The sequence below is a fragment of the Sinohyriopsis cumingii genome, chromosome 9, assembly GCF_028554795.1.
Source record: "Sinohyriopsis cumingii isolate HCF-2022 chromosome 9, ASM2855479v2, whole genome shotgun sequence".
NCBI lineage: Eukaryota > Metazoa > Mollusca > Bivalvia > Unionida > Unionidae > Sinohyriopsis > Sinohyriopsis cumingii.
Genome location: NC_142969.1, coordinates 65,969,212 through 66,041,300, shown reverse-complemented (window position 1 = coordinate 66,041,300; position 72,089 = coordinate 65,969,212). Strand labels below are relative to the sequence as shown.

The window sequence follows — 72,089 nt, the reverse complement described above, 5'->3', positions numbered from 1 at the left end:
GAGATTGTGCACAACTAGTCTTTCGCGCATGCGCACTTGGCGTCGCCATTGCGGACTATTAATGTTCTTCTTGGCTGAAGAACGCACATTTCCGGAACAGTTCCGTCAGGCTTTCAAAGCAGCTACTTGCCACACGATTACCGTCTTGGAAGATGAAAGAAACATTAGATCAAAATGAGATTCTTGGATGGAGATTGATATATATGAAGGCTTCTACGCCCTCTCGCCTAAAGACCTTGAAGCGGTGTTTTTTCTCTCGCTATTACCGGAAGTCAATGATAAAGTCAAGAGGAAGTGATACTGCTGCGAAAGGATGCTTCATTTTATTCTCTGTCGCAGCGAACTATTTGATGAATCAACAGAAGAAGATCGCAAAATGCTCAGATAGATCTATTAATCACAGCGTGCTTTTTCATCAATTGAATAGAATGTATTTTATCATCGGAACTCAATTTTCTTTCGCATTTATACGAAATAAATTGGAACATTTTATAAAGTTATCGTATCTGTTAGCTGATGAAAATTTCAACGCTAATTAAGATGTATTTATTTAACCTTTTCTAGTTCTTATTCCGCTGGACTTACTTCTTTATTTGTACACTTGCCTATCCAACTTATTACGTATGTTTCTTTTCTGTCTCACAACTTCTCTGTCCATTCATCCATCACATTTCCTTCAACTTTGGACTGCTGCTACACTTTTAAATTCAATACGTTTTGCTTCAATGATTTTATTATGATTATATTATGGCCGCTATTTAAATTTCTATAACAGCAATTAAAACTTTTCAAATGAAAATATTTGATATATTAAATTATAAGAATTATTATTGCTTTGACATCTTCAAAAGATATTGGACCTGCGATATTATTTGTAATGAGGACAAACTTACTCTATTTGTATAAATGAACCCATATATTAAACAAAATCTTCATTTGGGGGTTTAATATGTTATATATGAGGCAAATAATACTTCAGAAACCCGATTTGCATAGGGGATTATCACTTTTATCACAGAAGGGATAGTCCAGTAAAATATGCATACTGACCTTGCTTCTCCAAATTTTGTTCTTAGTAAGTTCAATTAAAAGTATTGATTGTGATTTTCATGTTAAGGAGTCATGGCACAGTCAAGTTGTTTCATAAATACTTACAGAATACAGAGGTAAAGACAGTTAAAATACAAAGTTCGCATTTTGCTTTTCTAAAGATCTTTAGAAGACAACAAAGTATACTGTATATCGAGCCTTTTTCACTGCGTAAGTTGTCAGTGTGCCGAAACTAACTGCAAACTACACCAGTAGATGTAACCAAGTCGATTAACTCTACGCTGGTTTTGATGTTTATTTATTCTTTGAGGTGGATGTAACAAAACAAACAAGATGACATGTAGACATAATGTACAAAATGCAGTTTCTATACAAATGAGACTGATGTAAAACAGATAATCAAACAAATTTCAATGTATCAGCTATATTATACCTTTCGTATAATACATTAGTTACGCTTTTTTTCTCATCCAGTTAGAAAAGAGTTCCTAAACTGATGAGAATATTTTCAGTTCTAACCTCTCGATTTTACAACAAAACATGTTTCTCCGATTTGCGTTGTCATTATTCTGTTGATTACATGTGAAAAATGTTGATGCGTATATTTATTTTCTAAGCTTATGTAAAACAACCTTTTCATCTATCTTCCTCTCAAATATATTTATAAATTTGTTTTAAATTTGTATACTTGATCACATACCCGACTGTGTTTTCATTAATCTATTCCTTCAGATAGGAATTTAGTCTATATTTACATAAATAAAATTTAGTTTTAATTGACCATAAAACCTAGAGTCTTCTCCATACTTTTAAATAGCCCGTCTTCTATAGTTTTCTAGTAATTTTTCTTTTTACTGAACTACCTGCATTATAATTAAGAAACATGTTTTCATCTTTGTTTTTCTTGACTTTGTCAAAAAGTCTTATTCCAAAAGGCATGTGAATATCCAATCAGATTTCTCTTTGATACTTTTATACATTAAGGCACCGAGGCTTGTGCGGGTCCAATCTGTATTCGTCTTCTTCTTTGATATAATGTCATTAGAGCAGGGCATCTTCACAAACAAATTTTTCACGATTAACCTTCTCTTGGTGATGCAAGAAACGATCTCTCCCTCGGGGAAACTTTGCAATAACAATACGTCCCGAGGGAGACGTTGTACACTTAATTTATTTCCAAACTGATTGGATTTGTGTAATAATTACTATTAGGGCTGTTTTTCTACGATTTTAGCGCCGTTCGCATATGCTTGGTCAAGAAGAGTCAATTAATGAAGCGAAAGTATAAGTGAGAGATCGCATCGCTTTCTTTGAATAATCGGTTGATGGTGGTAAGCAGCATGATTTGAGATATTGAAATATAGTCTAAATATCGAAATAATTGACAGTGATAAAGCTATTAGGTTATAACTGGTAACAATTCCTCGCATATTGGAAATGCAGATAGGGGCACAATAACATAGCACGTGCTACATTCGAGAACTGCTCGACTTGTTCTATTTCAGCATTCTGATTAAACAGAGGCAAATAAATGTACTTAATAAAGTTTATCTGCTTGACTTTATTCAATTTTGTTCATCTGTTGTGATATTTCGATATTCAAAGCCAATTTTCCCAGGGCGTTTATATGTATGTAGAGAAAAGGGAGAGAGAATATGTATATGTATAGTATGTATCAATATACAGGTATATCAATGTATCAATGATATAAAATGAAAATGTATAAATTTTGATTAATAGAAAACTAGTGGTATATCAAAGGTACGGCGTACATACTATACATATATACACATACATTTCCTACGGAGTAAAGATTGTGCATTGACGGACTAGGCGAACACTTCACATTTATGCCGCGACAAATTGTCGTTCTGTACCGTTTGCAGCTACTCACAAACCCCACTGACAAGTGAATGGTTGCTTCTTTTATTATTATTTTTTCTTAACTTTTCTTTTCTTTTTTGAGCTTTATTTACATAAATATAAGACACATTATAGATTGAAACATAAAACATGGTTTAAACGAGAAAGGTAGACAACCATAAAACAGCATGGTTAGTTCTTGCACACCGAGCAATTCAGTCACCACCGAATATATTGAAACGGGTGGAGAATAGAGACTAAGCGAAATAAAGAACCAGCAAGAGGTTATGTTAAGCTTTCTAACGTATTTACAAGTTGATTTACGTTATGATTATGCTTTAATAAACATTGCGACCGACCAATATATTGTTTTATCTCTCTTTCTCTTTTCCGTTGATCGGATTGATTGTAAATTTAACCACAATTCATAGGATCAGAGACATCATCGCTACTCTCGTTGTTTCGCCGAATTTTGCACGCAGCTTGCTTATGATGGTCTAGAGTTGGAGCGATAGTGTAAAACGGATATAGTGATAGACCAACCAACACAGAAGGAGGAGTTGTGGTTGTGACTGGGGGTACTTAATAAAAGGTTATTTATTATTGTCCACTTCTGTCTCTCTGCTGGTAGATTAGACTGCTGCCTCACCAACAAACAAAGAGAGAGAGAGAGAGAGAGATAGACCGACGGAGACAGAGACAGAGAGCTAATATTAAAAAGAAAGAAATTACAGCATGTGTGTGCCCCCAACCAATAAATTTAAGGTCAACTCTCGACAGTCTATTGCATCATTATATCATTTGTATTGTGAACACTTTAGATTAATTCCATCGAAAGTGTACACATATCGTTACCGAAACCCAGGTTCTTTAAGGTTATTTGGTTTAAGTTTAATTTCAAGGGTTTCATCTCAATCAATGGGTCTGATGGCTCGTTGGATTCTGTTGTGGAACTCTTTGTTGGTTACCTGGTCAATGTATGAGATGACCAAATTCTTGCTGTAGCATCTCATTTAGAAGGTTTAAATCCTTCTTTGTAGCTCTGATGTGAGCGTCCATGTTTCACAAGCATGCAGAAAGATGAATATGACGATCGAGCACATCAGTCTTATTTTGGAACCAAGAGCAGTGTTGGTATGAGTCAGTTCTAAGTAAGTTTTGTTTTGTTGTTAGTGTTGTTATTATTATTACTGTATTTATGTGCGGTTGTTGCTATTATTTTTATTTCTTCAAATCCCAACTACATGAGTCCACTTACTACGGTAACTGTATACTGAGTATATGTCTTTCACTTATTTCATTTGTTTACTGCTTTTACACTTATTCCATTTGCTTTCTGTCTTTATACCTATTCAGTTTAGTACCTGTCTTGCCACGTATTCAGTTTTCTTACTGCCTTTAGAAGTATTCCATTGATTACTGTCTTTACACATATTACATTCGCTTACCATCTTTAAACGTATTCCATTTGCTTACCGCATATATATGTGTTCCATTTGCTTACTATCTTTACACGTGTTCCATTCGCTTACTGTTTATACACGCATTCCATTTGCTTAGTGGCTTTACACTTTTGCTTACTTCTTTACACGTGCTCCATTTGCTTACTGTCTTTACACGTATTCCATTTGCTTACTGTTTTATACGTTTTCTATTTACTTACTGTCTTTACACGTATTCCTTTTGCTTACTATTTTTACACGTATTCTATTAGCTTATAAATGGGTATAGACTCATAGAAAATAGAAAATAATTCTGCAAACAACGATGTAATTGAAACTACCTTATATTAGGCGACAGCTGTCATTAGCCCAAATACCGTGAACTGCCCTAGAGATACTAAACATCACCATATAAATTCCAGTAATATGCAATTTCTTCGATATATTTATGTTGTTTTCCCTTTAAAATGTTTGTCATTTCTAATTGGAAAATTGCCGCTGTTCACCCTTTCCTACATCAGCTTATCGTGAAAGGATCCACATTGTTGTTCCCTGTTCCGCAAAAATTTAAATAGTTCTCGCTAACAATTAACATTGAAGTTTTTCTCATAATAAATACGCAGGATCGTTCGATATGGAAATTTAATTGATTTGTTTTAATGAAAAAAGCATAACTTGATAAACAGCGTCAGTGTAATTTGACCTCTGAATTTTGCAGGCTCCACTCTGCAGTACGATTATATATATATATATATATATATATATATATATATATATATATATATATATATATATATATATATATATATATATATATATATATATATATATATATATATATATATATATATATATATATATATATATATGTATATATGTATATGTATATATATATATATATATATATATATATATATATATATATATATATATATATATATATATATATATATATATATGTATGTATATATATATATGTATGTATATATCTATGTATATATATGTATATATATATGTACATATATGTATATATCTATATATATATATGTATATATCTATGTATATATATATGTACATATATGTACATATATATATATGTATGTATATATCTATATATATAGATATGTACATATATGTATATATATATATGTATGTATATATATGTATATATATATAGATATATATATATATGTATATATATATATATGTATGTATATATATAGATATATATATATATATATATATATATATATATATATATATATATATATATATATATATGTATATATATGTATGTATATATATATATATATATATATATATATATATATATATATATATATATATATATATATATATATATATATGTATATATATATATATATATATATATGTATATATATAGATGTATATATATATGTATATATATAGATATATATATATAGATGTATATATAGATATATGTATATATATATATATATAGATATATATATAGATATATATCTATATATATCTATATATATCTATATATATATATATATATATATATATATATATATATATATATATATATATATATATATATATATATATATATATATATATATATATATATATATATATATATATATATATATATATGTATATATATATATAAAGTACTATGTAGACAGTGTTTTAAGGAACAATATAGACATGGTGTTTTGGGAACATCCCTCATTATAAGGTTCCCTCTCTTATAACGCTTGGACTCTAATGAACAGAGTGTTCCTGCCAGCAGTTCAAGGGCTCATCAACAGTTTTAACTGTTTGGATGGTGACGGCGTTCTTCTGTTGAGACAGACACACGTTAAAGCAAGCGTCATCTTAATCCACGTTTCAGTTTGTTGTATTTAATTCCAAAGTAAAGGCACATTTGGTCACAAGTACGTCAGATGCTATGTATTTGTAGAAGGATTATACAAAGCCCCAATATTAACACACACACACACACACACACACACACACACAAATCTTTTGTGTAGAAGAAAGCCTTCCAATGTTTGCATGATATAGACTTAGATTTCCGTGTAAAGTCGATGTTTCTTTCGCTGATCGTTGTTTTCAGACCATGGCGAGATACAAGACTGTGCAACCGTGCACTCTTCACTACGGTCTCACACTTGTATGGACAGACAAGAGGAAATTCCCGCTTCTCAAAAAGGCAACAGTGTGAATAATGGTACAACAAAACACACTGAGCTGGATTCTCAAGAGAAGGGTAATAGAATACTTTACAAAGGACAAGCAATGAACCCCCACTGGTCTTTGTTGAAATAGTGCAACGTTTAGCTGAGTTTAATTGAAAATTGTAAAAATCCAGGTGAATACATTAACACCGCAAAATGTGTCCCCAGGCCACGAATACGCTCCGGACTAGGCGCCCACCGTGATGTCGGCGACAGACTACCAAAATCAGACAGAACGGGCGGTTACTTTGTCGGCTATGGATGCAAGGGGGCCGCAAATTGTCCCAGATGTTTGTTCAAGGAAAATTAAGATTCCTTTCGTCGTTCAATGTTGCTTTTAAATTTTGTTATTCAAGAACAAGAATTGACTTGTGCCTTCTAAATAACTTTCTCACTTGCATTAACGTTTGGCATTATAACAAAAGTGAGTGTGTGTGATTTGGATTTTTAACGTAGCTTTAATAATTTTTCGGTCATATCGCTACGATGTCTACAGTGTGGCATTTTATTGTTATGTCTAGCACTAGAGCATCATGCCGCAGACATGTAGCATGATGTCCCACCCAGTCACATTAGCATGACACCAGGCCGACCAGTCCTAACACTAACCTCTTAATACTGAGCGCCAAACGAGGCAGTTGTTAGTACCAATTTTATAAGTCTTTGGTATGACCCGGCCGGGGATCGAACCCACGACCTCCTGCACCCGAGGCAGATGCTCTAACCACTAGGCCACCGGAGCGGTCTAACTAAAAATGAAATATCTTCTTTTAATACTTAGTGTGAATAAGTTTAAAGAATTTAATAGTTCGAGGTTATGTATAAGTTTATTTCATCTCATCGATAATTGTCATGGACTGTTCAACACTGTACAATCAGAGTACTTAAAACAAAATAAAAGTAGGATAGCTACGGTTCCACATACAAAAAATATGAAAACTGGAGAATTGTCTGAAGTGACAAAATGAAAATAATATACGTACTGAAGTGGCAGATCTGAAAATATGTGATGTTGATGTACTGAATGGATAAATCTGAAAATAATATGTACTGATGACGGACTGAAGTGACTGATCTGAAAACAATATGTACTGATGACGGACTGAAGTGACATATATGAAAACAATATGTGATGATGACGGACTAAAGTGACATATCTGAAAACAATATGTACTGATGACGTGCTGAAGTGACAGATCTGAAAATATGCGCTGCTGACGTACTGAAGTGACAGATCTGAAAACAATATGTACTGATGACGGACTGAAGTGACATATATGAAAACAATATGTGATGATGACGGACTGAAGTGACATATCTGAAAACAATATGTACCGATGACGGACTAAAGTGACATAAATGAAAACAATATGTACTGATGACGTACTTAAGTGACACATCTGAAACCAATATGTACTGATGACGGACTGAAGTAACAAATCTGAAAACAATATGTACTGATGACGGACTGGATGGACAGATCTGAAAACTCATTTCATTGATGATGTACTAAAGTGACAGATTTTTTATTTAGGCTCAACGCCATTTTTCATTGCATGATAGGTTATACATGGAGGCGAGTATGAACAAATGGTGAAGTAAAATCCATGGAATCTAAAAACTCATTGTGCTGATGATGTACCGAAATGACAGATCTGCAAACGTCATGCAATGATGATGTACCGAAATGACAGATAAACTCTATGGACTGATGATGTACCCAAATGACAGATCTGCAAGCTCCATGCGCTGATGATGTACCGAAATGACAGATCTGCAAACTCGATGCACTGATGGTGTACTGAACAAACAAGTGGTTCCCCAAAACAAATATCAGTAGGTTTCAGTATTACTAATTTGTAATTTATATAGTAGTGGCGATGTGCAAATAAATGAATTGGTACATGGAGTGATGTACTGTACTGTATGCCTTCTTAAACTTAGATTTCAAAGCGCCTCGGGCACAAAGATCTTCATTCTAATTGATGGGACAGGTAATAGAGAGTAGGAAAGAGAATCCGTCATCCTCTCCATTCCATGAATGACTTTGGGAGATTTGCACTAATTTAAACTGTCAAATACAGTAAACGTATTCTTCCATAAAATCCTCCCCCTTGGCCGCCTTGTAATAGGACATCCCCCCCCCCCTTTTTTCTGCACAAACAGATGGGATATTATCAGATAAATGACCTACCGGATGTTGTAAGGTACCATGAACACAACTGCAGGCATAGGCTTTGACGATGTAAAATTATGGAGGAAATGTCAGTGAGTGGAAGGAAGTGATTACAATCGTACATTTGGAGTAGTGAGCCTAAAATGTTTTAAATAGAGTCTAATAAAGCACACTGTGATGACATACATACATGTGTGCGTGCGCGCACGTGTGTGTGTGTGTGTGTGTGTGTGTGTGTGCAGAAGCACCAGTATCAAAAATACACTTATCTTATTTCACTTCGCGTTATCCGACGATGAAATCCAGCATACATCTGAAACATATGTACTTATGAACAAATTTAAATATAACTCATTAAGTAGTACAATGTGAGGGCAAATAAAAATGCTATTTCAATAAAATAGATCCTGAGATTTCTACGTTTGACGTACTATGAGCTATATTTCACTTTGAAATCGATAGAGAAATTCCACTTACGTCACTTGTGTATTTCCCCTTACCAACATATGTCGACTAATTCTATTGAGTTTGTTCTCTTTGTTCCATAAAGGACAAATATCATATACAAAACGACGCTATAACACATCAAGTAAATTTCCTTGATTAAAAATGTGACCACGATATGGATGCAATATTCTGCACAGTGTAATAATTATATTCAGCAAATCGTCGCTATTGTTTCAACAGTCATTGTAGATCACACATAACTTTGTCACATTAAAATCTCAAAATCGCGCAGAAGGGTTAACAAATCTATTCCTGTAATATATGCTACACGCTGGGAATAACACTATAGCTCGTATGCAATTAAGCTTTGATTGGATTGTCAAAACTGAATTAAAAGAAGAGCTTATAGGCATGGTAGAGATCCTGCTGAGGTTGCGGTTTTCCCGAAACCAATTATTACTTGGTACAATCAAGTGAGACCTATGGGGGCCAAACGAATACCCGTTGATATCGTGTCCCAGTCCTTACTGACTATAAAATTAGATTGTCGGATACCCTTTTCCTATCTAGCGAGTAACAACTACGAAGTGTATTTGACTGCATAAACCGATGTTATATTGTGTTTCTTCTCCTGGGCCACTTGTTCCGTCTTGAATAAAATCCATATCTACTTAATCAAAGTATCATAAGGTATGATAATTGTTTCAAATTCACGCTACTTGTAAAGATGTTTACTTTATGAAAACGGACAACGTTTGTCAGCAGCACCGACTCGCATGTCAGAAGTCATTGTGTATATAACAAGGTTACCTTTTATTATCATCGATAACACATACATCTAATTTGTCACAGAATTTACCGTCAATTTACAAAACTCACGCTTTCTCTCTAACTTTTGCTAATTTTTAACCAGTTTCACAACTGGACAAGCTATATCGTCAGCTGTGTAATTTGTGAATACCATAGATCGGTAAATGACAGTAAATGTACACTGGTGTGGTCACTAAGCGAGACTCGCTATCTTTGATTGGTAAATGACAGTAAATCTACATAAATGTGGTCACTAAGCGAGACTCACTGTTATTTATTGGTAAATGATAGTTAATGTACACCAATGTAGTCACTAAGCGATAATGCTATCATCGACTGGCAAATCGGCAAATGTACACCAACGTTGCACTAAGCGAGACTCACTGTCATCGACTGGTAAATCAGTAAATGTACATTTATGTTATCACTAAATAAACTTACATTACCTTGAACACTTTCTCTAACATATTTTTCTTCTTCTTTCGTGGCACATTTTGAGAATGTCCACGCTTAATTGCTTAATTGTCTAATTCTGCTACATTTTAAGTTCTCGTTGTTCTATGAAACGATACGACATGTTTCGGCATTATAAAAGAAAGGAATTATGGGTAAATTGTGATAATCGTAGAAACTGACAACACATTGGTAGAACAAATTTTTCAGTATCGAGAAATCGACATAGCAATCAAATGTTTTGTTGATCGACCTTTTTGCGGTTATCTTCAATATTTAATATAGATTGAATGCAGGGCACAGGGAATAAAATATACTGCAAGGGCATACAGTCCATTGTACTTTCATTGCCATTTATTAAACTATATCACTTCCGTTGAACAAAAATGGACATCAAATTGCGACGGGAAGAAGGTGACCTTTCCCCATCAAACCTTAGCATTACCATGTTGTGTTGATAGTCATCTGCTATCTCCATAACGACACATTCGGTGAACCTATCACATTTAAAAGTTGAATATATCTCCTTGGTTTAAACAATCAACCATTTGAAAAGGTTAACAGCGGCAATTTCGGAAAAAAAGGAAGAGGGGAAAAGATCGAAATTTCAACAACACAAAAAAAACAGAAGCAGGAAGTAGGGATAAGGCATTGTTAAACGTGCATCTCTATCCCGCATTGTTTCACTCATTACAAAGTACATGATATTTAACATATCATGCTAATATTTCAATAAAATAATTATCCTACCAACTAATTTGTTTATGTTGGGACATGTAATCCAACAATACACAGCATATTCTAGTGTTAAAATACAAACTTTTCTCAGAATATATTTTCAAATTTTAAGGTTCATGTCTGGTGCCAGAAATAAAAGAAAAAAGAGCCCCTATCTAGAATGCTGGATAACAACATAATTCTGGTTCAGAGAAGTCTTTAAAACTTTAACTATTGTGTCGGAAGAGCCACCATCGTACATAATTAGCCAGGGAACATATCCCACAATGTTTACTGCTGCTAATGAAAAGGAGAGAGAGAGAGAGAGAGAGAGAGAGAGAGAGAGAGAGAGAGAGAGAACGTTTTCTGTATTTTAATGTAAGAGATAGGATACGACTACATCATATCAAGAAATAAGTTCAATTTTGGACCAGATATTACGATTTCTTGACTAATGTTGTCCAAAAGACATTTGATACAATATATTACAAAGATTCCGAAATAAAGAAGACGAGGTCAGTAGAAAAAGTCATCAGTGTGTTTGGTTGTTTCCATGCTGGTGAATATCCAAGAAACTTGATGTAATTGATCGATCAAAGGCGTTGTGGTTTATTACCGTCCATCCTGTACATTGCCTGTATTTGGGCTTGAACTCAGACTGTTAGAGCAAACATCTTGTAGTTTCCATGTTGTCGCAGAATTGTGTGCATCAGTGTACCGAATCATTTCTTGATATTACGAACTACCCTTGATCATTGTCTTGTAAACATCACTGTTTCACCTCTGAGAGAGAAATCGATATAAATAAAGCCATCACAACAAGTACGCATCTTGAAGATCTCTAGTCGTCTTGGACGCAAATCTCAGCTTCGTCGTGGCTAATAATTATATATTTGTGTACCAATGCCATTGTCACTGTGTTTAATATAAAACAGTGTTTTGTGCCTTGTAAGATCTTACCTCAACCAAGCACGTACTTAATTAGGGCTCGACTAGCATCTTGAAGTGGAGAAGTCCATTTCATACCGAACATAAAAATTAACCAAAAATAAAATCGAAAGTACGTGGAAAATTTCCCTTCAGAGTATTAACTTCATTTTTCTTTGACTATCTGTGTCATTTGAAGACACTTCTTTTTCCTCCTCCTTTTTCTCTGCTTTTTTTACTTTAAATTATTAATGCTATTATTATTATTATTATTATTATTATTATTATTATTATTATTATCATTACTAGTATTATTATTATTACTATTGTTATTATTGTTATTATTATTTTTATTATTATTATTACAGAAATCCCTGCCCTTTTCTTATAAGAATTTCCCCTGATGTCCTTTAGCAGGTGAATAATATCCTGATCAGTTTTAAAAAAAATGATGAGGTAAACAAGGATCCAGCAGTAAAGTCGGGTTTTGTCATTTTGTCTCTGGATGGATGAAGGGTCTTCATGATTTGTACTTCGTATTTAATCACTGAGGATGGTACGAAAATTATTGTTTCTATTAAAATTATTATTCATAAAAGTTATTATTTCTTCTGAAAATTAGTATTTTTATGAAAATTATTATATCTATAAAGAGTATTAGTTTTTTGAAAATTATTTTTTCTACTGCATGAACTTAGAAAAAAAAGAAACCACACAAGATGATTATTTAAATAAATATTATTATTTTTATCAAAATTATTATTTCTACTTCATGAACTTAGAAAAAAAAAATGGAACCACGCATATATCCGGTTGATTGAACATCACAGTTTTTATTTTTATTTTTATTTTATGTGAATGTGGTTTTATAATGGGGCATGGAAATATATGTATTGTATATTCTCGCGTGTGAATCGGAACCAAATGTAACCTGCATAGATCCAGAATGCCGTCGCATAATGCACTTGCATATCTGGGTTTATGCAGTTCGTTAGAAGTAATCAGTGTAACACTTAGACCCTGATGTGCATGCAGATATCGCGATTGCAGATCAGGGTCGATGTTCATTTGCTGTTGAAACGTATACGCGTGTACATACGGTAGGCAGCATAACTGACGTTCATCCAGCCGTCCGTTCTTGCGATCTAAGACTGCATCCCTTCAGGGTCGTTTGAACATATTCTTCATATTATGCAAATCAGTGTCAGTTTCACATTTGTTATTGATCCCTGAGCGATTGTCTAATTAGCTCGTAATAATAATGATTATTTACTGTTAAAAATTAATTCGAAATGTATTTGATATTGTTATTCAGTTTTGATCCCACCTGAAGTGTTTTCCACAAAAAGAGGCTTTTTCGCCAACTTTGCGAATTCGCTCTCTTCGTCTATGGGCTTTATCGTTGATCGATTTTCTTTCAGGTTTTCTCTACGTTTTCTGTCAATGAACACACAAATTTTAAATAATGAAATAAGTTACAATAATTCACCATATTGTCATAATATATTTGACATAAGGAATAGAAAACAAACGCACACTTCTGGATGCCGAAAATTTAACTTCACACCAAAGAAGTTTGTCATTTCATTATGTTGATTGTTGTAGGAGAAGGGAGGGGGGTCAAGTTCTTGTGATCATCCTGAATATTGATTGAACAGTATTATCTGATTAATAGCTTGAATGGGATTAAGGATTAATCTGGACACGCGGGGTTTACTATGAAAACTAATCATAGGATTACTCCAGTTCTAAGAACCGCTACCGTAACTATATCATTGTCGTGACTAATTTAAAGGTAATTATCAAGATGTACAACAGATTGCACAATTAATGCCACGCTGTTTTTTTATGACAGTTTAGAGCAATTATTTTCACGGTTGCACAATTTCTATGTATATAAGAAGAACTATGCTCGAAATCTGGTCAGTGGAGACAAAAAGACTCGTGTCAAATCAGTTTGACATGAGTACTTAACGTGTCCAAAACAATAAAATCGAAACAATGCTCAGGGTCAAAACAGCTGTTCTATTGAAACTTGCTCTGTTGAAATTTCATTGATGACAGAAGATACCAAGATCCATTTGTGAGCTATTTGATATTTGTCATGTCCATATAATATACCACGGTAAATATTTGGTAAAGTTTTCACCCTGTTTCACAAATAAATTTCCTTGCGCAAGAAGTATGAATATTTTTAAAACTGTAAATACCAACATTAATGTTGGTATTTACAGTTATACTTTTAACACATTATCTATCTATGTATCTATGTATCTATCTATCTGTCTATCTATCTATCTATCTAAAACATAAAAACATGAACCAAAAATTAATTGGATGATTTATTATGCTATTGAAATTACTATATACATATTTGCGAGAACGGACGGCTGGATGAAATGACTATATACAAATGCGCTATCTCTCTCTCTCTCTCTCTCTCTCCATTGCACGCCCTACTATTGTCATGCAACTCCTGTGTCCACTCAGACTCATATTGAGTAAATTTTCCAACCTTTTATGATGTGGACTTTACTAGAGTTTGTAATACATATGCCAGAAAAATTTACTGATAATCTCTTTGTAACACTTAATTAGTACGTTAATCTCTACTGTAAAAAAATCTTTCTAAAATATTTTGTTATTTTTCTTTTTACATTTCATCGACATAAAGTAAGAGAAATTATTTGATAGGCTGAGAATGGATAAAGCAAATGGTAGGGTATTTTTGCCAGTTTTTCAATTAAAATACTATTTTGGTATAGACCCCTTTCCATAAAGCACGTTGTGATACTTGTATTAATCAATTAGCCCCTAATCTGGAGACCATGTTAGCTTTAATTAGTTTACAAGTAGCTGTTATGTTGTGTCCACAGTAGTCGAAAAGACATCGTATAGACTCTTGCAAGCTTTAGAGACGGGTACTTGAGCTAATCTCATCTGTAATACTTTTGAATTAGCACTTGACAAGTAAACATTTGGCCACGGGGTGATTACAAGCTGGGATCAAGTACTCCTGTTGAGAAAGTTGTTTAACTAGGAAAGGCAACTAGCCGTGAAACCCAATAATTTAAATCTAAATTTTACAGATATACAAAGATTTTTGTAAATATTTGAAACAACTGTTGAACGTATAATTTTTCTGCACCTTAATCTACCAACGACTTTATTACACCTCAAATAAAAACGTACACTTTCTAAACCAAAGTCATTCAACTATGTTAGATGATGAATATATATTTTGACATTTGTCCATGAAACTCATTCAGTTCCTGATAATATACTTAATGTTTATTTTTCTTTTTAATTTTAGTGTATGTACGTTTTCATTTTGTCTTTAAATGCGTTTGTATAGATGTTTTCTTTCTGCCTTTTTCCTTTTTCTCCAGCTCGTTTGTTGCTTACTGTTTAGCGGTAAATAATATAAATTTAAGAATCCTAGTGATTCATATATTGACCATTACGTCTAAAGTTTTTATTACGATCCATACAATAGCATTTTTAATTAAACTGTGATTTGAAGATTTATGTTGTTGGATGCTGTTAAATATGTGGTTGGTATTGCGTCATTTGGATATTAAATAATTTGAATTTGACCTATAGGTTAATATATCTACACACAGAGAGAGACACACACACACACACACACACACACACACACATATATATATATATATATATATATATATATATATATATATATATATATATATATATATATATATATATATATATATATATATATATATATATATATATATATATATATATATATATATATTGCCGTGTGCTTCAGTTTTACATGCATTTTGATGTAATGTCATAGTTAATATCCCAAGCCATTGCAGCTACATCTTGACTCATCATTTATCCTCATCGTTATAATAATAATAATAATAATAATAATAATAACATAATAATATTTTTCATTTACTCCATACCATTCCATATACAAACTACAATACACAACCCACGCACACATTTCTGAAGAATTAGGAATATTTAAAACTGTAGTGAATTTGTGAACAAGAAGATTAAAGATCAAATATAATTAATATGCCGATGCCTCACTTTAACTCAAATTAATAAGATATGTACAAAATTAATGAATCAAAAAATGATTTTCGATTTTGTTGTGATCTTAACATTTGAAATCTATTAAATGAATATCCAAACATGCAAAACTTAAATATTGACGAGTAAAGAGTCTCTTTCTCTCTCTCTATCAACTTCCTCATAGACTGTACTCATATCGTATGAGAGGCAAAAACGATGACGGTAGACGATAGCTAGATCGGTGAATGATGCGACCACCCAATTCGAGAGATATAAAACAATGATATTAGAATTTGTTCATACCAATAAAATTTAAAATAAAGAAGACTCGAGTCATCTTGTTGATATGTTGGTGAATGTGGAGAAACACTGAAGCATGCACTTGGAGAAATGAACCAATGAGATTAGTGAGATTTCGTATTTGAAAATAAACTTTAAAATCAAGCTGAATCAGTCTTATCTGATCTTTGTAGTCGTATATGTTCATACATTATTTTGTAAGGAAGCCTGTCCAAAGATCAATGAAGATATCTATTTAGATTGGTTCTGATAACAAGACTTGATTGAAACATTGATAATCACAGATTCGTCGCTTAAAAGTTGCAACTACCCGCTGACTCATGATTTCCTGACGTTTCAGATAGCTATTAATCGTTTCGGAAGTGATATTTTCTTTTTCTCTTTTAGACTTGTATGTTTTGTGTTTTAAAAATGAAAAGAAATCATATTTAAAAGGGGACCGACAATGACGCCACGATACCCTTCAATAGAAAAGGGAAAGTTTACAAGTCGGATGTTATAATTGATGTGAATATGTCTTGTTCATAACCCAAAGTTCCGCGTTTTGGCTTTTTTCACTCCCTTCATTCACACTGCCACTAACAAACTATGCATGACAATGGAATGTTTTCACTTTTGTAGACATGTAAGGAACTGGGTGGGTGTTTTGTCTTCTGGCGCCAGCTAAGTGCGTACTACGTTTGATGTGTCACATACCGAGCACCAGAAAAGCAGACGACAAAAATAAGGGATGGTAAAGCAAAGACAACTCTATAGGGGTTTAAACTGTTCTGTATACGCCGTTACTACAGCTGATCAATCTATTAATTAGATTTGCAGTAATCTTTTAATCGCATGAATTGCTCTGATTTGTTTCAGAGTAAACAAACGCAGCATGGCGGAACGGTGTTTATTATGCCAAGTATCCTTCTACCGTTCTGACAAATGCTATACAGCTTTGAATTGCTACCCGTGAAATGAATTGCTTAAGGACATACCCTGAATAGCGAATAAAAATACATGACATGCTTTGTGTCTTTTTACCAAACCACATACATAGAACGAGAGAACAATAGGCATCTCTCATAGCTACTCAAACTGTTAGAGCACGGGAAATATTACTCCTATTCATGAGGGGGCTGTCACTATTGAGCATCAGTCAGCCAATCGGAACTCACTAACCGCATTTAAGGCAGGGCTCTGCCGCCTGATGTATGTATTCATATATTCCAAGGCTAACTGTGTTGATTTAAGTGTTGGGTAGTTAGTGAATGTTAAAGTATTTAGCGAGTAACTGATCGCTGGTTCGAACATATTTATCTGTAAATTACACATAATCACACACGAGAGAGGCATCAGCAGTGATTACAACAAGAAACCTGACAAAACTCTATTTACTTTTTCGGACATTTACCATCATTTGGATCCGGGTGATACAAGCAGCCATTGTGTAATACCCACATACTGTAGTGCGGATCTATCGGGTAGAAGAAGTGACTGGTAACAATGCTCAATGTTGGAGGAGGGGTACCGGACGGGTTAGAAAACGAAATGGCTCATCAAAAGTCTGCCTTTATGGAACTTCAGCAGCAGGGTATGGGAATGGGACCGGGTGGTATGCCTGGTCACCCAGCTTACCCTATGAGGACTTCCTACCCCAACCACCACCACGGAACTCAGCACGATCCAACATACTCAAACGCACAGCACGCTCGGCAGCTGAGTTACCCATTCCATGGAATGAATTCTATGCCCCCTGCATCTTACAACCCAGCCCCTGCGCATCATTTTTCCATGGCTCCCTACCACCAGCCTCCATCACCCCCACGAGAAGGTAAGTGGTGCTTAACGTTTTACTACACAATTACCTTTAATAGACATGCTATTAGACGTTGCCATTTCTAATTATCATGAATGTCCCAGTACCTAATTACGCTATTGTAATTTTGTAATAACGGTTTATAATAGCGAATTTTGCTATATTGTTGTATTCTTTGGATAAATAGGCTTTTTATTCGTGCAATCAGAAATGATTCAATTTATCTGTATAATTTCAATGTAGGGGAGCTGTAGATATTTATGTTACGGTTATAAAAAGGTGAAGTCTAAACTTAAACAGGAGTAAGATAATTCTTAGTTATTCAGTCAATTTTCAAATAAGAAACTATTATACAGTAATGAATAGGATAAAGTTTTCAAATAAATATTACTAAGACAAAGCTTTCAAATAAGCAAATATTACTAAGTAAAGGCATGGGATAACATTTGATGTATTACAGCCTCGTGTTTTATCGAATGATGAAATTGATTTACATCTAATTCAAGTAACAAATATTATTTCTTAGGATTTCTTTTGCTCGCTAAAACTATACACGATAGTGATATATCCTTTTTACGTTGTTTAAATAACTAGCAAGGAAAAAATGAAGCTGCTTGATAAAAGCCAAGGATGCAATTCCATGGAATAAATAATTAAAGAAAATAAAACCATTTCATACGCATGTTTAAGTACCTTTAAAATTATTTCACAGAGCTTTTGTAAATATTTACACGGAATGAAATCAATACTTCCCCGTGTCTTTATTGGTATTCCCTAAAATGTTGAATGTTGTCATGAAACAAGAAGATCCTTGAAAACAACATAAGCATTGATAATATAGGAATTTTTCAGGTTATTATTATTATTATTATTATTATTCCTAAACGCAGAGGTGAAATGACTATGATACGGATATTAGTTTATATCTATAATAGTCAAAGTGGATTCATTTTGGAAGTACCACACACAACGAAGCAACAAAAGCCAAAGCAAATAAAATCTGACATTTCATAAATAATGCCAGATTGTATTTTATACAATTGGGGGGGGGGGGGTCTTATCTGATATCAAGCAACAGTCATCTTCGCTGATAGCATCTCTCCAGAAAGTATACAAATCACTTTCCAATAACCGGACGAAATTTAGTCATTCCGTGTATGAAATAATAAGACCACGCAAGGAATGTATAACAAATTGTACATTGCGTATATAAAATTTAGTAAATATGACTGTAGAAAAGTTAATAATAATTTCACTTGAGAGAGTGATTTTACATAATTCATTACAATGCTAGATGAAAATTTACATTTTTCGAAACTCAAAGTTTCTGATGCTGACGATGTTCTTGATGATGATGTAATAATAATAATAATACTAATAATAATACTAATAATAATAATAATAATGATAATAATAATAATATGGATATTCGAAATATATTTATATATTGAGATGGTGTTAATTAACTAATTAATTAATATGCAGTACGATATAGACTGAAATTAAACCAAATGAAGGAAAAAGTACAAGAATAAAAAGTAATAGTGATATTTTTATTTACATAAGTGCACGTTTGTGAACTGTATCCAGTAATCATTAAACAACTTATTATTATCGGCATTTGTCTCTTCCATGTCATTATTCATTTGAGATAATGATATTAACATTATTGCGAAGAAGACGAGTACTTGAACTTGTCATACAGCCTGTATAAAAATCCATAACTACAAACATTGTGTCATAATTTAATATATTGATGAAGTCATTACCGTAACCTCTCATACTGTAAAGAACTCCATATCTCCCGATACGATATTGTAAAATAATATTGGTTACAAGTATTATTTAAAATTGTAAACGAAAGACAAGCACAATTCATTTCGATATTTTTCTGAGGTAAAATTATTCAACATCGATTCTATTGCAGTTGTGCCTTCATTTTAATTTTGCGGTCCACGTTAATGAAATTACGCTTGACATTTTTATTTGTTTATAAGAAATATTTTGTAAATATGAGAATTTAATTTTTTAAGTCCAAATTGCATTAGTTTATTTTCTATTGTTTGAAGATAATCTCAACCACATTTTAGCTGTACTAATTTGTTTAGTGTGTGAAAATGAAATCTAAACAGTGCCTATGTTTCTTAGAAATGTACAAGTCAAGCCATGTTGCTAACAATCAGTAGAAAAGTAAAAGAGCAAATTTTCCTGAAAGAAATAGGGAAAAGGAAATAACTGTTTCCTTCCGAGTATTCCGAAAGGCTCTAAACAATGAAGATATCTCCGATATAAGGGGGCATTGTTTGTCATACCCCATGTTAGTAATGCTTATTTGAACGTATTGTAGCGTAACTCTGTTGTTTTCTATCTGATACGCCAATCTAATCTCGGAAAGGCAATGTCCCTTGTGACTTTAAGTGATCGCACAGCCATCAGTTAAATTAATAAATATTAATTAGTCCCGATAATTAACGGTCACTTACAAAAGAGAAAATGTATCAAGTATCTTGTTTAAGCGAGCGGAGTAAGTTACACTGCTCAAGCAAGTTAATGAGAGAAAGAGAAGTATCTCATACCATTGTGCCATAACGGTGTATGTATTTAATGAGCCGTTTTGTTTAATTTCATATCATAATCATTCTCTAGTACAAGCCAAAATTTGAGAACATTAATTGTTAAAACGCCATAACAGTTTAAAAACGTTTTAAACTGTACTTTTAACAGGAGTAATGGCATTTTGGTGTGGAGTTCCATCGGGACTCATGTTAATTGAAAACTACATTGTGCTGACAGTATTTCTTAATAGTAAAGTGGTAAAATTTAAAATATTCCTACTTACACCCTATTAATATAGATATCCAAATTAATACAGATATTTCAAATATTCGGACTTGCTTCCTATTAATATTAATACAGGTATTTCACATTCTGATTTGCATCCTATTAATATAGATATCCAAATTAATGCAAATATTTCAAATATTTCTTACGCCATTTAACAAAGATTCTAATCATCCTAGATCTTATGTAGTTGTTATTTAAATATCTTTTCTGATAAATAAGAATTAGAAGTAGATATAGGACACACAATTAAAATAGGTGTTTAACAATGCACGAAGCTTTGAATGACAAACAGGATTATTTTTGTTGAGAATTATTGCCATCAATAGTCACTGTCTATTACAAACTTATGATCATACTGGTTAAATAAATGTGAAATAAATAGTATATAAAAATACCTCATATAGCTGAAAGTATAGCATGTTGGATATAAAATACAAACCCCAAAATAATATTAATTTTTTAAGTATAGAAAGAGATTGTAATTATGTCACAGTTCCCGAAAGGTAACATTTAACGGTTAAAGCTTGTAACAAATTTACCAAAGATTTCACACGTGTAGTTATATAATGCTGTCCTGATCGGATGATTTCACCCCACAAATAACGCCATGCCTAGAGGCCCAGCCTTATCGGTGTTGTATCTTCTTTTCTTGTAAAGTCTTGCTACAAAAGAGGACTATAAAATGAGTGTACGTTTTCATGACGGAACACTGCAGAAGAGGAGTGAAAAGTGGGGTAAACTGTTGATTAAAATCGACTTCAAGATTACGGCGACATAAAGATCAATTATAGATAAAAACGCAAAAGCATATCTGTTCTGAAGTTATTTGGAGGGAAGTAAAGATGAATGAAAAGAGGAAGCTTTGTTCCGATACCCCTCTATCTGCGTCAGTGGTATGACTGAACAATTTAAATTGTAGAACATTTTATCTCTTTACAATTTGAAGTCAGCAGGTGCGAAAATGATATTTGTTGCCATATCCTGGGGGAAAAGGCAATTCATTCTGACTTTATATGTATTCACCAAAAGACATATTTATTATATATGCGTATTACACCAGGCTTTTTTTTAAGGTTTAAAGAATCATTTACAAACGTATAATGTCTACTTCGAGTATTACAGCTTGAATATACTTTGGTTAAAGGTGATATAATTTGAATAAACAAATTGGGGCGATTGTGAACTATACAAATTTAGTCAAATTAGTATGTAATTAATTCAGGAGGTATCTGATTGTAGTTTACATTCAGAGTAAATAAATAAAAAATAAAGAAGACGATGGATGACCACATATAATGTGTTCTAAATGTGAGAAAGTGTATGAATGTGGGAAAGTGTATGAATGTGGGAAAATGTATGAATGTGAGAAAGTGTATGAATGTGAGAAAGTGTCGCTGTAGGAGCAAAAAATGCGCAACGGGAAGAAGCTTTAAATTACCTTTTGTGGAACCTTTTTGAAAACTGTTAGGTCTCTCATGGCGCCCTTTTTATTTACCCTGCCTCAGAATATAATTATATTTCCAAGGTGAAAAAAGGAATTGCGAGATGAACAAAACCTTGTAGAATTTGAAGTGAGTTTGACTGTTTACTTTTGAATTCTTGTATTGAACGAAATATTTCATCGTATTATGCGTACACTTTTCAATTCAGAACTACTCTAAATATTTAACAGTTTAAAAGGAAAATAAAAGGAAAATACATGAACAACATACATTAGATTTCGCATGTAATTAGTTTCATATTGAAAACCAGGTACATAAACCATTTCAAAAGTTCTCATTCAGAAAAATAGCGATTTTTTTCTGACATCTGGCATCATAAAGTACACCTTATGCCATTCATAACTCTTAGCTTTCTTATGTCTATTGTTCAACAATCTCAATGTGACTTATATAATATAATCAGATTGTGAAGAAATTGGGTCCGGAAAGTAAAAAAATAAAACGACGATGTTATAATTCAAATAATTCATTTGACATAAAGGGTATGACTTTTACTTTTTTAAAATAGAACTAATCATACAATTTACTATCAATAATTGTACTGTGCTTATTGTCTTTCGCTTCATTACAAATTGTTAATGCATTTTCAAATGAAACAAAATAGAATGTCTAACGCAATGAAAGACAATGAGCTAGCAACACATGGTAAGATTAACCTGCTCACATACACACGGACAAATTGTTAACCTGTTCAACGTGATGTCTGAAAAAATAAATGAACTATTCAATGATTATATTATTTTCTATATTATCTTAGTTTTATTCGTAATTTGAGAATTAAAACAATTAATTCTATCTTTTATAATTCTTACCGGTGTTTATATTTTTCTTGAAATCATACATTTAAATAATTATATTTAAATAGATGCTTAAAGTGCCGTAATGCAAACAACCCTGAAGTGTAAAAGACACCAAGCGTTTTGAAGCCAAAGGATATTTAGTTATTGAGATTTATAAAAATTGGGATGTTAATCAGTTGCGCTGACTTTTTTTTTCCTGCGTACTACCAACAAGGGAAAACAGTCAAGTACCGGATTCATATATTAAATTTTACAACTACTCAGTCATTAAATATTCTACTTGATATTCCCGCTGATGATGATGATGATGATGATAATGATGATGATCATATGATGATGATGATGATGATAATAATAATAATAATAATAATAAGAAGAAGAAGAAGAAGAAGAAGAAGAAGAAGAAGAAGAATCCATCGATTTAGAAAAATTCTTTCTTTGTGAAAGAACCTAATTAATTTTTTTTATATAAGTGGAAAGCAGTACAGAAATTAATAATAATAATAATAATAATAATAATAGTAAAAATAACAATAATAACATATGCATTCTCTTTAAGTTAAAAACTGTTGCTCCGAAACAGCTACAGATTACTCGTGTTATCGCAATATTTCTGATATTGTGTATATATGACATAAAAAACTGTATCCTTGCTTTCCTTGCCAAATAAAGAATGACGTCCGACAAAATAATAGGCTGGATAATGAACATTTAATTTTTAAGTTTAATAAAAGCAGGTGTTTATATTAGCATACTAATTGTACCTTACACTAGAAAATATTAGTTCCATCATGCTACAATGGAACTATGTACTAATTCGCTAAGAATTTCAAAATTAGCTTCCAGTTTTTAAATATATGCTTGTATTTAGACTAATTTATGTCCAATGGCACGGGCACATATCGTTCCATATTTCCTTGATTGTATCAATAATTTTCTCAGTTTATAGTACCAAATTAAAAACGAACATTTTACATTATCATGTTTGAAAAAAAAAACCAGTAAGAATTCTCAAAAAATGGTTAACATTTTGGTTTTATTTTCCTAAAGACTGAATTATATTTACACACAGATAAACCAAACATGGAGGAATTAAGGATGACGAAAGGGAAGAAGATGAGAAAGCCCAGAACGATATATTCTAGTCTCCAGCTCCAACAGCTGAACAGACGGTTCCAGCGGACCCAATACCTCGCCCTTCCTGAGCGGGCGGAACTTGCCGCATCCCTCGGGCTTACACAGACACAGGTCAGTATACATTCCAAACTCCACCCCAAAAATATGGTTAATATAGCAGATGCAGTGTTTAGCGTTTCATGGTTGGCGGTGCTTACCCACATAACTACACACGACCTGCGTGTATGTGGGTGTGTGTGTGCTTGTTATTTTGTGTCTATTGCTGTTTTTATGCCTCTGTGAAAAATAAGATCTTGAAAAATGGTAGATATCATTGCTTTATGTTTGAAAATATTTTCTGATTATGTTTCAAAATCATATTTACTTACCTACAAACACTTGTTTATATATTGTAATTGAAGTTCCTTGACATCTTATTGACGCACCTTGAGTGTTTTATTTTCAAGAAAACGTGAAGGTATTATTGCACGACATTACAACCTTTGATTCATAAATAGAAACCAGTGAAATACTTAACTCCCTGCGGAACTGGCTGTGAGATGGCCTTTTTCAAAGCTGAACCTTTTATAGTGTATATCCTTTATACTTGCAGTTTATCGTTTGAACTCAGAGCATATCATTATTTTAAACGATGCAAGAAAACTTGTCTGCAGATTGGTTGAAGTTGAATTATATTCCGAGTAACTAGATGTGCACAAAATGACAAACAGCAGCCCCAAAACATAGCACCATTAAAATTTTTCAAAGAAATTGTAGAGAACCTATGATAACCAGAACAAGGGTGTTGTTCGCAGTCAAGTATATATCCATGGAAATAATGTAATGAAATAGTATCCAGTAAGACTGTAACAGAAACATATGTGTGAATCATGGACAAAATCTCTTTCCGAAATAGAAACTATCCGAATGTTAAATCTCTTTTCTGATCACATCATAAAGAACTAGAAAATAAGTCTTCCGTTTTGACCCTGGATGCTAGCAAGCAACAACTCCGCGTTTATTAGGTGTCCTGGTTTTATATACCCTTCAAAAATTGACCAATTTATATCGACAAAATCATTTTCTGTTTCTAGCAGATATTTACCATTTTTGATTAGACTAAAGTATTAGTTTTGTCAACAACAAAATTTACCTTGATTATATGCAATTTTCTTCAACGCTCCGGCTTAAAATTTCATAATAAGCCTTGATTAGGTGTTTTAGCTTTTTATAGTTAATTTATGTGACAAGACTAAGCTTTTAGCGGGTACAAACGAGACAACGGATAGAAACTGGACCAGTAACAAAGGCATTGCAACGAACAGCGATTGATTTTTGCAGAAAATTGTATGGTTTAGCAGTAATACCTCACAATTGGGGAAATTGGTCGCTATTTTCCTCAGTTTTATCGATCTGAAAATAAAATAAAACAGTGCATTTTGATCGCATGTATTGTTGTAGGCGTCTATAAAATTATGCCTAATTATTATTGCACCGAGAGGAATATTATTTTGAACTTAAATAGCAGGCAAAATTGGTCTCAAACTGGTGTGTGTTAGATGTATCTTGCAGCGTAGCAACAGTAGCAGTTTGACAGCAAATTGTATTTTTAAAACACTGTGTGAGGAAATGACAACAAAAACATCTAGTTTACCGTACCCGAGTATTCGACTGCGATAACCAGTCTCGTCAATATATTATACTACCATTACCAGTCTTGTCAATAGATTATGATAAGCATTCTTGTTGTTGTTGTTGTTGCAGGGTTTAACGCCATTTTTCAGCACAAGACAGGCTATACATGGCGGCCAGTATCAATGGTGGAGGAAGAACCCGGGAAAACCCCGGAAAGAACCACCGACCCACGAGAAGCTACTGGCAAGCTTTCTCACATACACACATTGGCCGAACCTGAGACTCGAACCCAAGCAGACAGAGGTGAGATGGCAGTGATCGTAACGGTGAGCGCTTTAGACCACTCGGCCACTCGGGACCCCTGATAAGCATTCTTGTAAATTTATTGCTGCAAGCCAACAAGATGGTACAGTTGTGTTACCCCCCCACACATTCTATTTTTTCAGAATATCCTTTTTATAAAAAGGTGAAACAGCTCTTTTTTAATGGCTATACAGTAGTATTCCAATCAATCAGTCAATCAATCAATCAATCAATCAATCAATCAATCAATCAATCAACCAATCAATCAATCAATAATTGCTGATAAGTCATTGTGCATTTTAAATTTTCATAAAGAATTATTTAGATTTAAATTTGTAAAATATAAACTTAACATTTTTTTGTCAGTCAAACAGGACTTTATCATTGTATATATGTATTCGTAAGTATAGAGAAAGAAAGCCCTAACACTATCGGGCTAACAAACCATTAATTCATTATTTTTTTTAAAACCTAAGTCACGCTTACCACCCCGTAAGAAATTCTTTGAAATGTGCCTAGTGACCCTTGTGTATGTTGAGTACAATATTGGCGATAATATCTCCCCCGAATACCGAGATGTCAATCCTGCGATGGCTATAGCCCGCTTAGACCAGCCCAGTACTCCGGATCTGAGTCAGGGTCGGTCGCCAGAAAACGTATCCATTTCACTCTGGCATTTCCGGGTCGCAGCTTCTCGAGGGACATTAGTCGTGGCCTACGTAGGGGTGTGGTATTGGTCACATTAATTCCAATCATGGCAAGCGAGTTGGGATAAGGAAAGTCTTGGGTTTCATTACACACTTAAATGTGTGGGAATAAATATGTTGAACCGACTTCAGGTTATGGAATTAAGCACAATTTTAATAACAGATTCATTTACTGCATGTGGTATAAAATAGTTGAAAAAAGCGTTGCATCTTGCATACATTTTTCCTACTCTTTTCTTGTCATCACTGGTCAATCGAAATCTTGAAACGGGTTTCATGTCCAGCATTAGTCAATATAGCATCAATTATTTATAAGGAATATCTTTTCTCAAAGTAAGACATTTTTCCATTTCAAAGGCAAGTACGATAAAAACACAAGTACGGAACTTGCTACTGTTCAAACCATCCTGAATTTCATATACGACAGATGTCTACTCTCGATAACCTTGTTTAGAAAAACACAAACAAAATGCTAAGACATTTCATCTTCTGACCTTGTTTCAACAATCATTTAAACTACGAGGGGGAAAACAAACATTTCTTTATGTGCAGTCAAAGGCGTGCATTGGCGTCAGAAATGTATAACTGTAAAGGATGAATGTACTCTCCTTGCAGGTATATTCAATTGAATTTAGTTGCATTCTGTCATTCGTCGCGTGTTTAAAATTGCAATGTTTTGGAAGTGACTTTTGGTTGCAGGAGTCTCGGTGGCTCGCGGTTGGTGTCCGGACTCGAATCCTTCCGTCAGAGTGGCGTGTCCTCGAGCAAGGTGTGTTATTACCATTGCATTGGCACTAAACATCTGCTATACCGTAAAATACCAGACAGCAAATAACTGAAACGACGACAGCTCCACCAAGCGTCATCCACTCTAACCACTGAACCACTGACTCCTACTTTCACTGATAACCTATTACGACGCATAAGACGACAGACCGACCGTAATCTACATTCTCCAGTCAGACTGTCTGTATCTTCCTTTCTTGAGGGGTGGGGTGTGTTTATTTTTCCCTTAGAAACGTTTGTATTTTCTCTTTGAGAAAATTTGCCGACCATCTTATCGGGTTTGAAAAATTCAGTCTGAAACATTTTTAATACGTTCACCTCATGAAATTGTGTAGCGGACACATACATCAGTTTGTCCATTTCAGAATGTAGTGTCATATAGACTCTTAGCGTTCCGAAGGCTGACTTTTGAGTGAGTAACTAATGGGATTTCACTTTATTGTAGCACCTGGAACATATAAAATATTGCCATGAAAAACTTATACGACTTCTAAGGGCTCCGTCATCCATGACGTAACAAATTTGGCCTTTGAAACTGTTCAAAACCCAAGTAGAAAAACATGTTATAAAACCTGACCCCAGTTTGATTCATCTTCATGCAGAAATGTTTCCTTGATGTATCATCCAATGACGAGCATGGGATAGTAAGCGTTATATTGTCTTCATTTGGTTTAAGGGTTTTATTAAAATTATCAATTGTGCTAAGAAATAAGTTCAGCCTGACCTACGCCAAATAATGTTGCACTGTAATTATTGCTGAAGCCTTCATCTAATGATCACGTTTGTCTGTTTTTGTTAAATGTTAAAATAGTGAAATAATATCAGCTATGCATGATTATTCTCAATAAATCCATCAAACGAATTCATATATAGAAGAGAAAGTTGTTGTTTGTTGTTTCGGGTTTTACGCCATCTTATTCAACACTTGGTAGGCTATATACATAGCGGCCAGTATATTCGGTGGACGAAGAACCCTGATAAACCCAGGGAAGAACCATCGACAACGAGAAGCTACTGGCAAGCTTTCTCATATACCCACCTTGGCCGGGAAGAGAACAGAAATCTGTCAAATACATATATAGTCAAACCTGTTTGAAGCAGCAGCCATCCATTGGAACTAAGTGTCCTCCTGAGACAACTTGTTCCGTGTGTAGTTTTATTTATAAAATAATTTATTGCTAGGGACTTTAGGAGGCAATTGTTTAATACATTTGCCTTAAGGAAAGTTCGACTGTAGTTTTGCAGTGTCCATTTGCCCACTTCAAAGAAAAAAAGAACACAACATTATATTGGATTATTCCTCATTTCCAGCTGAGAACTCTGAATTTCATGTCTCATGTTTATTTATGGACATTTTTGCTCGAGCCGTATGCAAATAAAGGTTAGTTGTTTATGTTGCCCCTTTGGTTCGCACCAATGTCATATTGGTCATGAAACTAATCTCTATTGCAATGTCCTTATTATTCTCCAGGCACTATGAATTCTTATAAATTGATCTAATTGCTCCCGTAAAGGGAAAGTTCTTCCACCCTGCCGTACAAGAGATAAGCTGTGCACATAAAACCCTTGCTATTACGCCCCTTGAATTCTTTGAGGACTCGGGAGTCACAAACCTTTGCATCTTCGAATATGGCTAGCTCACTTATGTGGAACACTTTGAGCATCATGTCAAAGAAACATAAAACATGTTTATAGACAGGTAAAACAATAAAATTAGAAGAATAATAGAACGATGGCTCCCCTATTGCCCTGCACTGCATGACACAGAACGGTTCACTGATCTTTACCCTAGTTTTGTTCGGCCTGTAAACACCTGCTCGCTTTGCTAACGTTTCCGGTTGCTGAGGTTCAGACTCTAGAGCTTCCGTGCAACGCACTTCTGCCTCAGTGATCATGGTAACTGAACCCGACGAGTAGTAACTTGAGAGGGTTGGGATATTTTAAAGTTGTAGTCAAGTCTGAATCACACCTCTATTTGCGAGCTTAGATGCGTAACCTTTGCAAAGCAAAATGCATGTCTTCCGTACTATCGTAAAAACCCTACTTGCTTTATTTAAATTGCATTTATGGATGACATTTTTGCATTTAATGGCAAACACCGAAATATAGATTCATCGAGGAGAGCAATTTTGATTTATTATATTATTACGTTACCAATCTGCAGGCAAGAAATCATAATTTAAGAAGCAGTATATCAATGATAACAAATATTCAAGACCCCAAAACATACCTATACTTACTCCACGCTTAAGTTTATTTGCACTTGGAAATTTGCCCCAGGGCATAGAGCTGGCTTGGGCAAAGATTTATCCCCATAATTTGTTGCGAATGTTGTTTAAACATGTCCTTGGCGTGAATGACTTGAGAACTATAGCGGTGAGATTGCTCAGTAGATAACGGCAATGTCTCTACATAAAGGAAACATTAACAAAAGACTTTTCAAGGAGAAAGAAAGTGTTTGTTGAAACTGCATCATTAAGCACAATCCTGAATCCATTTAAAACATAAGACATACTTTTAAGGATCTGTTATTAAAAGTCAAAATAACATTCTGTAGGAGATTATGTTGCTCCTGTTTCTGTCTGTCTGTCTTTCATTATGTATATACTTGTATAAGACACTTTTCTACTTTCAGCAGCACCAGTTTAATACATGTATGATCATAAAACGTTCGTTCAGACATATATTTATTTTTCAAAGTAAACTAAATCCAAGAAAATAAATCAAAGATACCATCTTGAACCTTTCTAACTGCCAGAAGTAATCGTGTATGTTAAACCCAACCGAAAACTGGCTTAAAATAATGTCTTTTTCGACCAGTAAATATGATCTCCTAGGTGTGGATGACTATAGCATTATGCAGGATAAGCGATAAAAATTGAATTGAGAGCATACATTTGGTTTCATCACCCCATTGGAATTCATTATGAGAGTCGAAAAACGGTTACAGTTTATAGCTTGGCCCCTCCAATACGAAAGGAGGTATATGAGTATTTCTCTGATAAGATCTTAGACCGTGTACCATGTAAATATGTTTTAAACTCAATAGAAAGGTTAGTCAGAATCACACCCACCATCTAGAAATCACAGTGCGGATGAGGTACATCAAAGAGCCACTACCTATGCAGGCTGAGCTTTTATTTTTCGTAAAGGCGGCCTTCCCATCCTTGTAGATTTTACTGCGATTAATAGGCAATAGTCGACTGATCACAACCTTCAATCAATCTCCTTTTCATGGGACATTTTGCAATATTCGATCACGTTTAGCTAGTTTTTCAAACCATCTCAGCCTGTAAACCGCTTGCGGTGAAACCATCTAGCACAATGTAGGCCCGTCCAACATTTCAAGGCAACATATTTCGTAGCTGGTTGAAAAAGGCGCCACTGTGGCTGGCAAAATTTCGCGTGCAGATTGTAAGCATTGCAACAAAACCTTTTTCTTTTTTCTTTTTGGCTTCAGAATTAATGAAAAATCGCGCGAACTGCCACGGTAATTGTATTCAGAAAAACATATGGGAGTGGCGATTTGACTAATGATCGTCTGCATGATCTGTTCTGAACGGCCTAACTTTCGCCCCGCGTCACACTGGCTAGTAGTTTGCCAGCTGGACACCAGAAAATTCTTGACCGATGGTCAGTTACAAACCTGGCATTTTTTCCTCGTCACCAAAATCAATGGTCTCGGTTTGTCAATGTAGCCAAATTCAATTCACATTAAAGTCGCCAGGTTTAATCTGAGTAATAAAATTTGCTTACGACCAGTTGAACAATTTGACCATAATTTATCGATATGATGGGGGATTTATTGGATCGGTTTACATCCCCAATTGGATGACGGCGGTAGACCCGGGCTCTCAATACGGTTAGCTGATACTTGTATGTTGGAATATATAAATAGTGTATTCACATTATATAATTGCTCAGATTAAAAGGTTGATTGCTGGGTAAATATTAGTATTATTGTTAGATTGAACGAGGATTTGAACAAAATTACAGGTTTCCTCTAGAATCATGTCCTCACCCAATCATTTCACTGTACACGTAACTGTAATTCCAACGTTAAGTAAGGCAATCTGCAATTTACAACAATATGGCCAGGTGTGTAAATTGTCGGTTTATCTGTCAGATATTTGATATCAATAAATATATAGCACGCCAAATTATTGCGAGAACGATAGTCTTGAAGGACACAGCTGAGGAGTGTAAGAGTTTTTCTTGTTGTTTTTTTTTTCCTCCTAAAGAATACATGTCTTCCATACTTAACATTGTAGAGCAATAGCCTTTCTAATAAAAAGATAACATACGTTTACGAGTTATTATATCATGGAGTTCGAGTTTAAGACAAAAGGTGGTCATGCACAGCCATGTTCGTATACTTCCTAATAACTGGTTCGCCTTCGTGCCGTTAGAATTTACGTTTAGGTATTGATGTAAATTTTACGAGAATTATGTTTGTCAAAGGTAGGTTACTCAGAATACGTACGAATTACCAATGTTCCAATAAACTAATTGACAAATACATTTTTACTACAACTACAACAACTATTATTATTATTACTATTATTATTTTTTTGTGTCGAAAATCAAGTGCTAATACAAGCTTCGTCAATGTGTAAAAGTACTATGTGATGAAATAAAACGTACAAAAATTTGCATGGTACATGCAGATTTTAACTTAGCAAGTATACTGTGTATCATAGCCTTGAAATGTAAAAGAGGTATGTGGAATAAGCACCAAGAAGTTTCATATTTTTCATATCTGTCTAAATGATAACGCATGGTACCCAATCACGAAAGGTTCCGGAGTTTCTGTCTTTAATGTGAAACCAAAGTGCTAATTAAATTACGATAAAACAAACGTCTTGTCAATATTTATAGGCGGTGCTGTCGTAAGGCATGAAATAGCACGACAATCAACGGATAAGCAATATCCGTTTAATAGTTTTTGGGGATTTATTGAATTAAACAACACTGAACGCCGCCATTTAGCGCCCATTGGCCTAGTGATTTCTCTGAGGTTCGCGTATCGATCCTGTGGTGAATAAATTTGTTCATTGTTGATGATTGGGCAAATGTTTTTACTTAGGAGGAAAACACATCGTGTTGATAAACTACTTGAAATACACATAGTTGTTAATGAACCATATTATATTAGCAGTGCCCTGTGTACTTATTTATTTATTTATTTATCTATTTATTTATTTTATTAAGCACTCTTTCAAGCACTCAATCTATCATCCGCCCATCCATCTTTCTTAAAAACAAAACAATTAAAACCTGTATTTATTCGTCGTTTTCAACAAAACAAATAAGACAGAAAATGATAGGAATATGGCAACAGAAAGACTTCTATCGCCATCACTGTTACTATTTCTAATATTAGTAACGTATCTACTACTTGAACAACAACAGTATCAGCAATAACAACAATAATAACAATATTGTATATTATTATAAATATTATTACAAAAAAATTCACTGATAAATTAAAGCTTAAAATGTATCAACCCAACTGATAAAAATTTTTAAATAAAAATGTCAGAGTGTCATAATTATAAAATACTTGTGTATTTGTCAGAGTATCTAGTCATCTGTTTCGTAGTAAATGTATATCTGGAGTGCGTTATAGCACTGCCCCTCATTTCCGGAATACAATTGACTTGGCTGACTATCCTTTCTCTAATCAACAAGCATAAAACCCCTAAACTTAAAACTATATTCGGATACATAATACAATAAGCGAATTGACACAGATGTATGTCGCCTTTTCTGGATAAATCTTTCACAATTTAAAAAAAAATGAGTCACCCTTCTTTTATGAGCACACACTGAAGTCAGTGTTTGGCTACTGGGGTTTTACATTTTGGTGTACCGATATGAAGATTCAAAGTAAATATTTGCTAAAAGCTTTTGAAGATTTCATTTAAAATATTTAGCTTCCAAACATTGTTTGAGTTTTAACAAATTTGAACAGGGAATTCGTATGGACCTCAATTGTAAAAGGGCTACATTGTATGTTTGTATGAATAAAGCATAAAAAAGAATCAAAGATAACAGATAACCATTTTCAGAAAAGTCTTATTTCAAAGATATATCACGCCTCTTGCACCGATGCATCTTTATATATTTAATGTCATTTCTATTTTGAATGAAATATAAATAAAATCGATTTTCATGCAAGTGTCAGTACAATCTGAGGGTAAGATGGTGAACATTATTTATTTTTTATTTTTCTGGTCGATTTCCCGCAAGATTCACAATCCACCTACTCTTTAAAAACTCTTTTTTGAAAATCTTATTTGTATTACATTTTTTAAAATATTTATTTATTTATTTATTTTTTTTATTTATTTATATGACATAAGAATGTTATCAGGTAATTATTTCGCAAATTTGAAATATGCGTTACAAGATTTAACACTTTTTTCATTGATATATTGACCTAATTGTTAATGCATGTAAGTAATTAGAATATGTTACCAATCAAATAATGCTATACTGCATTAATTACACCTCAAGACAATCATCACACCATTTCTGCTACTACATGATCATGACCATCATCTTTTTTCTTCCAAAGAAGAAAATAAACTTTGCGACAAAAATGACATTTATTGCTGCCACACTGACTGTGAACGAATAACTTTAAATTTTTGTCAATTTGTCTGTTCCAACGAACAGTAGGTTTTGTACCCAATTCATTTTCCATTACAACAGTAATTTGCAGCAGAATAAAAGAAAATATCTAAGGCTTCAGACTGATTGATATTTCTCTCTCAGCCCCATTTGAGAGTTAATTGTTGGAGAAAAATTTAATTTAGTAGAGCTGTCACCTTTATCCTTTGCATCTGCAGCAAACACAGATCTATCAGCGTGAGGAAAATCAAGCCTACACGTCCCAGCCCCCTATTTTGCATGTTCACCACACTGAAAATGTCGCTCGGTTAGATGGGAGGGGTTCCTTTAGAATTTTTAAGAGTGTTTCAAATTTTAATTAACGAAGAGGTTTTGCCACGCGTTTCTTCTCCAAATAAACGTTTCAAGAGCTTTCAACTACTCTATCAACTCACTAATGCTTTTTGCCGTCGTGAACTACGGAACATAATAGACTTTGTAATTAAATTTGATAAGTGAAATTAAATTCATCTTGAGATTTGCTTTCTATTCAGTGAAATACTAAATGGCTTACACTAATATGAAATATACGTATTAAAGATCCACAATTTCTAATGACGATGATCTTGCACAAAATGCAATCTTTAATCCATATAAAAATATTCCGTTGGAAAATTATGAGACATATTAAAAACAATTATGTATTTTATTATTTTAATTTTAAATTGAAGGCTGAGAAGATAATGGGATGTAAATTCTACATTCGCACATGAAACATTGTATCTTAGAATAGTCTTTGTTTGAGTTACCAAATTGTTTGCAGGGATATGTATCAAATCACTTTCATGTACCTCCGGATTTCTGACTATTTCAGAGATCTGGCACAGAGTTTTAAATGATGTAGGAAATCATTAATTACCTGAAACCTGATATCTCAGTCAACAAATCTTAATAAGTATACGAACGAGAACACCGTTTCTTCTCAAATGTTATATTTTCGTCTCCACGTGTCGCTTTTTTAAAGCAATATTTCTTTCTTAGTTCAAGCTTAAAGAAAATCATATTTGCTTGTTTGTTTTTCCTTGCATTGAAAATTGAGAAAAACTCTTCCCTAGATAAACGACATATTACACAGGTTGTGTGTTTTTACTTACATATTCCACACGTTATCAGTGTAGGTTACATACAATTTAAAAAATGTGTTCATTAACTGTTAATAGTGCGGTATCTTAAGATGGTACGGTACGAAACTTTCTTGCAAGCAGAATCCAAAGGATATGCTGATTGACTTGAATTCTTTTTTTAAACATTGTTACCTTTTGCTTATCAGTTTGTTACATTGCTTGAATCTCAGTGCTTTCTAATTCACTAAATGGTATTGGAGATACTATCATCTGCTTATGGAAACGAAACAAAAGATTTTACCTATTGCTATACCGTCTGTGGTTTTTACAATAGGGTGTGATCCCAAATCACGGATGATTACATAGGCATTTGAAAACAGTAACAACATATAAATTTGTCTGGTGTTGAGTAAACAGACATCCAGTCTGTTGCTCTTTTCTTCTCCAATTTTCTCACGGCAAGCTAGTCCGAAGAAAGTGTCAAAATTCACTTTATTCTCCAGACCTTGGGACCCACACCTTCGTACAAGACTAGGGTGAAAATTATCGATCAGAACTTTGTAGCTGTGTTGTGTGGGCCTGCCAGGACAAAACAGCTTTGTCCTGTTGTACAGTCCTACACGATGCTCAACTGAAATACCCATGTCACGTCTATTCATAATATCGCTTCATACTGTTTGTAGTGTGATGACATTTTTGAAGGGGCATCAAGATTTTAACTGGATTAAAATAAATCGAAATCATCTGAGTAAAATCTTAAAAATGCAGAAAACGCCGATAAAATGCATTTTGTGTTCACATAAAATGTCACTAGTGATTGTTATTGTCTACATATATAAGCAGCTTTCACCATAATGTAACTATTTGTCAATTGTAAGAGGACAAAATTCATATAAGATCGCAATGATAAAGGTGTAAAAGAGAAATTCAGTTGAATACCTTTCCTATTGACATCTGCAACTCGGTTCAGTTAAAAAAATTCATTAATGTATAGCCGATCATGTGATACAAATGGTCTTAATCCAAAAACAACATCAACAACACCTAACAAACATAACGTATTATCCCTATCAACCCTTTCAAATACAATCTCGACTTTTAAATCTGTTTAATATATTCAAAGCAACATTGGTTGTAACGTGCCAATGCGTATCCAGACAAGGGACGTAAAACATAATATCATAATATAATCACTGTGAAAAAAATGTTCATGTAAATTGAGATTGTGGTAGCAATGTTTCATAAGCTAGCACCGTTGAAAAGAGTGGGCGACGATATAATTTGTTCACTGTACAACTAAAGTAGAAAATCATTCAGGCAAAATGAGGGCATGAACTTGATCTAGAAGGGTCACTTGGCAAGTTGCTCTGATAGCTCTTGATCGTCCTGAAATTTGTGCCTATGTCAAAACTACACACCATTTAGCGAAGCTAATGTTTTATGATGTATAGAGGATCCTGGACGTTTATTGTAAAAAAAAAATCAATATTTCCTTTGATTGCAGTTTTGCTAATATTTAACGTTTGACTGATTAGGAAAATCTCAATACTTTCATTCTCCTAAGTGACTAAAGGTTTTAGTTTTGCGTTATTTTAAAGGCTCTTTTAAATTATTTTTGGCTTTGTCGTGTCAAGGGAATGAGAACTAAGTACCTCCAAAAGGGTACACCCAATCCACGACCATTGCTAATGAGGATCACTACTTATTAATGCATGGCACACATTTATACTGTATCTGAGGTTTCCGTACATTCCACATGGTACCTGCATATCACAATTTTGTTTTCCTCTATAAAAATATCATTTCCGTTTTACAGCACCTTTTGTCACCCTTTCATATATTTTTCATCGGTAGTCTTCGTGAACCTATACACAGAGTGCGTGAAGTACTTATAATAATAATAATAATAATGATACTACTACTACTACTACTAATAATAATAATGATACTACTACTACTATTACTACTAATACTACTGCTAATAATAATAATGATAATGATACTACTACTACTACTAATAATAATGATAATGATAATGATACTACTACTACTATTATTACTACTACTACTACTACTACTAATAATAATAATAATACTAATACTAATAATAATAATAATGAAAATGATATTACTACTACTATTAATACTACTACTAATACTACTACTACTACTACTACTACTAATACTAATAATGATAATGAAAATGATACTACTACTACTAATAATAATAATAATGATAATGATACTACTACTACTAATAATAATAATAATAATGATAATGATACTACTACTACTACTATTACTACTACTACTACTAATAATAATAATAATAATGATAATGATGCTACTACTACTATTACTACTACTACTACTACTACTACTAATAATAATAATAATGATAATGATACTACTACTACTATTACTACTACTACTAATAATAATAATAACAATGATAATGATACTACTACTACTATTACTACTACTACTAATAATAATAATAATGATAATGATACTACTACTACTATTATTACTACTACTACTACTAATAATAATAATAATGATACTACTACTACTAATGATAATAATAATATTGATCCTACTACTACTACTACTAATAATAATAATAATAATAACCCAGACACTAAATTGAAATTACTTATGAATCCTTACCATCAGAATTTCTATCATCGTCTTGGCAGGATACTCAATCAATTAACTCTTTCATTATAGGTGAAGATTTGGTTCCAGAACCGCCGTTCTAAGTACAAGAAAATCATGAAACAAACTGGTGCACCAGGTCAGACCCCATCTCCCAACCAGCAGTCCCAGGGACAGACGTCTGGGACTCCCCAGTCTCAGCAGCAACCGACGCCTCAGGCGACTCCACCAGCCTCACATTCTGCACAGTCCCAAACACCCATCAACAGCAGCCAACAACAGTCCAGTAACAACCATCAATCCAACATGATGCTTCCACCACCCTCGTCCTCCGTCAGCCCTCAGCCTGAGATGAAATGGTCAGATATGAATAGCGTTAACAATGTGGTTTCCAACCCTAATTCCTATATGTCCATGTCCTCGATGTCTCCAATGTCTTCAATGGCACACCACCCGTACGCCTCATGGTATTCCCAGCCTCACATGAATCAACAGTCTCTGCTGACGTAAGGAGTAGTGACACTTAAAACTGGTGAACTTTTTTTCAAATTTGTTGACGATTTATGTATGTTATTTAATGTTCTCAGCGTTGACGGTGACCGCAATGCGCTGCCAAACTGCATTACTTTATGGATATAAGTGATGCACAGAAGAGGCGGAATTCTTCAGACGAAGACATCAGTGTCTCGGTCCATGAAAATGCTCAAGATTTGAGTTCATGGGCAAGCATGGGTTCATTTTGACGGTTGGCTCTTGGTGGATTCTGTTCGAGTTAGATATAATTTCATGCAAAACCCATGTAAACCCATTACGACGGCGTTGCTTGAAATATGCGTAAGACTGCATCGGAGGTCTATATTCTCAGGGGAACTTTGGATTATACATGGAGACGCCATTTCTTGGAGCAGAGTTTCACTGCTTAATCTTATAAGACCAACGTCAGTAATTTTGCCAAAACGCACCTTTTACTTGAAAAAAAAACTGAGTGCTCATCGATAATGCTTTTAATCGTACATGTTACGAAAATATTCCAGAAGTTAGATTTTCGAAGGACGCGAGGAAAATAAATCGTACCCTTTGTACTGGACAGTTCCAGACTGCAGGTCCCTGCGACGAGCAAGTTATTTCGGTTTGGGCTGAGATATATTCAGTGTACCGCCGTGAAATTCGTACTTGTTCGGGGCACTATTTTGTGAAATGGACACATGGTAATCGCCAAATTTATTCGATTCATTCTTTTGTGTATTAGTAACTGATTTTATTATTATTTTGTACAATTTGTTGTTAACAGGTGATAAATACAGCCATTCAATGCCTCTCATCATGTTAATGTTTTCTTTGGTCTAACCAATTCAACGTAGTCCCACTTGGCTGGGCTGCATGATGGACAAAATAAAACAACGGTGAAAGCGTCTAAGCCAAACTTTTGGAACCCAGTCAAATGCCCGTGAAGCTTCAACCTTTACCTATCCATGTTGGAATCATAGACTTAAAACATTGTGTTTTTTCATTTAGATAATTGCTATGAGTTATGTTATTTTAAAAGACTTTGATATTGAAGATATGTATTTCTATCTGTAAGATTTTGTTTCGCGGTAATACAAACTGAATTCAGTGTAGATTGTCAACATGTATTGTTAAGGAACACTGAATTCTATGTTTAGTACTTATCATTTCATTTTTATAATTCGTATATATTTCGCATGTCTGATCATATAATTCTATCACTTGGTCTCATTATTTATTTTTGTTTTAATAAATGTTGTCATTACTTTAAATTAGCACCAATTGATATTAAAGAATTTAACATTTTCATTCGACTTAATTAATACTGTTCTTTTTAGCTGTGAACAAATAAAGATCGTTTACATTCTAATCTTTAATTTTGCGGTACAACTGCATTTTGTATATCTAGATATCAGAAAAATAAATGCAAATCTATGAAAACTCTTTATATTTTATTTTACTGCAACACACGCACACACACACAGACACACAGACACACACACACACAGAGGGCCACATTTCGCTATTACACTGCAAGTGGTGATCCTAGTTGTTGTAATTACTTTTTTCTTCATGTAATCTCTTTTTCGAAATTCAGAATTAAGATTTTCACGTGTAGTATAATTTTCTCTTTAGTTGATTCTGTCCTGAGACACACATTTTGTAGTCAAAAACCATTTGTCGCTCACTAGAGTTGAAAACTACAAGAGTCCACTAGTTTTTACAAATATAGTTTATAGTTTATATATTATATAACTCATCATATACATCATAAAGGAAAACCTATGATTGTCTCAGTCCCTTTTCATTTGTTTGCAATCAGATGACAGACTACTTTATTCTTTCACTCGCTTTTGTTTCATATTTATCAGAATGTTCATTTAAAAAAAATAGTGTTGCAAAGCTAATCTGGTCCTAGTGAAAGCGATTGTATCTTCAGTATCGTGACGCTCTTTAAATTTATATATTTATTTATATCGTAAATTGTTTCTATTTCTTAAGCGTTAACATCATCAACAAACACAATAACAAATGTAATTAAAGCTGATTTTGGAATAAGAAACACATATATAAAGAACCGAGATTTTAGTTTCTGATGGATCGAAGTGACCTGGGACAAATGGCAAAAAAAAATATGCACATTTCACATAATTATTTTAATATGTGATATCAACTGCTGGAATTTAGTTGGCGTAATTGTGCGTGCGTATGTGTATGTGTATGGGTATGTGTATGCATATGTGAATCATCGGTTATTTTTATATAAATGTAAAACAATATGTCAATGTCATTACACTACGACGACTCATCTAAGACAGAACGAAGTGTTTTCATAATTTTGGGACTTTTTCTATCCCAGATATTTATAACCAGTAGATAGTATTACAATGTTTCGACGCCATTTTTCTGGTTTCTTTTTTAACTGAAAGCATCGTCGACAATTTCAATAACCTATTTCATGAAATTCCAACTACATTCAAGGTGTATTTTAGAACAAAATAACCACGTGCATATAAAAATTAAGGTTCCAAAGATTAATTTCTCCTTTTATAAGGTCGTGACGCCCCGGACGTCTTTTTCATAATGGGTAACAAGCTGGTTTCCTCAGTATTTGGAAAACCACAGTAATCGTATAATTAATTAAAACACATGAATATATACACCTCAGTGGGTGTACTATGAACATAGGCACAGTTCGAAAAAAAGAATACACACACACATACATACATACATACATACATACATACATACATACATACGTACATACATACATAAGTTAAACAGCATTAACGATTTCAAGACATTTCAAAGAGTGCAATATAAATGAAGAGAGAGAGAGAGAGGCATATGAATGGTAACATTTAACTTATCGCTACAGCAATTTATGTTTGGAAAGAATTGAAGAAATAAAAGTTGCCAATTAATAAACAAGAAATATCTGTTGGCGTTTCGATATCGACTTAAGACAGTTTATCAAGTGTACATTAATTTACCCGCATGATTTTATACCGCATACACGATGCACCACAAGTTCATCGCTCCAGCGGAGACGATCGACAAATTAGCGTATTTAAGACGTCTATACTACTTCCTAAAAGCACAACCGCTTACACAAATATTAATGAATTTAGGGGGAAAAAATATGCAAAATTTTTTTAAACTAAAATTCTCGGAAATGAAAGAATGATTAATAGAACAGTATAGCAATGCGTTGCACATGCATTCGAAAAACACGTTTCCCTACAAAGCAAATTAAGTTAACCACTCTTATGACCAACAAGATATTACTTACATGCACGCGTGTAAATAAAAAGAAGCAGGAACAGATACAAGTACTTTTTGACATTGTCTCAAAATACCCTTTGGGTTGAAGTATCGAATAAAAAAGGAAGATGATGCACGCGACGCGTTCAGAGAACACTTATGGTAAACCCGAAGTGGTAAAATTCGATGGGTTTTACAAATAATCTTGAGAAGTTCTTGGCAAAGTAAACAATACAATAATATACAACGTACTTGGGAAAAAATAATCTGAGGTCGAACGTTTTATAAGAACTTTAAAGAACAGAATGTGGAAATAGTTAACTTACAAAATCTAAATGAGCCATACAATAGAGCTCATCATATATCAACAGGCAAGCCTGTTTAAAGAAATGAAAAAGAAAATCGATCGTAATTTTGGACGGATTTTTTTTTGTTGGTATCTTTGGAATTCGTAAATTTAAAATAGTAATAATCCTGGAATAGAAACCGATCTTGAAAATGCCAATATGTCCTAACTTTACTGGCGGAATACCAAAAATCCGGCTAGTTAATTTTAGGCGATCGGTAACCACAAACTGGGATAATTGATGGGAGAAAAATAAGTTATGATTTTCGAACAAGTGTATCTCTATGCGACAAACAAGATGGCATATACACGAGTGAAACGATTTTTAAAATTAAACCAATGAATGGGTAAGTATATAGTGGTAAATTGGAAAGCATTTCTTAAATCCCTGAACAGCTGAAATATATGACATTGAAATAAATGGAGGAAACATTATATATATATATATATATATATATATATATATATATATATATATATATATATATATATATATATATATATATATATATATATATATATATATATATATATATATATATATATATATATATATATATATATATGTGTGTGTGTGTGTGTGTGTATGTGTGTAAAGGAACATGGGAAGATAGAACTTGTTACAGCTACGAATTTATAGAAAGAGGCTTGAAAATGGTGGGATAAAAATCATGAAGCAATTAAAATGGCATGATATTAAAAATACCAGAGCTGCATATAAAGAACTATAAGCCTTTGGGTGAGATTTTCAACAAAATAAAATGTAATTAAAGTCATTTAGAAAATGATGGAGTTATTTCAGATTCTTTAAGATTTCATTCAGTCAAAGTAGAGCAATCGTACCAACTATACAATCAGCAAATTACTTATTCATGACAAATGTTTAAGTATGCGCAATTAGCATACGGCCATAAAACATGAAATCAGAAAGAATTAGCACAATATCAACATAACTGAGTTGATATTGGAGACTATCTGGCAGCATATGGATGTAGTATATCTGGCAGCATATGAATATAGTATATCTGGCAGCATATGGATGTAGTATATCTGGCAGCATATGAATATAGTAAATCTGGCAGCATACGGATGTAGTATATATGGCAGCATATGGATTAGTATATCTGACAGCATATGAATATAATATATCTGGCAGCATATGAATGTAGTATATCTGGCAGCATATGAATGTAGTATATCTGGCAGCATATGGATGTAGTATATCTGGCAGCATATGAATATAGTATATCTGGCACAGTCTGAACAGTGTGCAGATATACAGATTTTGAAAGTTCACTTTTCCTCAAAAATTTTATTTTCACTTAGTAGGAACAACTTGTCAGAGTCAACATGCATCGCAAGTAAAGACAGTTGTAAAAATACAACAGATAAAATCCGACAGAGAAAATTGAAATTAATATACAAGATACCAGAGACACAATCTGTTTAAAACAAAAAAATAAATTAAACTGGTATTGAGGTATATAAAAAAATGCAAGTATTATTGACAGGATAACAGATAAATACATATGAATGTGGTAACCAGTAAATGGAGCCTCAATATGTATGCACAAGAAAAAAAACAATTTCATATACAAAGTATAGGTGAAACTTGTTCAAAGCATTCAATTTTAAGTCTAAAAATAACCTTAGCTACGTTACCTCATAGACTAAGATACAACACAGATTTAGGATACTCGCATTTCACGGACTACAGTCCTAAAGTAAACTTCTTACGGGATTGTGCCTTTGGCATGGGCATCAAGTTCAGAAAACAAACGAACGTAGCACGTTGACCGTGTCTCGCGACTCAGTTTAACACAATCAGTTGCGAAACCAAATCTAACCAAATAAAAAACAAAACAAATAAAAAATAGTTCATGCATTTACAAGTATTGTAACGCACTACACTGAATATCGCTTCACATTAAATTGCTTAGTATTGTTGATTACACTATTCAGTTTGTCGGTGATAGCTTTATGAAAAGATATAAATCGGAGTGCCAGATGAGATTACACGAGGATCATTTAACTGGCATTTCGTTGATGGCGACATCTATTTGTGGGACTTCCTGCAGACATTTAATAGACAAACATTTATCAAAATTCGTCAAACCATGGAGCAGATTTAATATGCATTTTCTGATGCTAAATTTGTTCTCCGAGTGTAAAATACCTTTCCCAGCTTATTGCACATTCAAATCAGAAACCACTGCATAGATATGGTACTATTTAATTTGCTCTCCAACAGTTAAAAAAGCCAATCACTCCGTGACTGGTGAGAGTGAGACAGACAGACAGACAGAGACGGAGACAATATTTGATTGATAAGAACATAAAACTGTACACCAAGGATTTGAGGATCGTACAGCTTGTTGGATGCTTACATGTTTTACGAATCTATGGTCAAACACTAACCAGTAGAAAGAACCATAACCAGGTTTTGTAAAACTTAGCAAATAATTTAAGTATCAGAGTTATCCTTGAAAATGTGAGAAGAACCTACAGTAATTTGAAGTGAATAAAATGTAATCCTCATAAACTTCTATGATAGGACAAAAGAATGAAATGTTCCGTATAAAATTCAAATCCGGAGATGTACTGGTCCTCCAAGAATCGTGACGTTGTCAAAATGGCTTTGTCCAGAACTCCTTTAAATAATTCACAATAGTTTCAGGATGTTATTCTAGTCCAATGAGCACTTTCTATTTCCACTGAATAGTCCAAACACATGATTTTAGTCTCAAGTAATATCTAAGTTCAACATAAAACTTGTCTGCAGACTTGATGTTACGACAGGAACACAAAAAATAAGAATTTCTCGAAAACATAGGAATAAATATTGATTGCTTAGTTCAGTCCTTATATCCACCTTCTATTTAAAAATTAAAAATGTTGACAAAATCATATACCAGGAGTTACATAAATATAGAGATACATAACACAAGCGTAGCTATACGTATGCAACAGGTACAATTGAATAATTTAGAAATCGGTTTCTTATAAAAACGTATTCTATGACAGCCAAAGACTAACCTACTGGCTGGACCCAATCATTCAGCAAGATAATTACGGATTTAAGCTATGAGAGGAATATCTCGATTTAATAAATGTATACGGTCTAATGTAGTCTGCATATTAGATTACCATCATTTTTCACGACTATCTTTATCCATTTATCTGCGATATGTTTCAATGTATGTGTGAGGCATGATGCTAATTCTACCTCTCATTTTTCTTCAATCATTAGCAGCATGACAAGGTCTAAATTAAGCACAAAATATGTCCACTGAGGTGTCATGAGCTAATGTTGGTACGCAATAAAAGCGCACAGGAATAAGATTGTAACGTTTAATACAGAAATTATAAAATTTTCCAAAGATGCTGAATTGCATCAATGTCTCTTTGTTCACGGATTAGTCATGTAGCTCTCAGACATTAAAACTTGATATGTTCCTTGACAGTCTGCACATAGTGGCAGTCATCATTTGACACGTCTGAATAAGAAACGAGCAAGACATTGATATTGGTGACATACTTCATTCATTACAGTTTTCAATGCTATCCCGATGTATTCTTGTCGGTACATGTCTTTCCTAAAATATTTAGACCGTATATTTGACAACTATTTGCGTGTTTTATTTCATTTTGCAGATCTGGATAATTCGGTATGATTATCTCTTCATCTGCATAATTTGTACTAAAGCCTCAAAGAAGTGACGACTGCCGTAAGCTGTAAAATTTACCTACAGAGAGACAATCAAACCAAACACTTATTGAAATATGTTTCTCAAAAATCTGGCAGTTATGACAAACAAACAGTACGTGGTACTCATCCAAAATAAGTGTTAATCTCTTACAGTAAAAATGGTGCAAAGACGCATTGTTATATCATAAGTTTCTATCATAACTTTTCATGACAGGTGCATCTAACTCTGGGTAATGCTGTAAGAATAAATAAATAAATAAATAAATAAATAAATAAATAAATATTCTTCAACATTTCACAGAGACTTATATTGCTAATATTGTATATACTGTTTTATATTTGATTACCTTGTCAATTTTAATAATACAATCTTTGTCTCTGAGTAAATTCACCTTTAAAATCAATATCTCCAGCATTTGGTGCTATTGAAAAAGAAACAAAAACCAACTGTAAACATCACATTACGAATGTTATTCGACCAGTTTAATCTTCCCCAAAATATTATCAGTATCTGTCATTTTAGACAGTGTGCGATCTGGATTAATATTAGACATAAAAAGTAAATCTACTTCAGTGGCTATGGGCAATACTACAAGATTGGCCCAAATACCTCTTGTAGAAATGACTTTATAGATAGGCCCAAATGCCTCGTGTAGAAATGACTTTATACTTTTCAATGCAGTCTGAATATGCACTGACCCAAATTTCAGAGTTCTAATATCTGTCACTTTGCATGTATATAGGACAATCTAGTGAACAAATCCGTTCCCACCTTTATGTAAGTTAAATCAACATGAAAATGAAAAAAGTGACCATTGTCCTTTCCAATAAAAGTTTTCCCATTTGGTTAAGCTCAGATTTAGATTAACGAAGAGCGCCTCGCCATAAACGTGCACGTGACGTCAGTTATCATCGCTACTAGCGACAACCTTCTGACACTAGAAATTTGAGAAACGAATATCATAAAATCGTCTTGAAATGTACAAAAAGACTCTTCTTTAACGCAATCAAATTCTTATCACAGATCGGCCATTTCGAGGGCCAGTCTTTAGACATGTTACCAGATAAAGCATCAAACACATTGTCTTTCAGGTGCAGACAATTTGTAATTGGTTTTGGGGAGGATATCAATACATTTTACTGCTAGATTTTGCTGTTGTTGTTGATGTTGTTCTTATTGCTGTTTTCACGCATGTTTTAGCAATGTTACATATATTGTGCAGTTGAACAAAGTTGAATGAAATTTGAATGGAAGGGAAAGGTTAAGGTTATTTAAGTGTACTTAAATGACCTTAAGACGAAAATTGCGTACAATAACTGCGCAACTAGCCCGAATAAATACCTTCCGGTAACTTCGTTTTAAACATAAATGAATATTTGGATCTTACTAATATTTAGGTAAGAGAATTTGTTAACGAGAGAATTAATTAATGAATAATAGTTGTTCCTAGAACTAAAGAGAATGTATGTATGTATGTATGTATGTATGTATGTATGTATGTATGTATGTTTTCTGTTTTTATCGTGAGGCAAACTGTCAGTTGCCAAATCACCCAGCAAATAGCGCCAGAAGGGTCATAGACAAGACGTGATTCAGTAACCAAAGGATTATAACACGACGAACACAAAAAGCATTATTAACCTTTAAATAATTGCAATTTTAAAATTAATTTCGTCTTTGATTCTTTTTCTTTTCCTATCTCTGCTATCCTTTTTCTGTCCTTCAATCCCTGTCGCCTAAGAATGCTTTCCCTTTTTGAGTCAGATATTTGGCATGGAAGAAAATCCACAAACCCATAAGCAGATCGATCTTCCTAAATGAAACCAATTAGTAGTTGGGGGAAATAAGGAAAGAAGTATTGTTTACACAGTGAACGAAATATTTAGTTCTTTAAAGCATACTTGAAGCGGTTATTTTCTGTCAGCTATTCTTTCGAAATTCTACGCGTGATGGTATTCTCATCAGTGAACTGAATTGATTATATTCTTCTCAAGGGTCTTTTCACATAATCTTGGGTAAACTTTAATCAATATTCAAGCCTAAAAGGGTTTTCGAATCTGTGTGGGGTGGGGTGAGGTGTGTGTGTGTGTGTGTGTGTGTGTGTGTTAGAGAGAGAGAGAGAGAGAGAGAGAGAGAGAGAGATTTTCCTGTTACTATAGTCCTTGTCAGTGAACTAAGCCAGGGTCACAACGTTCACAAATCAACTAGAGAACATAATCAGAATAATCGAGAAGAGTGGTACTGTTTTGATTATTCAATTTTAAAAGGAAGAAAATTACTATCTAATATTTAGCAATTGTTTTCTTCAACAGTTGCCATAGGCCACATTTTAGATTTGTGTGCATGCTTTAATTGCCATATATCCCTACCACCCACATATAGTGTTTATCATCCCAATAGAAATCAGGGGCTATACCCTTATCACCCCTTCATCATAAAACATTATTCATATCAATCGAAAAAAGTGGTCTGTTCCCTTACCACTCTTTTGTCACGATGACTTGGCTGTTCATATTTTTCAAAACCAAGGATCCTGTACCCGTACGATTCCGTTATCAGTTATTTGTTCATATCGTTGAAAAACAATAAATTTGTATGGAAAACTGGATGCATGAGAATGATATGAAAATAAAGGTTAGTCGTGTCTATTTGAATCCAAACGCAACATGTTGCGCACTCTAGCGAAGCTTAATAGCCCCACACCATCCTCACCTCCTCTCACACACTCGAAACAGACACTTACATACACGAGCGCAACGTATATATTGCGTGGCAATACTGAAAGACCTTGAAGTATGCACATTACATCAACAATTAATTCCTGATTTAAACATCGGGCGATTCCATTTTTACCACTGAAAGTTAGTTTATTTAGAAATATTGGCAGCTGACTGATCACTGAAATTATTCGTTACATAAATAGTCATGTATGTATGTATGTATGTATGTATGTATGTATGTGATTGTATGTATGTGCTTGTATATGTTTGTCTACGCACTTAGGGTCTCCTAATATGGAGACCCTAAGTGCGTAGACGAACATATACATGCACATACATACAATCTCCTAATATACTCATCTTTCTAACAGTCTTGTTCGTGCATTCGAAAATTAAAAATATGTCATACAGATGGTGTTTGTTTGCTGTGTATATATATATATATATATATATATATATATATATATATATATATATATATATATATATATATCGACTTTGACTATAATATATAATAATAGCATATCATTTCTTCAGACTGACGACATGGTTCTATAATGAATGAAAAGAACCGGTGTTTCGGACAATTAGTTCGATGCGGTACTCGATTTTCATATTTTAAGCTTTTATTCAAAAAGAATTTTTGAAAAACATTTATATCATACAAACATTTACTGCCTTTCATGTTTTAATGTATGTAAAATAAGACGAAAGTTATTTTTCCGAACGTTAATTTGTCGATATTTTTTAATACGTGAGCAAAGGCTTTATTCAAGAAAATGAACTCATAGGTACAAAGTCAGTTAAGCATAAATATGCGTATCAATCTTGTATTCTCTGACTGTGTGGGTTGCTGAAATCAGATGTATTTACTACCATGCATTTACTTCATTTACTCTTTGAAAAAATCATTCATTGTATTCGAAAGACTTAAGTACCGTAATTATATAACCAGAAAAAGAGTGGACTTGTAACATAAAATATCAGTGATTCCTAAAATTAAAATCTTTTGGAACTACACGTCTGGGTAGCTGTAATGTAAGTATTCTAATTTTCAATATATCTAACAAACATTCGTATTATAATTTTAATGTAAGCTATTATTTAAGTAAAAATCTGAAACATGTTAAAACACATCTCACAATTATCGCACCACTACAAAATATATGTATGTCTGGTGCATACCTTAATATATTTGTGGGTTTTTTTTAGGAAAATAGATCAATTTTTGTTCCTTGTGTGGTAGATATAACTTTAAGATACAGAGGTTACGTCCTATTGCATCATACTAATTCTACAACTGTATATCTGAAATCGTCGTATGATAGTGGTCAACATATTCTGAGTCTATTTGACCGTAACTAAAATTAACACTCTGTTCTCCGGACAGGCATATACAAAGGTATACAGGTACACGTATTTGGAAGACGGTGCAGAGGAAAACACGGAATATTCATTTCGGCATCTGACACTTCGAAAATTCAAGGTTTCATTTCTCTCGTGACCGTTTTATAATAAATGAACATCATTAGGAGTTAGGCTTGTCTCTGGCATTTAATATTTACATAATATTCTTCGTAATTTATGAACGTAGCATTTTCAGTGATGGAACTTAACGCTTATGATACCAATGTCATTAGCTTCTGCTAAAGGTAACCAAGATACACAAGCCATAATATGTGTTATTTAACTTCGGATATTACAACACATACATTCATACATGCAGACACACACATACATAACATACAGGCAGCTATATGTATGTGTGTGTGTCAATATATGTATGTGTATATATATATATATATATATATATATATATATATATATATATATATATATATATATATATATATATATATATATATATATATATATATATATATATATGGTATTGTAACGAACCTACCTACCTATTTACCTACCTACCTACCTACCTACCTGCCTGCCTGCATGCATACATACATACATATATACATACATCATACATACATACATACATACATACATACATACATACATACATACATACTAAAAATTGATAAATTTTATATTCAATACAAGCCAACTGGGTAAGAAATTTCACGAAAGTGATAAAAGCACATGATGCGGAAAAATACAGCATTGCGAAACCAATGAGCTACAAGACCAACTCTACACAAACGCAAAATACGGTCTTAGATTAAATTAAGCACCGATAAAAAAAAAACAATAGAATCAAAGCCAGAGGTTAATCAAGATGTAATTCATGCTTAACATCTGAGGCGTTGTCCTTCTTACCATCTTCTAATTTCAGTCATTATTAAACATACTCAGAATTTCTAGGCAACACTTAGTTCTAGGTAACAACTTGTAGGTAACGCGTAGCTGCAAAAAGTGCTTGTATGCAACCTTTCATCTGACGAGGACGTTAAGCTCACAATAAGTATAACTAATTGCTCTTTTGTTTTAAATATTTTAATTCTGTAAACAGTGGGTGAGGAGAGGGTAAACAGTGGGTGAGGAGGAATTTTAGTTTTTATGATGAACAAATCTAAGGCAACAAAGCTTATCGTAGAGTTAGCCTCGTTTCCCGATTCAAGAGGCATCCAATAATTCGCTTTTGCGTTTCATAATTTACTTTCGAGCTGTCCCTGTCATTCGACCACCAGAGTTGCCCTTTCATACGTCCGTCAGAAAACACAAGCACTGATATATAACCTGCCAAGTCCTATAAGGCTATTAAGTGTAATTTCCAGCCAAATTCAATAATTTCCATACTGAAAAACGAGAGCTGCGTTCCAGCGCGTTACTGAGATTAAGCTAGAATTTTGAGAGAGAGAAACGTCTGCTTCGGGCCAACCCTCAAGCAAAAATAGCTTTTAAGGTAGTAATTTCGCATTGATTGTTCTAGGCTAATTTAAGACAGGATACCAGAAGTAATTCCATCTTTTTCTGCTTAACAAACCCAGTAACAGCAGACAACATTAAAGATCGTGCCTTTAACGGTTACCAATGGCAATCCGTCGCATTACTGGTCGATTGTTGGCAAGATTTTGAATATGATTGTGTCGGGAAACACAGAACGTGGTCACATGCGATAAATTGGCACGACGATATAAGGCTTGCTTAGGGATTCTGTCTACAAAAAAGCTTAAATTATTTGCATTGTTAAGTATCTGTTTTTTATAACTCTAGTAATACTTTCTGGTAAACAGCTATGCCTCTCACGTTTCATTTTGGATGAAAAGAACATCAGACATATAAAGCAGTATCCTTATGCTCAGAATGTAATCCATAACACAAAAATGTAGCATAGAGGCTTAACATTTCTGATTTGAACAAACTGCAGTTTAAATTTTGTTATCCTAAATGATCCCATGCCCATAAAATCACCTCTAAGTATGTGTTATTTACAAAATGACAAGCATTAGAAGATAAAATTCACATAAAGTTTTCACATGAAGACAGTTAGAAAACGGGCTCTAATAATTTTATAAAGATTTGCTTTCAATATTGATTTGTACTGATTTGCATGGATTTTAATTGATTTGCATTGATTTATATTAATTTTCAAGAATTTATATTTGTTGCTTATGGGCAGCACGTGTGATAGTCCTTGTAACATACGTTCTGTTCAAGTGGTCTCGTCATAAACAATATAACATCTTATTACGTATGCAGTAAAGCGTACAAAAACGTAACATGGTTCTAAAACTTTTTGTAAAATGTTCTGTTACGTGTACATAACTGTTAAGGGATTAGCATCAGGTGCTTATTCCTTTCTGTCTGAAGAATATAATTAGAAAACAAGTATACTAATACAGAGTAATTCATATTATGATCTTACCTTGTTCATATAAAATGTCTTGACTTTGTTTTAAATGACACTTACAAAAATGTGTTTTTCTGTACTTGATGATTACTACACGCGAGGATGTAAATTCTACAGATAATGCCTAGTATATATGAAGATGTCAATTCTAGACGTAATGCCTGGTACATGTGGCAATGTCAATTCTAGATGAAATGTCTAGTACATGTGAAGATGTCAATTCTAGACGTAATGCCCAGTACATGTGGCAATGTCAATTCTAGATGAAATGTCTAGTACATGTGACGATGTCAATTCTAGACGTAATGCCTGGTACATGTGAAGATGTCAGTTCAAGATGCATTGCCTTGTACATGTGAGGATGTAAATTGAAGACGTAATGCCTAGCATACGTTGATCTTCAATTCGAAACGTAATGCTTTGTACGCATCAACATATAAATTGAAGACGTAATGCTTAGTAAATGTGAGGATGTCAATTCGAGACGTAGTGTCTAGTACGTATTTGAGTGTCAATTTTAGACGTAAGACGTAATGCCTTGTGCGTGTGAGGATGTCAGTTCTAGACATAATGCTTAGCACATGTGAAGATGTCAATTCTAGACGTAATGCCATGAACGTATGAGGATGTCTATTCCAAACTCAGTGCCTATACGTGTGAGGATGTCAGTTCGAAACGTAATGCCTTGTAGATGTGCGAATGTCAATTTTAGACGTAATGCCTTGTACTTATAAAGATGGCAGTTCTAGATGAAATGTCTAGTACATTTGAAGATGTCAATTCTAGACGTAATGCCCAGTACATGTGGCAATGTCAATTCTAGATGAAATGTCTAGTACATGTGAAGATGTCAATTCTAGACGTAATGCCTGGTACATGTGAAGATGTCAGTTCAAGATGCATTGCCTTGTACATGTGAGGATGTAAATTGAAGACGTAATGCCTAGCATACGTTGATCTTCAATTCGAAACGTAATGCTTTGTACGCATCAACATATAAATTGAAGACGTAATGCTTAGTAAATGTGAGGATGTCAATTCGAGACGTAGTGTCTAGTACGTATTTGAGTGTCAATTTTAGACGTAAGACGTAATGCCTTGTGCGTGTGAGGATGTCAGTTCTAGACATAATGCTTAGCACATGTGAAGATGTCAATTCTAGACGTAATGCCATGAACGTATGAGGATGTCTATTCCAAACTCAGTGCCTATACGTGTGAGGATGTCAGTTCGAAACGTAATGCCTTGTAGATGTGCGAATGTCAATTTTAGACGTAATGCCTTGTACTTATAAAGATGGCAGTTCTACAAGTAATGCCTTGTACTTATAAAATGGCGTTCTAAGCATAATGCTTTGTATTTATAAAATGGCAATTCTAAACCTAATGCCTTGTACTTGTAAATATGGCAATTCTAAATATAATGCCTTGCACTTGTAATGATGACAGTTCCTAACGTAATGCCTTGTACTTGTAAATATGGCAGTTCTAAACGTAATGCTTTGCGCTTGTAAAGTTTTCATTTCTACAAGTAGTGCCTTGTACATGTGATAATGTCATTTCAACATATTATATACTTGAATTTAATTAATAAGGTGCTAGATACTAGTAAAGAATGGAAGAGACGATGTAATGTATTGAATATTTGGTGGTGGGGTCTACTTTTTAAATGACTATATATTACTGCTTTCACAATGAAAGATACAGATATCTATTGTCGCCAATCTGTTATGTGTATTTTAGATTTAGATCACCAAACCTTAAACACGGATTTAAGGCTGCATATTTAAGTTCTCCCCGACTATTTTTGATAATATTATAAGTAATTTGCATTCATGTCGCCCCAGTGATGCTATGTACACTCAACAAATATTTTCTTTCAGTCACTGACTGTCCTTTAGAAGCGAACACATTTGAAAGTCATCAAATGAATATATTTACCTTTTTATAGATTCATCTTCTAAAGATGTTTAAAAACATAATATATTCGTGGACTCAAAAACCTCATTATATTAAATATGAACATCAATATCCTCACTATGTTATGTATGAACGTCAATGTCCTCATTATGTTATGTAAGATCATCAATGTCCTCATTTTATTATGTATGAACATCAATATCATCACTATGTTAAATATGAACATCAATGCCCTCATAATGTTATGCATGAACATCAATATCCTCATTATGTTATGTATGAACATCAATGTCCTCATTAGGTTATGTATGAACGTCAATGTCCTCATTATGTTAGATACGAACATCAATGTCCTCATTATGTTATGTATGAACATCAATGTGCTCATAATGTTATGTAAGATCATCAATGTCCTCATACTGTTATGTATGAACATCAATGTCCTCATTATGTTATATATGAACATCAATGTGCTCATAATGTTATGTAAGATCATCAATGTCCTCATTATGTTATGTATGAATATCAATGTCCTCATTATGTTAGATATGAACATCAATGTCCTCATTATGTTATATATGAATTTCAATGTCCTCATTATGTTATGTTTGAATATCAATGTCCTCATTATGTTATGTATGAACATCAATGTCCTCATTATGTTGTGTATGAACATCAATGTCCTCATTATGTTATGTATGAACATCAATGTCCTCATTATGCTATGTATGAACATCGATGTCCTCATTATGTTTGATATGAACATCAATGTGCTCATAATGTTATGTAAGATCATCAATTTGCTCATAATGTTATGTATGAACATCAATGTCCTCGTTATGTTGTGTATGAACATCAATGTCGTCATTATGTTATGTATGAACATCAATGTCCTCATAATGTTATGTATGAACATAAATGACATCATTATGTTTTGTATGAACATCAATGTCCTCACTATGTTATATATGAACATCAATGTCCACATTATTATGTATGAATATCAATGCCCTCATAAAGTTATGTATGAAAATCAATGTCCTCATAATGTTATGCATAAACATCTATGTCCTCATTATGTTATGTATGAACATCAGTGTCTTCATTATGTTATGTAAGAGCATCAATATTGTAATGTTAAGCTTTGAAATGATTAAATCATACGTCACACATCACACAACTGTCAGGAAATGGAACGCACTCAAGATGAAGTTATATAATTCATTTTCTTAATGAAAGATAAAAATATTATCCTGAAAAGGACATAGGCGCGTGAATGAACTCAAATAACACCTATGTGTTGCGAAAATTATGTGCCTTGTTTAAATGATATTAAAGTCAACATGATGTGTATGTTTTTAACTTCAATACCGTCAATTATTTTTTGGCATTAACCCTTTTAAGAGCTGATCTTCAATGTAATTGTTTTTAGTATGACGTCAAGCAAAATGTTCTAATAGTATATTACACACATAATATGTGACGTTATTACTTTTAAAAGCAACGTGTCAAGCTAGCGTGCTAACTTAAAATCTTGTTTTATTACAAATATGACAAACTTGCATAGGTTCTAAATATTGTCAGTCTTTCATTATAGTTTTTGTTTATTTGAATCATTGATATGAATAAAATAATAGGTCTAGGAATGAATTTATGACGATACAATGAACGAACAAATCACAGTAAACGTAAACTCACGATAACGACGATACTAACATTTACTATTTAAAATAACTTGAAGCTGTGACTATTGAGTTAATATGGTCTCCCTCGTTAAATTAATGAAAATGACGGTGCAATTGTAAACAAAAATATATACAAATTGCATTTAGTGAAGGAAAGAAAGAGTAAAATCCAAGAACATTTATTCAGAAGTGACAGAATTTAAGTTTTATGTTATTTTCTTTAGCCTTTACTTTTTATTGTGTCTGTATGTGTGTTTGTATGAGCACAAATCAATTGTTTTCTATATGCCATTTTCTGCGTGAACATTGCATGGAATGAATGCATTTTAAAAATATTTTGTGTTTTGTAATGTTTCTATTTCTGCCCTCGGTTTGGTTGTTTATAACGGCCTAATATTGATCACATTTAACTACAGTGTGACATGTATATTATTCTCAATGCACAACTCTCTTCAGACCGGACACCTCCCTTATTCAATGCTTTCTTAATATTGATATTTCTCTTCACAACATCTATGTTTCAGGTCTGATAAGTTCCCTTTTCGATAACGTTTGTCAGAGACAATGTTTCAAGTAAGCTTGTCTTGGAAGCTGTAATTTGCATAGTTCTCTTGGAAGTTACAATTTGCAAAGTTTTCAATGGTCGCTACTATAATTTTTAGTTGTTTAGCAAATATTTTAATTAGGCTTATGATGAGTATGAGAGATAACAATAGGAATCATATTATGACTGTATGAGAGATAACACTAGGAATAAAGGAATGCAACTTTGTACTCATTGATTTTACTGATACTTAGTTTTATAAATTGCTAGTAGAAGATAAACTTTAATATATAATACTAGAGATTAGATTAACATAGTATTTAATTGCGTTATTTTTTACAAATCCGAAAATATATATTACAGTTTATCATCGCACAAGAGGTAGGTATTCCTCGTTTAACCCTCGCATCTTATAGCCATACAGTGTGTGTGTGTGTGTGTCTGTTAATGCTTTTGAATATCAGTCTGAATTTCTTACATGTTTCGAGACAAAGGTGACCTAACCTTGTTTGATAACTCATGTTTGAGTAAGTCCAATGTCAACCATGGTGGAACCGTGAATATGGCGACGCCAAGTCGTTCAACCTACATTAGAGCCGTGCATTTACTCAAAATGGCCGTGTGTGAAAGGTACTTTGTTGAACACAGGAAGGGGCAATTCACAGTTGCCGTTCTCTATAATAGTAATGACAATATTAACACTCTTAGGACTCCATTAGTCAAGTACTTCCTATTGATCAAACGGCGCTCGGCCTCATCACATTGTATTGTAGCAACTTACAAGTAGTCCATATGATTTGCCAGAATGACTTGGAAAAATAAACATTCCATCTCGAGACTTGAGAGACTAAAATCCAGTTTATCAACGTAAGTAGCTTTCCAAGCATGCCAATTGGCACTCTGTAAATGAACAGGACATACGAAGATATTGCCAATTGGCACTCTGTAAATGAACAGGACAGACGAAGATATTGCCAAGTGAACTACTGGGCATAACACTGAGGATGGTCGAGAACTGTGTGTATTGCTTTCAGAAAAGTTTCAAGAATGAAAATTGTACTATTTCCATGGAATGTAGCTGTTCACATCATGTTGTTATCTCTGCTTCATGGATGACTTTTCACAGTTTCATTGTCATTGAGTTCGTAATATAGTTTACAAGTTGTCAGACGTTTTTCTTCGGAAGTTAATGATAATAATAACACCCGTTTTGTGTGCTTCACTCGAGTTGCTGGACTCAACCAGACTATTGAGAATGCGGTAGATTTACACATTCCTCTACGACATAATGACTATCTATGGGCCATTTTCTTATCAGCACACATATAATTTCAGTGATTACCTATAGTGTTGTTGTAAAAATAAAACAATTCCGAGTCTTAGAAATGACTAATTGATTTTACTAATAATTCCTTTAATAACAGAAACAACGCAAAGCCACCCATAATACCAACAAATAAGCTATTATTTCTATCTCTATCTATGAGTAAAAGATTTACATTTCTATACTACTCTGCCTTTTCAAAACAAAATGAATATAGTGTGTATGTATACATAATGCATACATCAAGTATTGCGTTTATTGCTGACAACATTTTGACCAATAAGTCCTTGACCTATTTAATATTAGAAACAACGTGGATCCCGAATTAACACCCCCACCATCTTTAAAAAATTAATTCCTTACCACACCTACCTACCTACCTACCTACATACATACATACATACATCACGTGTTACATTTGCCATTGGAACGTTGTGTGTTTAAAATGTATTCTCAAGAAATAATGTTAATATATTATAATCGAATTTATAGCATTTTAGCGTCCGCCTCAGATGCGGGAGGTCGCAGGTTCGATCCCCGGCCGAGTCATACCAAAGACTTACAAAAATGGTACTAAGAGCTGCCTCGCTTGGCGCTCAGCATTAAGAGGTTAGTATTATGACTGGTCAGCCTGGTGTCAGGATAATGTGGCTGGGTGGGACATCATGCTTCATGTCTGCGGCATGATGCTTCAGTTCTAGACATCACTATAAACTGCCACACTGCAGACATCGTAGCGATATAACTGAAAGATTGTTAAAGCTACGTTAAAAATCCGAATCACACACACGCACACATATAACATTTTATTCCGTCATCACATTCCAAATTAACCTTGTGTCACAGATCTGTTGTTCAAATATTAATCAAACAATTTCAATAAATCGCAGTTAACATTGCTATACGAACGTCATTTTTCTGGGTAGAAGTAACTAAAAATCGAGGTCATATTCAAGCGTTTCTCAAATATCTTTCAATCAGCCTGAAGATAATTGATTTTCTTCACGTGTTTGTTCGTCTTATTTACTCCTGCTTTATTCTACTCAAACGAATCAAAAAGTCATTCAAATAATGGGTGTTTTAAGCGCTGGAATACAGCACTTTCTATTTACTGTCGACTTCATAATTAATCTATAATATTAATTTAAACTCGATTGACGCTGGTTTCTAATTATTCCATGATACATCAATTATTCCATTTCATTGTGAAAAGTTCTTTTAATCAAGTGCATTTTAACACCACCGAAAAGGCTACATATCCTCTTGGAACCTCAATGTGGAGTTCGCTGCGGGGTAGTAACGTAAAGCAAATAAGGTCAATACATTCAGTTAAACAGGAGACCCTGTTGTCGGAATCCTAATTGCTAGATCTTTCATCTATTCATTGCAGCTGGAATATGTTGTAAACTGCCTTTTGCTTGCATTCAACATCGTAACACATTTTAACTAAAATTATAACATGATTAACAGTATCGTTTAAACACAGTAACACATTTTAATTGATATTATAACGTAATTAACAGTATCTTTTAAACACAGTAACATATTTTAACTGATATTACTGAGTGATCAACCATGCTTTGTTCTTTATATATTTGTATCATACTTTGTATACCATACGTCATCAAGGAACTTTTGTAAGAATTGTGTCGTAATATCACATTATCTTGGGTAGACGATAACACATTAAAGAAATAACTAAATGTCATAGCTGATGTAATCGTTAATTTATAAGATTACAAGTGTTCAAAAGTTTCGATGAACTAAATTTGTCTCCACAACGTGACTCGTAAGACGCATACTATGAACCTGATTTTTTTTTTAAAACTCACAAGCCATGGATTATATAGTCGATAGATACATAACAGCAATGTATGCATCAAAGTCACGAGCAATGGATTATATAGTCCATAGATACATAACAGCAATGTATGCATCAAAGTCACGAGCAATGGACTCTATGGTCCATAGAAACATAACAGCAATGAGAAGAACTTAAATTTCTGTATCAATGACAATAACTTGAAGAATAGCTATAGTTAGACACAGTCATTCGCATCTCTTACTTAACACGCATGTTATGATGATTGTAGATGTACCAGTCAGTGGTTGTACGAATGGTGACCTAATGTAAATGTAAAGGAGCGATAAATCCTTCAAATTTAATCACTAAATTTCCAGACAGATGTTATCAAAAATCAAAAATGATATGATGATGATGATGGTGATGATACTACTACTACTACCAATAATAATAATAATAATAATAATAATAATAATAATAATAACAAAACTTATTTCCTTATCATATTGCTAAAATAATATACAAGTTAGGCAACGTTGGCGAAAATCATTGATAACTTCTGATATTTAGTTATCACATATTTTCCGCTCATCTGAAGCAAACACTTAAAAAACAGAAAGGGTTTATTTCTGTAACAACAGTAAAATTTTGAAATCTAATTTTGTGGGCTTAAGTTGTTAGTTTATTCGTTATAATTTGAGTGAGCAGACATTGCTTGGTCATCCACATGGTCATCCTGGTGTTCAAAGATTGTATTGTCCTGTGAGAAGTTTTGTGGACCCTTTAAGTTACTGCTTTTTAATAAACTGATGTCACCCCGAAACGAGACGCGGCAAACCTACTATTTATTTTATGGTTGCCCATCACAGGCCCATATTCTACCATTGCGCCACAATTAACGTGGGAAAACTACATTCATCGGCAATAAAGTTTCAGAAGGTAAATAATCACAAACTCTGTATTTGTAACATTGGCTAGTTTATTTTAGTAGCTTGACAAGAGCGCTAATGGCTGCCATTGTTGCCCATACTCAAGCTCACATCAAATGCCTTGGCGTAAACATTAGCCGTTTTGTAAAAAGCGCATATAACTCGTAATGCTTCTCATTCGTGTTCACCGACTGAACATACAAAAGCAAATGTAAACGAAATTTGTAATGCGTGGCATGAGACTATATATAAATGAACTAGGTGCTCCAATGGCATAACAAAGTGGATTCCTTTACCTCCCGCTCTCTTGGTTTATTGATAATAAATTGCAATGCGCGGACAGGTAAACGCCGGAAACTTAATGGAATTTTCGAATGCGTCCTGAATAGTTGAATATATGGAAAGCATGAAATTCTAATTGCCAAACTGATAAAATGACGGGAAATGCTACCAAGTACAGAAGAAAGTAAAATGTTAAATGAAGCTAAACCATGATTCAGAAGAGATTGTAATATTGTTGGTAAAATTATGTCTTTTCGCTACAATGATTATATTTCTACCTGATGTTATCAGTACATTCTTAAACAAAGGAAGTTTCAGACTTATATATATATATATATATATATATATATATATATATATATATATATATATATATATATATATATATATATATATATATATATATATAGGTATACATACATACATACATACATACATACATACATACATCATGTGTTACATTTGCCATTGGAACATCGTTTGTTTAAAATATATTCTCAAGAAATAATGTTAATATATTATAATCGAATTATCGAATTTATAGTATTTTGTTCCGTCATCACATTCCAAATTTACCACACATCAACCTTAACATGAAACTTTGTATGTACAATGTTAATTGCATTTTCTCACACATCAACCCCACCAGGCCATTGTCTGTACAACGTTAAATGTATTTTACCACACCTTAACTTCTTAACTTTACCATGCCATTGTTTGTACAATGTACATCAACCTTACCATGCCATTGTCTGTACAAAGTTAAACTCATTTTACCAAACACCAACCTTGCCATACACTTGCCTGTACAATGTACATCAAATTTACCATACCATTGTCTGTACAATGTTAAATGCATCTTACCATACATCAACCCTTGTCTGTACAAGGTACATCAATCTTACCATATCATTGTCTGTACAATGTTCAATGCATTTTACCACACGTCAACCTTACCATGCCATTGCCTGAACAATGTATATCAACCTTACCATGACATTGCCTGAACAATGTACATCAACCTTACCATGACATTATCTGTACAATGTTAAATGCATTTTTCCACACATCAACCTTAACATGCCTTCGTTGGTAACATGTTAAATGCATTTTACCACACATGAACCATACCATATCATTGTCTGTACAATGTTTAATGCATGATATTTTCTCTCTGCCTTACTTATTGTGATTTTTAGTACTGGAAAAGAGTAACCACTTTATTTGAGATAGATATTTCCCCAGCTCTACATTGAATTATGGTATTGCTGGTGTAGTGGGCATGGTGTAAGTTTTCAGGAACATACACAAATATTCGCAGTTTTTAACTGCTGATTTAGGACGTTGAAAGGGGCAACATTATGTAATTATCTAAGTCAAGTTCAAAGAGTTACCTGTGTGCTGTAAGTGTTGTTTATTCATGAAAGTGATCTCTTGAACTGTTGACTAATACGGGTAGCTATACGGTACACAGACAGTTTGATTCATATAGGTCGTGTCGATCGATAAAATCCGCGGTAGTTCCGAATGACACCGTTTAACTTTGACATTTCAGTAATACTGTAATTGATTTTTCGAAACAAACGGCAACGTTCTGTGTAAAGGCAACGTTTATTCTCAGAGCTGCATCCGGCTAAGGGAAGCGCCAAATATTGAATTTCCCATAATTTTATCCATTAATATAACCAATTATTTAGATCAGCAATTTTGATTCTATTAACGAAATGATAAATATGCAGTTGCAGAATCTGTGGAGAGATGGAAGAAAAATGGCAACGTTTCCGATCCAGCATCAGTGTACAGGGAAAGGGTTCGTTCATGCTAGGAAAAATTATCTTTCGACACTGAAACGATAAATATACGTATAAAGAGCTTGAAACAATCTTCAAGCTTTTCGGTTTCACCGATAAAAATTGAGCTAGTTTAATAGTATTAAAGACTCAGAAAAAAAACCATGATATACCAGCCAAATTTTAAACACTAATTTTTGAAACATGTAAATAATAGAGCATTAATAGAGTGATAGGTGGAGAAACTGCAATTTATGTTTCCTGACAAAATAATAAAGATAGTAAAATTGTATTTATGTAAATGTGGAAAACTAAGCGGATTGAAATAATCTACTTTCTGCTGGAGTGCAGAGTAGACAATAGGTTTCCGCTACTTTCGACATGGAGCTGTCAAACGTAGGTATGTTCTAAGCTTCTGTCTTCATAATCTGTCAATAAACTCACAGATCTTGTCAAAAGAGCACGACAAATAATAAAGATAATCCATCGTGATTGTTTCAAATTGTAGCTACGCTGTCTACCGTATATACTCCAAGTTGAGACCAGCTACGAAACTACACAGACCCAGATCTGTCGTCTCACAATGCGTTGGCAGACATGAGTTTATACGGTTTGTTTAGAGCAATCAATATAACTAGAAACATAGACGCACTCTGTCGTCACATAATGCGCCTGCATATCATGGTCTAAGGTGTTGGCATTTGGATTCGGCTTATAGACTTCCTTAATAATGCACGAAATTAAGTACCGATAACGAGTTTATATTTGCAAAACAACGAAAATTGATAATGACATATAAAATAATGTGATATTAATTCATCGAGAGTTTAACTCCGCATACGCTATAGTTTATATTAACTGCAGTTAACTTTATGATCATAATTTTCAATGGAATTGATTAATTTTACTTAAAATTAGCTTGACAATACGATTTAGCTATTTCAGTAGCGTTTTAATTGAACAAGAACAAATTTACTCTGTTCGTTTGTATACTTAAAACAACGTACATTTTTTTTTCTATTCTAAGAAGAGATTAAATTGCAAGAGTCTTATTTAAAATGTTAAACTGAAATTCCTTAAAATGTATCAGCTATAATTTTCGTAACTAGAGATGAAATACAAATGTATGTTATCACATTAAAGTGGAAAATTAAAATTACACAGTACTCAGTGAGGCTCAAGTACTCTTCTAGTATGTATCATCATGATCGTCGTCGTTATTAAATTTGTGTCAGAAAAACCACGAAAATGTCCTATTTGCTGCTTAAACAACATGAAAGAAATCACAAAACCTCGTCGATATAATTTTCAGCAATGTTGTAAAACCCCACCAATTTACATCGCATTGTATGTAACAGACTTCCGTGGCACAGAGATAATGTAACGAAACCCGGCAAATTTTCATTGCCGTAGAAAATACTATGACAAAATTTTAAAAAATAACGAAACAAAATATGTTCTATCACTCAATTTCGTTCCAATGTATTCTTTCGCAATTTTTTTTATTTATTTCTTTGGCAATGGAAGGGACAGTTTTGTTAAAATGAGTTTATATAAAGATATATAACACACTATGACCGTAAAACAAACTGATGATGTACAATAAAAACATATTTAGATCCTTTGTCAACAGAGGTTCACTGTGCAAGTTCTGCTCTTGCAAAAACGAAAATAATTATTCGGTCCCTTTGTGTTCGTTGCGCAGTTTGTATCAAGATAATTCAGTTGAAAAGTTTACTATTTACGGTAGGACAAAACGATATTATACTTCGTCAAAATATTTATATAATCTAATTAAAAAAATATTGTTATTGTCAAACATGGGTCTATTATTTTCATGAAATCGTGTATCGTTGACCGGATATGCGACCATTAAAATTATATACCGTGAATTGGAATGAAAATTAATATGTTCTTGTTTGTGTAGCATTTAAATAAAAAAATCTATTAACATTAGATAGACAATGTGTACAGGTAATACCAGTCAATAGACAATGTGTAAAGTTATTACCATTCGATAGACAACGTCTAAAGGTATTACCATTCGATAGGTAATGTGTAAAGGTATTACCATTCGATAGCTAATGTGTAAAGGTATTACGATTCGATAGCCAATGTGTAACGTATTACCATTCGATAGTCAATGTGTAACGTATTACCATTCGATCGACAATGTGTAAAGATATTACCTATATATATCACACACACACAGATATATATATATATATATATATATATATATATATATATATATATATATATATATATATATATATATATATATATATATATATATATATATATATATATATATATATATATATATATATATATAGTATGTATATAAAATTTGTATTACTTAGTTTTTCTCCAGTGCGTAATTGTATATCGGACATTATATTGTTGAAAATTAAGTTCCTGTTATTCTGACTAGAGACGCTGATGTTGATTTTATTTTGTAAAATAGCAATACATGGGTAATATTTCTCTAAGAGTGTAATTTAAATAGTAGGATCCTTATTTTATTCAATGACGTTTTGTTTACCATATTCATTTTTACAATTTTAGCATTTTAGTAATATATTTGATCTTGTCGGCACATTAGAAATGTCTATAAATGGCTTTGTAATGCTTATCATGGCTCTTTATTTGTGTCTTTATATATATGCATGTATGTCTGTATGTACATATACATATATATATATATATATATATATATATATATATATATATATATATATATATATATATATATATATATATATATATATATATATATATATATATATATATATATATATATATATATATATATATATATATATATATATATATATATATATATATATATTCTTGTTAATTTTAAAAAAACATACATGACATTGTCATATCCGAGGACAATAATAAGAATGACAATGACAAAACGAAAGCAAACAATATACATAACATTGACATAACCAATGCCAATACTATACATGGCATTCGCATAACCAAGGCCAATAATATACGTGGCATTGACATAACCAAGGCCAATAATATACGTGGCATTGACATAACCAAGGCCAATAATATACGTAGCATTCACATAATCGAGGTCAATAATATGCATTACATTGACTTAACCAAGGCCGATAATATACATGACACTGACATAACCATTTCAATAAACACATGACATTCACATAACCATGGCCAATAATATACATGGCATTGACATAACCAAGGTCAATAATAGACATGACATTGACATAATCGAGGTCAATAATATAGATGACACTGACATAACCATTTCAATAATATCCATGACATTGACATAATCGAGGTCAATAATATACATGACATTAATATAACCAAGGCCAATAATATACATGACATTAATATAACCAAGGCCAATAATATACATGACATTGACATAATCAAGGTCAATAATATGCGTGACATTCACATAATCGCGGTCAATAATGTACATGACATTGACATAACCAAGGCCCATAATATACATGACATTCGTATATAAAAGTAGTGGAAACTAGATATAGAATTAAAATACTTTGATTAAAAAGAAAAAGGGAATGAAGCATCGTCATTAAAGCAACTACAACATCCCATTACTTACAATTTAATGGCAGTTGTAAGTACTATAAAAGCCAACATATAAAGCTACATAACGTCATAACGATCCACTTGACCGGGAATAAGTAATGTTTCTTTATAACTGTGTTAAGTGATATAGTAACACAGATATATACAAGAGGATCGATCCGCCCTGTGATAATTGCATCTCTCAAACGATAAACTACCTGTCCATTGACGTTGCTTCAAAAGGTCATAATGGCAAATGCTTAATGGCGACTAATCTGTACAAAAATAAACCCACACTTATTTTTTCATAGCCTCTCATAAGAGCATGTTGTAGTGATCAATTTATGGTGATCAATTCTGTCGTTTTGTTTGAAAGGACTGCATGCGAAGATGTCCCATTTATACGATCTTTATTCGTCAGAGCAACTGAGATAGAGTTGATTTAAAAATATAATTCACCAGACAATACAAAACGTTTCCACTTCACTTGTTATATTTACTCAAAAAATGTAGATTTTCTTTTTATTATATATTTTAATACAACAACAGTCGATTTATTTTCTTCATTCTGTACCAATGGAATTAATAGCAGCATTACTGCTTTGTTAACAAGAAATTTCGAAATTTTAAAATGAATTTATGACAGGTGTTTTGTACATTTGATTTAATTGTGCCTGATTTGGTATATGTTTATTTCAATTTTTGTTTGTCGGTTTTATATTTTTTTCTTTTTCATTACATGCTATTGTAATGTAAATTTATTCACTGGAGATGATACTTTTCCAGAAAATGGTATGACGTTGTCTGTTTTAGTAAACCCCAGGTGTTGATCTAGATCCTGACTTTGAATCAAAATTAGTAGCAACCACGTAAGTAAGTTCTATTTTTATTTTAAAATGTTTGGTTGTTCTCGAAGTCATGATGGGACTACGTGTTTATGATGTAAACAATTGTTTAAATTTTTTTTATTTCTTAGAGTAAAATGATTGGCTTTGGTCAGGGCCACACTGGGCGTACGTGATCTTTAACAAGTAATTAATTTCGATGAGGTGCTGGAACATGATCACGTGACCACCCTTTTTGCCTTTTAGAATACTGTATAACCTTTGTTTTGGAGAGATATTCTTAGTAGTAGCTGGGCTTTTTCTTTACACCGGAGGGTATGTGTTTAGCTTCTTTGGAGTTATTTCAAATTACTTGGATTCAAAAGAACGAATTATTTTCCCCAGAAAATACGTGTGCTCATGTGCGATTTTTAATCAAAGACAGCTCTTTTTACAAAAAAAGTATTCAGATTTCCAAAACCGGAGTTTTAATTCTTGTTTTCACAAGGAACTGTAGACTTCAACGCTACAGATTACAGCATACGTCATCGTCTTCCATCTTGGATTCTTCGTCGGGACTCGAACTTGAAATCATTAGAACATTTTATTATCAGGACTTCTAAAATATGTTTTCATTCTTACATAATTTTTTCCAGGGAAATAAATTATTATATTTTTCAAGGCTTGATGTTTTCACTCTTTCTTGTGTTACTGTTTATTCGAACTTAAGCACGTAACACATGACATTTTACGAATATATGAAGCTTCACATTATGTATTTTGTCAAAGGTATGACTGTTTGCATACGAAAGTGAAGAGCTGTTAAAGTTCGTTAGCACGTTTCTTGCGCGGTTTGATACAGTCAACATCGTTGGGGTGTGATTACATTAGAAACATCACAGATCAGTTGTATCCGAATGATTTCAGAGCATAACAACTTTTAACAAACGATTTAAATAATTATGAGCTTACCGTTAAGGAAGTGGATTCTTTATTTTCTTTATTTCTGCATTAAAATAAACGTGAATTGTGTGATTTCATGGCAAGTTTGCAGCATACAGCATTGTGTGATTCCATGGCAAGTTTGCAGCATACAGCATACATTTGAAGCATACGTTGCATCCGAATTCGATTGCCACTTTAAAAAAAAAATTAAATTGAAGAATATTCTAGCGATGATTTGTAAATCATCGTCAATATGATTATGATCGTGACAAAAAGTTAAAATCTCTTGTTAAACAATTTTATTTCTATATTTAATTAAGAATTGTTCCTCAGATGTGTACCGTATGTCGTAGAGTGAAACAGGTATTCAGTACTGTATGGGTTTCATAAAATCATATAGCAACAGGTCGTCTAAGTTCAGTCACTGACAATTTGCATGTTTCATGTGAAAAACTAATTATAAAAAGATTCATGCTTAAATAAAACCTTTCATTGATTGAAGTTTGTTTTCATGCATTTTTGGGGGGTCATAACATCATAACCTAGTAGATTATATAAATTGATACTAGTTGGTCTACTTCCAAGTAGGATAATATTAATGAAGAGAGAGAGAGAGAGAGAGAGAGAGAGAGAGATATCAGAAGACAAATGAATTAAAGTTACATATAGAAATCAGGTTAGAGAATACATATAAAGGCAGATATATTTCCAAACTAAAAAAGAAAATGTCTATATACATAAGGAAGTAGTTGTCGAGTGAAGTGAGAAACATTATATTATCATGAGTAACGAATCCAAGAGTTTTATTACAAAATGGTTCCACTTTACGAGTGAAATATTTTCTTATATATACTCCAGAAATGTAGATTTTCTTTTTATTATGTATGTATGAGGCAAAAACCGTCGAATTCCATGAAACCATTCACAGTTCTATGCCAGTGTGAATAACGGTTGAATCACTACATCGAAAATAATATGTTTCGATATTTCCTGTCATTTTAGGACATTGACATTTTGCTAATTTACCTTGTACAAAATAATGATTAAAATCGTGTAGTTTATGAAATTAATGACTAATTTATCAAATCAATGACTGTTTACGAAAGACAATAAAGTGATTTTCATTTTCGTTGATAAATCTCTTGCGCTGATTAACAGAGTAAACATTGTTGGGGTTGGGGTATTGTGCAAATATCTCGACCGATTTCAGAGCGTAACATCTTTAAGCAACAGATTTTAACGACTGTGTTTTAACTAATATGGATTTGGGGTACTTATTGTGCTAAATCGGACATGGACAATCTGGCAAACATGGTTATGATTGTGTTAAGAATTAGAATCAATAAATAAAAAAATGTAATACCATATTTAAAGAACATGTTGTTCCTGAAAATGTGTCCGTTTTGTCGCAATGTGTAAAAGGTACACTGTATAGGTGACAGAATACGTAATAGCAACAGGTCATATAAGTTCAGTCACTAATAATTTTTCGATTAAGAGATAGGAGGAGGAGGAGGTGGAGGAGGAAGAGAAGCATAAAAAGAATTAGACAGAAATAAATTTGTAAACACATATTTCAACAAATTGCTTAAAGGTGGCTATATTCCTAAATGTAGACTAGTTCAAAATATTTTTATCCCACTAATATATTTCAATATCTCATTACGAAATATATAATAAAGATCATTATTACCCATTAAGTGATCTTAAAACTCTATATAAAGACAATCTCAATCAAACAGGAAAATAAAAATAACAGAAGAGTGATTGGCTTGATGTATTACTGACTGGTTACTTTAAGAATTACTGCAGCCGAAGGAAGATGCATCACATCTGTGGGTGCAGTATTTATTTAAGCAACCAAAACGTATTGCGCCTACTATGCGAATGTACATGATTTGTTTACAAAGTAGTGCCTAATACACTAGTGGGCACACGTGTCCTGCGCGTGGGTGCAATATGAAGGTGTGCAATATCGTAAAATATTGAACGATTCTGATAATGTAAAGTTAACGGATAAAAAAAAATGAGCGTATAATAATCATTGATTTATAGATCTTTTCTCCCAAAAGTCTGTCTGGAAGAGTATTTGTTTCCTAGTTGACTACCATTGGTATGTAGGTTTGTAGAAAAGTTTACTTTAAAACGTTTGTAATTTATATATGTCTGACATAAAATTATAAGGGGCTTCTCTAATGTAAATGACACATGAAACCTCTCTTCATATAAATAAATAAAATCTCTCTTTCTTTACCATCAATTATCTTTTAAGATTGTATTCTTTCAAATTTGCTTGTTTTTTCAAGAACACGACATCTATTAACAGACATCTTTCAGAAAGTTTTCAACTTTTGAACTAAGCGATAAGCGGAAGTATCGTAAGTAGAAATAATGTATGCGATCCTTAGAGACTGCCTTAGAAAGACCTCTTGTTATCCTTAGAGACTGCCTTAGAAAGACCTCTTGTTATCCTTAGAGACTGCCTTAGAAACACCTCTTGTTATCCTTAGAGACTGCCTTAGAAACACCTCTTGTTATCCTTAGAGACTGCCTTAGAAACACCTCTTGTTATCCTTAGAGACTATCTAAGAACTACCTTTTGTGATCCTAAGAGACCGTCTTAGAAATACGTGTTGTCTTTATTGATGTAACCATTTATATTGCAAGTGAAGAATAAAAGAAGAAAAACAACAACAGAAACGTTGCTCTTTGTGGAATAAGTTGCTTTAAAATAAACCGTGTCATTTCCTAATGACGAGACTTGTTTGTTTACTGGAAATACATTAATTAATTTTACCATACAAGTTTTGTATTAATTTCTGAATCATTCGTGTTTAAGTATAACAAAACCTTTTAAACAAATTTAGGTACATAGTTTGTATGGAAGTGAATAATGTCTCTAAACTTTTAGATAAAGGAATAACAGTGTTACAGATGCATCGCCATAATATATTAAAAATAAACAGTCTATAATAACTTCATCAACATATACACGCATTTCGTCATACTGTCGTCTTGTGAACAATGCTAACATACACACGCATCCATTCTCATAAGTTCAGGAATAGTTTTACTCTGTGATGTTCTTGATACACCGTAAACGTTGGCACACTTAAGGACTAATGTCTCGTCCATTTTATATAGTCAGTAACATTGGTGATCTTTATCTGTGACAATGTAGTACGTAATTTGAATCAAACATTGACCTCATATAATTGTATAAGTAGAAGTCGTGCCTAAAACTATCTTAGTTACGTAATCATATACGTATTTCATTCTGCTAGATAAAACGACAGACTATTTAAATAATTAGGAGACCTTTCGGTTGCTAAATTGCGGATTATTGTATAATCTTTCATTTTATTCTAGCAATGTACTTTTATACAATATATGTTTTTAAACATTGGACAGGGATATAAATAATATATTGAAAACATAATCTCCATTATTGCAATTAAACATAAATAATCAGTTTCCTTAGTGTAGTGACAAATCGGGCTTGTTAGTAGTGAATGGGGACACTTTACGGATAATGGGAATTAGCATTAAAAACACCCTTGGGACACTTTACGGATAATGGAAATTTAACATGGAGAAAAATCGTGGGACACTTTACGGACAAGGGGAATTAACATGGGAATAAATCGTGGGACACTTTACGGACAAGGGAATAAATCGTGGGATACTATACGGACAAGGGAAATTTAACATGGGATTTTTTTTTTTTTTTAAAGTTTTTTTTAAAA

At 33.1% G+C, this 72,089-nt stretch overlaps 1 protein-coding gene across 1 annotated transcript; it reads left to right on the top strand.

Annotated features, from left to right (window-relative positions):
* The first annotated feature begins 17,697 nt into the window (after positions 1 to 17,697).
* LOC149791937 (homeobox protein Dlx6a-like) lies at positions 17,698 to 40,304 on the top strand. Its single transcript, XM_089970459.1, has 3 exons — positions 17,698 to 18,282; positions 24,486 to 24,661; positions 38,430 to 40,304. The coding sequence occupies exons 1-3, from the start codon at positions 17,955 to 17,957 to the stop codon at positions 38,865 to 38,867; spliced, it is 942 nt and encodes a 313-aa protein (XP_089826585.1). The 5' UTR covers positions 17,698 to 17,954; the 3' UTR covers positions 38,868 to 40,304.
* The last annotated feature ends 31,785 nt before the right edge of the window (positions 40,305 to 72,089 follow it).

Excerpts from the sequence above, each read along its gene's own strand:
- LOC149791937 (XM_089970459.1), top strand. The coding sequence starts at position 17,955 with ATGCTCAATGTTGGAGGAGGGGTACCGGACGGGTTAGAAAACGAAATG. Across the intron at positions 18,283-24,485 it reads TCCATCACCCCCACGAGAAG|ATAAACCAAACATGGAGGAA; the intron begins GTAAGTGGTGCT and ends ATTTACACACAG. Across the intron at positions 24,662-38,429 it reads TCGGGCTTACACAGACACAG|GTGAAGATTTGGTTCCAGAA; the intron begins GTCAGTATACAT and ends CTTTCATTATAG.